The 63,911-nt window shown below is 50.9% G+C and overlaps 1 protein-coding gene and 1 long non-coding RNA gene across 3 annotated transcripts; both read right to left on the reverse strand.

Annotated features, from left to right (window-relative positions):
• Nucleotides 1-20,197: 20,197 nt before the first annotated feature.
• On the reverse strand, nt 20,198-30,034 carry LOC144254155 (uncharacterized). The gene is made up of 4 exons (XR_013343438.1): nt 30,006-30,034; nt 21,212-21,302; nt 21,053-21,129; nt 20,198-20,353 (listed from the first exon to the last, which is right to left on the reverse strand). It is a non-coding gene; the product is annotated as an uncharacterized LOC144254155 (long non-coding RNA).
• Nucleotides 30,035-51,695: 21,661 nt separating this feature from the next.
• Nucleotides 51,696-62,814, reverse strand: Lrrc32 (leucine rich repeat containing 32). 2 transcript variants are annotated; one of them, XM_026387346.2, is made up of 3 exons: nt 62,691-62,814; nt 58,316-58,406; nt 51,696-55,579 (listed from the first exon to the last, which is right to left on the reverse strand). In XM_026387346.2, the coding sequence occupies exons 2-3, from the start codon at nt 58,400-58,402 to the stop codon at nt 53,675-53,677; spliced, it is 1,992 nt and encodes a 663-aa protein (XP_026243131.2). In that variant the 5' UTR covers nt 58,403-58,406; nt 62,691-62,814; the 3' UTR covers nt 51,696-53,674. The 2 variants fall into 2 exon arrangements, with proteins under 2 accessions (XP_026243131.2, XP_026243132.2); XM_026387347.2 differs by lacking the exon at nt 62,691-62,814 and adding an exon at nt 61,873-62,087.
• Between the last annotated feature and the right edge of the window lie 1,097 nt (nt 62,815-63,911).

Raw genomic sequence — 63,911 nt, forward strand, 5'->3', positions numbered from 1 at the left:
AGAAACTGGAGATGGTTTCCAGCCTTTGAAAGAAAGTATCCATGACTGCCGTCCTAAACTGGGTCTCCCCAGACAGACCCTGAGCCAAGGACTGGGGGCAGATTGTTCGCTCAGGAGGTGACACCAGGAAACTCAGCAAAGAGTGGACAAGAGAGACAGGGAGGGAGAAGGCCCACGATCTGAACTTCCTTGAGCAGGTTCGGGCTTAGTCCTGGTGACTGCTGAGCTGTGGAGAGAACAGTGAGCCCCCAAACCCAGCAGTTGGCCGCTCCTCCAACAGCCACCCTTGGACTGTGCCTGGGGTGTTGAGCCTTTGGCATGTCCCTGCTTAGGGTGATGTGCTACTGGTGCCTGGTGCTAGAGGAAGCCTTTGGGGACAGACGGGGACTTGAGGCTGGAAGCTGTGCTGGTGTGGGCCGGTGTCCCCGGGATCAGCCTCAGCCCGGCTCTTGGAGTCCTCTTGAGAAACACATTCAACCCACCAAACATGTTCATTGCAGCTTTTACAAATACGTAGACCCATGTAGTATGTGTACAGTGTGTATCTGCCATCCAATCCATCTGTCCTTCTAGATGTCTCCAGCAAGAGGAGATTGGCTTAGTCAATTACGGTGCATCAACAAGACAGACTCTTCTTCAGCCAAGAACAAAGACTGTTGCAACAGGTGGAAGAATGTTCCAGAAGAGAGGTCAAGGAAAACATGGCGTGTGCACTCTAGCCCCACCGTGGAAGGTGTGGGCAGTCAGGCCTCCTCCAGGGAAGCAGACGGTCAAGCTTTAGTAAGAGATGTATTGTCAGGACCTGGCTGGCCCCGTGAGGGGGGCCCGTGAGACCAGCCCAAAAGCTGAAGCACCAGCCGTTGGGAAGGTGGACTGGGACCCCCCAGGCACCAGCTAAAGCTGCTGTCCACAAGCCGAGGGTCTTCCTCTTTGGGAAAACCTCAGCTCCGCTCTTAGATCCTTCTCTGCACTGAGGCTGTCCACTTGGGTCATCCAGAGTAACGCTACCCACTGATTTGGAGCCTATGCCTGAAAGCCTACCACAGCACCTGATTTGATAGCAGGACGGTGGCCAGGCCGAGCTGACACAGAACTGGGCACTATGAAAGGTATGTGAGGACACTGTTGGGTGCTGGTGACCAGAGTCACCTGTGGAGCAGGGTGCGGGCCTGCCCGAGGCCACAGAGCAGAGGTTAAGCGTCCGTCGGTGTCGCCGGTGTCGCCGGTCCACCCCAGTCTGAGGCCTGATCCTTCAGGCTCTGCCCCCCCAGCAGATGTGAGGTAGGAGGGCACTTTCTCCTGGGGTTTCGGCCCCAGTGTTTGTCACTGCTGCCCACGGTGCCAAGACGATGTGCTGGAGCCTCTCCTAGGCCCCCTGGGACTGGGTGGGAAGGACTATCCAGGGACAAGGCCCGACACATGGATCCTATCAGTGAGCTCATGCTGACTGGCCCTCACCAGACTTTCCCTGGCCTGGTGGGGAAACCTCCCCGTGGGTCTGAATCTACACAGCCTCCTGCCCCCCAGAAGGGCTGAGGTACAGCAGCGGGTGAGTCAGCCTGGTTGGCTGTGTGGCCTTGGTCAAGTCCCGGCCCCCTTTGGAGTTCTCTGACCCCCACTGACTCTGACATGGGAAGCGTTTGGTGGTGCCAATAGCCTCAGTCCACTCAGGCTGTTATAATAAAATGCCATCACCCGGGGGGTTTATAAACAACAGACATTTCTCTCTCAGAGTTCTGAGGGTCGGGAAGTCCAAGATAAAGGTGCCTGAGACCTGGTGTCTGGTGAGGCTGCGTTCTGACAGAGGGTGCCTTGTGGCTGTGGCCTCCGGTGGTGGAAGGGGTAGCTGGCTCTCTGCGGTGTCTTTTATCAGGGCACTAATCCCAGTCTAATCTCGTCATCCCCAAAGGTCACACTTCCTGATAGTATCCATCACCTTGGGAGTTAGGGTTTCAACACAAAAATTTGGGAGGCACAAATATTCAGACCACAGCCCCCCGTGTTAGCCCGTGTATCTTGCAGTAGGACCTGGAGTGGAACGTGAGGACACAGAGGGTGTGCAGACTGGGGTGGGGCTGGTGGGCACGGGGTGGGGCAGCTGCGTGGAAAGCATGTTCATGCATGAGCCTGACCTTTCCCTGCTAGCCCCAGGCCTTGTGCTGGGCCCATGGGCCCAGGTATCCTAGAGGACCCACCTTACAGAGGGAGAGGAAGGGAGGGAGGAAGGGAGGGAGGACAGAGGGAGACAGGAAGGCTGGAAGGGAGGGAGGGCTAGATGGGGAAAGGACAGGGCCTGAAGGGGCAGGTGGGGAGTGAGTGACAGACAGAGGGATGGGGGACCTAGGAGGGTGGCAGGGCTGTCTTGGGAGCAGTCCAGTTCTGCTACTGTCTCAGGACGTGCAGCTGGATGGTCCCCAGTGTTGTCCAAGCCCAGTCCTTCCACAGAGGAGAGGACTGAGGTCCGGGAGGCAAGCAGGAAACTCGAGGTTGCAGGAGGATAGAGGCAGGGGGCTGGGGGTGGGCTCCCAGGGTGGGCTCCCATCCCCTGTTCTTGGCCCAGGGCTCCTCCCACTTCCCAAGACCACGCTCAGAGAGCTGTCTCCTAGAACCAGGTCGGGGGTGACTGGAGACAGGCCCTGAGAGGAGACCAGGGACTCAGAGACCCCCAGGCTCAGGCAGGAGGCTGACAGAGGGGTCCTTGGGCCATGCTCTGAGATGAGGCTGCTGAGGCCTGGCCCAGGCCAGTGGGCAGGAGCTGACCTCTTCTTCTGATGGCGACTGGGGCTGCCCAAGACTGCTGGCTGCCGTGGGGACCACGTGGGCCCCGAGGGCTCCAGCTGCCCCAGCTCCGGCTGGCTCAGCATTTCCCTGTCCTCTCCCCATGACGCCATCCCTCCCTGGGCCCACTTTTCTCTCTTCTCCGTCCCTTCCCTCTGCCGTCTCTCCTCCTCTCTGCTGAGTTTCTTCTTGGCATCTGGCCTCTCTGGCAGTCTTTGCCCTTTTGCCGAGGGTCCTCTCTCAGTGCCTCTTTGTACCTGTCTGGTTTTCAGTGGATGTCACTGACCCCACCTCCTGTGGTCACTTCAGCCCGTCCCCTTCTTGCTTTTACTCATCTCCAGTCTTGACTCTTGTCCTGTCTCTGTCACCTTCTGTTATTCTTTCTGCCTCCACCTAGCCGTCCCTCTTTTCAAGGGCCCAGGGCCCCAGCAGGCAGCTCTGGACAGCCCCCGCCCTGCCCTCCTCCCCGCCCCCCTGTCCTGCCCTCCTCCCCGCCCCCCTGTCCTGCCCTCCTCCCCGCCCCCCCCTGTCCTGCCCTCCTCCCCGCCCACCCCGTCCTGCCCTCCTCTGGTAACAATTACTCTGGGCTAGGATGGAATCCTCCATTCAGACCCACAGGCTGCACATGGGGACCAGATGGAAACTGATTCCTCAAGAAACTAAACACTGTGGGCAAAGAAGTGGCAGCCCCTGGAGCGGGCCAACCAGTTCAAGAGCAGAGAGGCCCTGTGGCTGCCCTGGGGACAAACCTGCCAGGAGCATCTTGTGTGGCAATGGGGACTGCTCTGTTCCCTGGATTGAGAGACCCAACGGGGGCTGGCCTCCAGGACGCAGATCGGGGGCAGCCAAAGATGGTGGACAAGGGCCTCTGAAGATCAAGTCCTCCTGCTCTTATTTATAGGCCAGAAATCTCCATACCTCACCAGTGACCCTCTCAAGGTCATCAGTGACAGGGAAATAGGCCATAAGGCTGGAGTCTGAATGGTTTGGCTTCCGAGCCCAGCTCCACCATGTCCTGGCTGGGTGACCTTGGGCAAGTCACTGGACTTCTTAGTGTCTTTGCCTATAAATCAGAAACCACAGCGCATTGCCTCCAGGCTGATGGAGGGCCTGTCTTCCCAGCACTGGCCCAGGGCCCGGCCAGAGGGAGGGTCCCATCCATGATACACAGACGAACAGGGAAATGATTATCACTAATCTTTCTAAAGCCCAGCTCGGCTCAGAAACCCACCATGGCTCTCCATGGCCTGCTGAAGTGAAGTAAGCTCTCAGGGTCAATTTTCTGTCCTCATCTTATTCAAGTTGGTCCAGCCAGGACTTCCTCTTAAACCTGAGGCCCTGTGTCTCTGCCCACTCCACCTGCAGCCTCCCCTCACCCTCCCACCAGAGCCTCCTCTCCACCCTTTAGCGTGGCTGTGGCCCAGGGCAGGCTGAGGGTCTCCAGGTTGTGGAAAGACTCCTGCCTCTAGCTGGCCTCACCCTGGACCCCTCCTCACTTCTAGCCTGTTCTCTCGTGGACCTCGACCCTTAATGGAGTGTGTCACTGTCCCCCAACCTTCCCCTCGCTGGCTTTCCAGCCGCCCACCCCTCAGGCCAGGAGTCTGGCGCGCGTGGCTGAGCTGTGTCTTTCTCTCAGATGCCACGTGGGAAATGTCAGCAGAGTGTCTTGGCCCAGCCTTCAGAAATGCACCCCGAGCTCTCCACTCCACAGGCTGCTACAAAAGCCCTGCAGGTCCCCGCTGCTACTGTCCCACCCCAGCCTCCTGTGGGACCCTTTTCAACAGCAAAATGTGATGTGTATGTGATGTGTATGTGTATGCATTTGTCAAAGAACTGGACACTAGCAAGGTGTGTTTTACTACTTATAAACTGTACGTTCATTTAAAAAATGGAACAAAAAATAAAACAGACCAGGACACTCTTCCACACAGGCTGAAGGGCTCCTGTCCCACTCTGTGATGGTCTGTGGGCCCTTTGCAAATACTGGGCCACGACCATTTAGTAGGTCAGGAAATCAATTTAAGATCTTGACTAGCATTATATTTAAAAATTGAATAGGATAAAACACGTTAGAGTATGTACATAGAGTTATTTCAGTTTTATTTTATTTATGTGTATTTGTATTAGATTGCAATATAAAACTTAATTCATATATTAGGTTGAAATAAATAAAAGTTAAGTCACTGCTCAGTACTGGCTGCCCCAGTTCTTATCACCTCCTTACTTCATCTCTTACCCTCACTCTGCTTCAGACTTACTGACCTGCTGCCTCAGGGCCTTTGCACTGGCTCATTATTCTGCCTAGAATATTCCTCCCCCAGATCTTTGTATGTCTCTCTCTTTGACTTCCTTCACTTCTTTGGCTCCAACATCAACCTCCAGAGAGAGGCCTTACAGTCTGGCATGTTTGAAATGGCCCCCACTCCCAGTTTTCCTGTAGTTCACTTGTTTTACATCATTTTTCTTTGTGGCACTTATGGCTACTTGAGATGCCATGCACTTGATCTGGCCACTTCCCTCCACTAAATGTCAGCTCTGTGTGCTGGGGTAGTGCCAGTTTTCTTCACTGTTGTACTCAAGTGCCTAGAACAGTGCGTGGCCCACAGTGGACACTTAGCGAATCAGGACTGTCCTTGCCCTAAAGGAAAGTGGGATGTGGCTAAGATGGCCTCTGCCGTGGGCTGTTCCTGCAGCTGCCTCCACTCCCGGGAAGGAGAGAGGGCAGCCTTGAGGGTCGGTGGGGCTCCTGGCCGCTTGGATCTCCTCTGGCGTCTCTGCTGCTCACTGGAACCCCGTTGTGACCTGGCTTTTCTGTCCTCCAAAACCTTCCTGGAAGTTCCTGGTGTGCTGGACCCTCGAGGTCCCCACAGACTCCTGGGCCTGTGCCCTGCTGGAGTAGACAGCATGGGGCTGCTGCGGTGGGGACAGTCTGTTCCAGTCGGCAGGACTCATGGGCGGATCGCCCCAGCTGAGGCAGAAGAGGGAAGCCCAAGCCAGATGGTGGGTGGCATGGGTGAGAGGGAGGCGTCTCGGGCCAGAGGCTGCCCCTCTGTTTGGAAGCTGGCCTGGCCATAGCCTCCTATCCCACCGGTGACAGCCAGAGAACCTCTCGGGGGCCTATGCCAGCCTCAGCATGACTGACACTGTGGATGTGGGCAGGGCAAGAGGAGAGGACCAGCCCGATGGCTTGAGGGTCAGGGAAAGTCCCAGCTACCAAGATGTTCTGATTCCCCCATAGTGGGCCACTCAGACGGCTGGGAGAGCCCACGGGGATCGCGCACTGCGGCTCCATTCCTTGGGCGGAGACGCAGAGGATACACATGAGCACCAGGTCACACAGTGAGCTGAAGCTGTGACCCACCCCTCCAGCCCTCAGTCTGCGACGTTTGGAACCGAACAGCAGTCCCAGGATGGGCTGGCCAATCCCAGGTGGCCACTTGAGCCCGGGGCAGGAGGAGGGCCTTTGTGGCCAAGGTGGCACTCCGTGGACTCTTTGTTAACACCAACTGGTTGGATTTCAACAGATAAAGAAAGCCTTTGTGGGGTGGCGGGGGTGGGGTGGCTTAAACTATTTCAGAAGAGGGCAGTCCATGTGGGACATGACGTCATGCTATGGCTGATGTCCAGATCTGGTGGGTAAGGGTCCTGGACAAGAGCCAGGTGAGGCCCAAGGTCTTATTCCAGCAGTCCCAGCGTTACCTGGAAGTTTCTATCCAAGCCCCGCCCCCCCCATGACGGGAGCTGCTCCTCCCCCCCACTGCCTCAGGCTGTCCCTACTTACAGGTGGCTGCATCTCCTTGCCAAATGCTAATGCTATTTTGGGATGCAGAGCTACCAGTGGAGTGGCCCCCTCCTGCAGGGATGCTGGGGGCTGGGGGCTGGAGGCAGGCGCAGGGCCTGGGAAAACAGTCCATCAAAGCTGCCTGGGCAAGTCCCTCCAGCCACGGGGAGCAGAGGGCTGCAGGGTCATAGCAGATGGCTAAAAATAGGGACACTTGGAGGTGGAAGTGGTTCCTGCCAGCCGCAGGGGGCCGTCCAGTCCCTTCTCTCAGCGGGATGAAGCTCTCTGGGACAGCGTGTGTGACACTGAGTGAGCTCCCTGTGCCAGGCCCAGCCTGGGGCTGGATCAGGTGCTGAGAGGACCTCAGTCTGGACTTGGCGTTAGGTCTTGGTCTACGGCTGGGTCAAGGCTTATGTTATCTCCTGTGTTATTCTTGAATTCCAACCGTTATCCATCGTCCCCTCCTCTGGGAACTTGTGCTTGGAGCTGAGACTCAGAAGTCCCTGCTCTTAGGAGCAAATGTTTTCTCTGGGAGACAAGTTTGTCACTGGCTGACCCCTGGGTAACTGGAATGACTCACTCCAGAACATCGAGGTCTCCCTGATGGGAATGCAAGGTCCCAGAGGGAGGGGTCCTATCTGGCGCACTGATAGGAACCCGGCAGCCCTTAGATCAGCGCCTGCCTCCAGTGGGTCCTCAGTAAATATTTGTTGAATAGCTGAATGAGTAACTTTACCCAGAGCATAGAACAGGCTTTATGAAGGGGTGGCCTGGGGTGGGCTCTTGAAGAAAGGACTGAATACTGAGTCAGTCCATCGGAGACACACGTCTCAGGCACAAATAACTGAAAGACACAACAACGTGTGGTGCGTGCAGGACACTGGCTCTAGCTGATGTGAGAACCCAGATGGAAGAAAGACTGAAGAGATCCCGTGGGGCTGTGGACCTGGCCAAGGGCCCTGCTGTGTAGGCGGGAGGGGTCAAAATGGGACATCAAAGGTGATCCATTCTTACAGAGAGAAAATTCTGGAACTTTTAGTCATATTTATTTTTACTTTCTTAAAAAGAAAGTTTCAAGCTCTACTAATGTTCAACAAATAGATGGACATCGGTGCCTCACCTTGTCCACACCATAGGTCACATGTCCCCTTCTCACAGGCTTGTGAGAAAAGCAGTGTGGGTTTGGCTTGACCATGGCACCTCTGCCCTGTGAGTCTGCCATAAGATGTCATCGAGGTGTTTAATTTTGTAAAGACAAATGGTAGAATCTCTATGAAATTTATTATTGATAGAAGCAGTGGCCACCAAAATCCTCTGCATCACATAGAGATTTACTGGTTATCTCACGGCAAAACCTATCAAAGACTTACCCACCTTAGATGAGATATATATATATATATATATATATATATATATATATATATGTCTTTATAGATGTTGAAGGGCCTTTATTTTATTTATTGATATGCGGTGCTGAGAATTGAACCCAGCGCTTCACACATGCTAGGCCAGTGCTCTCCCACTGAGCCACGACCCCAGCCCAAGGTAGACCTTTTTGAAAAGGCAAATGATACAATTGCGCTGGCTCTTTCTGTGATGATAGCTGATCCCATCCAGCAGATCTTAAAACAAATAGATACATGGCACCCAGGGAAAGGCGTTGTTTCAAGACTGAAGAAGAAAGGTGCTGCTTTTGGAGAGAAGCCCGCATTACAGAGCGCAGTCTGCAGAGTGCGGCTCTGGGATAAGACTGTTGTAGTGGCCATGTGTATCATGTATCACCACGTGTCACATCAGCATGTTGAAAAATAGGGAGATCAAATTTTATAACACACTTAAAAGTCTTCCAAGTGAAGAGTTTCAGTGTGTTGTGAACAAGAGAGTCAAAAATATTCAAAAAGTAACACCTCTGAGTAGCTTCCAGGAACTGGATTGACATTAGTTGAATCAAATTTCAACAAAAAGCCTGTGCCCGGAATTGACCGTGGCCCATGTGATTTAGTAAGCACGGCAGGGAGTGTGTGGTCTTCCAGGTGGCCCTCTGGCCCCTGGGGAGTTGTCTTCCCCACTACATCGGGCACTTAACCAAGTGGAAAGATAATGGAATCTAGTCCCAGATTCTCAAATGACTGTACCACATCTTTAAGCCAAGATTTTATTTAAAAAAGAAAGCATGCTTAATCACTATTTTGAGTATATATTTAGACACAGCAAAAAGATTATTAATACCATTCAATAAAGTGAAAATGAAACTTTTAAAATGTTGAAATTTTAGGTCTTCAGTAGCAATTTTGGTATATACACTGTTTTTAAGAAATTTATCCAACATATCTGTTTGTATGGCAGCATATTATATAACTTCTATATAAATAAATGTATATATTGGGTTGATTATAAAAACTTCCTTCCTTCCTTCCTTCCTTCCTTCCTTCCTTCCTTCCTTCCTTCCTTCCTTCCTTCCTTCCTTGTAGGAGGATGGGATTCTTCCTTGGCTGAGAGTGATGAGAGAAGCTAGGGAGCAATTTGGGAAGAAGACAGTAATATTGGAGGCCACTTTGGAAACTGCAGGCAGGAGTCTGGGGGGAGGATGGGCAATGATCATGACCCTGCTCAGGAGGAGCTGAGCTGGGCTGGGCTGAGAGCAGGTGGGTTGGGGTGGGCTGCACGGGTTTTTCAGAGGAGGCAGAAATGCCCCTTATGGCAACTGAGGGGGTGAGGCATTGGGGAGAACTGAGAGGTGCCCTACTGCTGCCCAGGGACACTGTCCCGGGTCTCAGGGTGGTGGTAGTGTCTTTACTGAAGTGGGAGATGCAGTGGAAGGGGAGGAGCAGATTTGGGGGCAGTTCATTTATAAGTGGCCCTGTCCAAGTAGGGCCCCTGGGAGCAATCAGAGACCAGGGCCCAAGGTCAGCTAAAGCAGTCAGGGTTAAAATGTCCCCAAAGACCAGACATGGTCTCCTCCTAACTGTCCCCTCACAGCCCAGCTGAGCAGGGAGGGCTTGGTGCCAGCAGTCTGTGTGGGGCAGCCAAGGTCCCAGGTCCCAGGCCACCGGGTCTGCAGGTTGCCCTGGTAACAGGCTCTGTTATGATACTTCCCAGAGCCAGGGGTCTGTTAGTCAGAGCTAGGCAGGAAGGGGTCATCATGTCCCCTCTGGCCCTGGAAAGCCTGGCGCGCCAAATCTGGACCCGCCTGGGAGTGGTCCAGGGACAGATCATTGTCTGACTGTGTCGTGGCTGTCAGTGGGGCAGAGAGCAGCAGTCAATGGGAAGAGCCTGGTCCCTCAGAGGCTCCCCTGAGGGACCTGTGCCACCATCACTCTGTGGGGCCTTCACACACTGGGACGGGGCAGCAGGCAAGTCAGACCCTATGCTCTGTGTGTATGTGGGGGGTCCCTGCCTTTCAAGTCACATGACTTCAGGGTACAAGGAGAACTTGCAGACAGCCTCAGCCCTGAAACTGCCCCTGGGGAGGTTCCCACCCTTGCCTCAGGGAGGCCACTGTGGTTCCACCTCTTGAGAGGCCTTCTCAGGTCAACTCAGAGCCACCCAGGAAAGGCCACTCCCTTCAGATGGGTCTGGTATCCGGCACCTAGGATAGCCATCCCCTCTTTTCCTGGGCCTCAGTCTCCTCACTATCTGCCGTCAGGTGCCCAGGAGACCTGACCCCATCTGCCCCTGAGCCCACCCCACCCACAGAGCCTGGCTGCCCAGGCCTCCCACCGCCCCCACCGCCCCCAGGCCTGTCTGTGGCCTGTCTGTGGGGTCGCTGCTCCCACAGGCTGGCTGGCCTCCTCCTACTCCTCTGGATCTCCTGTTGCTCCTGTTGCTGCAGGACCTGTGACTAAAGGCAGTGAGAGGTCCCGGCCCAGGACCCATGAACAAACCTCCTTCACTCTGAGGTTAATGTCCCCACACAGTGGTCCCTGTGCCCACCCCACCCTTAGCCACTCTCAAATGCTGTCCCCAGGGAATCCCGGGCTGAAGGTGCTGGTCTCAAAGTGTGACCCGCCTGCACAGCTCGGGGAGCCACTTCCCCTCCCTGCGTCTTAGTTTCCTCATGGGTAGAGGGAGGGTGTCGAGTGACCTCACGGGCCCACGGCAGAGCTGGCTCCTGCGCTCCTGGTCACATTTTTAGAATGGTTATTTTTATTCCCCACGTGGGTGGCTGGAGCTGGGGGGGGGGGCGGCGCTGTGAGGCCACGCCCACTTCCCTCACCCCTCCTGTGGGCTGGGGAGACTGGGGGGCTTGGGGAGCCACGCCCTCCAGGAACCCGCGTCTTCACATGAATGTCAGGAAGCCCAGCGTCAACAGCAGGGCAGACCTGAATCAGCAGGCCCTCCCATCCCTCCGGAGCCCCGAGAATAGAACAGGAACCTTCCAAGAAGCAGCTGGGCGGGCAGAGGCAGCAGGCCCCCAGGAGAACCTGGCCTCAGTCATCCTGAGCAGGTCACCTGAGCTTCCTGAGCCACAGCATCATCCTTACTGCCTCTCCTGGCCTCCCACTGCGAATCTTACTGTCCCAAATCCCAACGTCTTGCCGGATGCTGTGGTTTCCCAGCGCCACATCCTGGTTCAGAGCTTTCCCTCTACCTGGACTGCCTTCTCTGTTCCTCTGGGCCCAGTCACTGCCTCTAGGAAGTGTCTCCAGGTCACTTACCTGGAAGGGACCTTCCTCAGCATCTTGCAGGCATCCCTTTAAAAGTCCCAAATAAGAATCCAGCTCAGGGTGTGCTGCTGGGACAGCAGCCGGCCCTTCACAGTTGTCCTCTCATTTCCCTCTATTTCATGGACCAGGAGGCTGGGGCTCAGGAAGGTTTAATAATTTGACACCGAACACCTAGGATTCTAAGCAAGGTGATGTGAAGACCCCTGCCCTTCTCGCATGCCCACACATTCCACTTCCATAGTGTCCCTGAGGTCAAATGAAGTTAATGTCTTCCAGGGTGAGTTTAAAAAATAAAAAATTAACCAGAAGTTACCAGGATCTCTCCAAAGTTCTTTTCTCCAAACTACCAGCACTAGAAACTTCTGATAGAAACGTTTTCCCAAACAAAACACTTTCAGGGCACCCAAAGGCCTGCGAGGAATGTGGAAGTCCTTGGTCTCCTCAGGTCCTCTTGGGACTGCCTGTTGGCCTAGATGACAAATTTACCAGCACGAGGACTGCAGTGACATCTGTGGTCACCGGGTAACTCCAATGCCAGGCAAAGCACTAAGGTCTTTGTCTCATTTCATCACAACTCAGCAATATGGGTACTATTATCCTCTGTCACTGGGCCAGGGACCAAAGGGGATAGCATAGAGAGGTTGTCTGTGACCTGGACAGATCCACCTAACTCCAAGGTTCATGTTCTTCACCGCCTCACCAGGGACTTCCCCACACTTCCTTTCAAAGGGCAGGGCCTCCGCCATGGCCAGGGGATGCTGTGTGGGGGAAGCATGGGTCTCTGGTCAGGGACCTGCCTGGAGCCTCCCTCAGGGCTTCCTGTCTTCCAGGGGCCTAGAGCTTGGCAGGCCCTTTGCACCTCCTGGTCTGGTCCCGCTCCCCTGCTCACACGGACTGTGGAGCTCCATGGATTGTTGGAAGTTTTTATTGAGGAAGGAGCTGGGGTTCAGGTCTTCACTTTGTTATTTGCTATTCAGTGATCTTAGTTACTCAGTTCTCTGGGCCTCCTGGAGACTGTCTCACAGAGGGTGTGGAGGTGACATGAGCAGGCACTTAGTGGCCTTACTGGAAGTGAGCCCTGTCAGAGGTGGGGTGGAGGGCTGGGTAGAAGGAAGCCTGACCCATAAGACCAGGTCCATCAGGTGAGTCAGAAGGCCAAGGAAGGAGGGCATGAGAGCAAGAGATGCCACCTCTGTGTGGGGACAGGAATCTTGAGTGAGCTTTGCTCCCTTCCTGTGGGCAGCAGGAAGAGAGAGCGCTCTCCTTTGGAATGTGCCCCTGCCTTCTCGGTACCGCAAGACACAGACCTCTAGCATTTGGGCTGAATTAAGAACTTCAGACGTCAGCTGCCTCTGAATCACAGGCTGCTCTGAGCCCAGGGAGCACTCCGGGATCATATCCTGGAGGGTGGTTTTTACACCGTGTTCAGCAGGCTCTGGGGAACTTTGGGGTGCCTGGAAGGAGAGGGCTCTGGGCCTCACCCTGGCTTCCCTCACAGCAGCTCCCTGTATCTGCATTATAAATTGGATTCCTTTTATTTCAAGAGAAGAGAGGAGTCTGCATCCAAATAGAGAAAGGGAGGAAAACCACTCCTGTATCCCATTTTCTCATTTTACAGAGTTCTGGAGAAGTCACAAGCCAGACAGTGGGCGGGTGGGATTGGAGCCCTGTCTGCTGGGCTTGTTAGTGCATACCTTCGTTCACTAATCAGTTCAACAAGCACACACCAAATGTCCCCACTGTGCCAGGCATGGTGGCAACCAGGAGGATTCAGTGGAAGCCAAAAGAGAAAGAACCCCTGTCCACAGAGCTTAAAGTCTAAGGAATGACATGATTAATGACAGTCCACATATTAGCACATATTTCCACGTGCCATATATTTTACATGTATCAATTCTTATGACAACCCCGTGCGGTAACAAGATTCTCCAATTTACAGGTGAGGAAACTGAGGTGCAAATAGATGAAACAATGTGCCTATGGCCCAGCAGTTGGTGAGTGGTAGAGCTGGGAATTGGATCTTGACTGTAAGGCTCCAGAGTTCAAGCTATTTTGTACTCCATTACATAGATAAATATAGTTTACAGTTCATGGTACTATCTATGAGTTTTACTTACACACAGGGAACCTGGGAATGATAGATCAGGGCTGTGAGGGTGTGGGCCAAGGCTACCCTGAGGAGTGCTTCAATTAAAGTGGAAGGACAATGTTTACAGGCAATTGATTTTAAACGGTGTTTCCAACATCATTCAGCAGCCTTCTCAACAAATGTTGCTGGGACAACCCGATAAACACATGTAAAAGAATGAAGTCAAACCTCTATCTCATACCGTATGCAAAAATGAACTCAAAATGTATTAAATATCTCAATGTAAGGGCTAAAACTATAATACTCATAGGAGAAAACACAGTTGTAAATCTTTGTGACCCTGAATTAGACAATGGTTCCTTGGATATCAAACCAAAAGTACAAGCAATAAAAGAAAAGTAGATACTTCATCAAAATTAAATACTTCTGTGTTGGGCATGGTGGCACATAACCTGCAATTCCAGCTTTCCAGGGGATGAATGCCAAAGGATGAAGCAGGAGAATTGCAAGTTCAAGGCCAGACTGGACAAATTACTGTGACCTTGTCTCAAAATGAAATAAAATTAAAAGGGCTGAAATAATTTTAAATGAAATAAAATTAAAGGGTTCAGTGGTACAGCACTTACTTAGCATGTGTGAAGCCCTGGGTTCAATCCCTAGTAACACACACACACAAATTAGATATAAAAGCCATCCGGAGAGTAAAGTCAGAATGCACAGAATGAGAAAAAAATCTTGAAAATCATGTATCTGATAAGAGACTTGTATCTAACATAGATATATAAAAAAACACAACTCAATAATAAAAAAGACAATCTCATTTTAAAAATGAGCAAAGGATCTGGAAAGACATTTCTCCAAAGAAGGTGGTACAAATGGTGGCCAATGAGCACATGCAAGATGCTCATCACTCATCATGGGGCAGGCACCACCCAAACCATGATGGGTACCACCTCACACCCACTAAGACATCAATGACTAAAAAGAAAGTAAAAAGTGTTGATGAGGATGTGTGAAAATTGGAACCCCAACACAAGTGTGGTGACGGTGTACAAAGTACAGTCTCTGTGGTAAGTAATGTGTCAGTTCCTCAAAAGCTTAAACACAGTAGTATCATATGATCCAGAATTACAGTCCTAGGAATTTTCCCAAGAGAAATGAAAACATATGCCCACACAAAAAATTATAGCAGCATTATTCATAGAAACTAAAATGTGGAAGCAACCTAAAAGTCCATCAACTGGTGAATGGATAAATAAAATATGATGTCATCAGGCAATAAAATACTACTAGGCAGAGTACAAGGTGGATCCTGAGAACATTATGCTAAGTGAAAGAACTCAGTCACAAAAGGCCACATGTTGTATGATTCCATTTATATGAAATGTCCAGAATAGACAAATCCATAGAGACTGAGATTAGATTAGTGGCTGCCCACTTGGGGTCAGGGGAATTACTGCTAGTGAGCATGGAGTTTGTGTGTGTGTGTGGGGGTGTGTGCAAATATTCTAAAATTGATTGTGGTGATGGTTTTCCAACTTTGCAAATACGGTAAAAATAATCGAATTGTATATTTGAAGTAGATGGTAATTATATAATAAAGTTGTTATTTTAAAAAGATGGATGGGATGCAGATTCCTTGGAAAACTGGGAATGGAACCACCATTTGACCCAGCTATCCTCTCCTCGGTCTATACCCAAAGGACTTAAAAACAGCATACTACAGGGACACAGCCACATCGATGTTTATAGCAGCACAATTCACGATAGCTAAACTGTAGATGCCCTTCAGTGGCTTCAGTAGATGAGTGGATAAAAAAATGTGGCATATATACACAATAGAATTTTACTCAGCAAAAAAAAAAAAAAAAAGAGAATAAAATCATGGTATTTGCAGGTAAATGGTTGGAGTTGGAGAATATCATGCTAAGTGAAGTTAGCCAATCCCTAAAAACCAAATGCTGAATGTTTTCTCTGATATAAGGAGGCTGACTCATAGTGGGGTAGGGAGGGGGAGCATGGGAGGAATAGACGAACTCTAGATAAGGCAGAGGGGTGGGAAGGGAAGGGAGGGAGCAAGGGGGTAGAAAAGATGGTGGAATGAGATGGACATCATTACCCTAAATACATGTTTGAAGACACGAATGGTGTGAATATATTTTGTATACAACCAGAGATATAAAAAATTGTGCTCTATATGTGTAATATGAATTGTAATGCATTCTGCTGTCATATATAACAAATTAGAATTTAAAAAAAGATGGATGAGCTGGGTGTGGCACAAGTTTGTAATCCCAGCTACTTAGGGTGCTGAGGTGAGGCTGGAGAATGGCAAGTTTGAGGCCAACCTGGGCAATTTAGCAAGACCAGGTCTCAAAATAAAAAAATAAAGAAGGGCTGGGATGGTAGCTCAGTGGGAGAGTACCCCTGAGTTCAATCCCCAGTACTGTAATAACTAACTAAATAAATAATAAACAGATGGATTGATGAAGACGTGTTAACTAAAGCTATGGAAGGGGTTGGGGTTTTGGAGTACTTTCTAAACTAAGGGAACTACATGTGCAAAGGCTCTGTGGCTGGGAGCCCAGTATGTTTAAAACAGAAAAGGAGACCATGCAGCAGCAGCTGATCAGGTAAAATAAGAAAATGTGAGAGGAGAGCTGGTGAGTCAGCAGCTGGTGTCCAGGGCCTTGGCCTGAAGGACCGCAGCAAGACTGCAGGTATATAGACGCAGGCAAGCACCCTGGGACTCTCACAGCAATGCTGGTGATGGCACAGAGCTTGCTACTGTCACTCAGGCTGTCTTGCACTTCCTTCTTTCTGGCTTCACCCATCTGCCTGGAGGACCCCAGGACAGGATGTGGGATCTGGAGGAACTAACTGCAGAAGGAATTGTCAGAAGTCTCTGTGGCGGTTCAGGTGCCAGCTCTGCCGCTCACTATGTGATTGGCAGGTGCTGTTCTTTCCTGCAGAGTGTATTCAGATGGCCCTTCCTGCTCTCCCTTCCTCAGAGGGCCATGGAGAGGAGGCGCCATGTGTCCAGTGCTTTGTGAAGAAAGGTTAAAAGGTCATGATCTCTCTGCCACAGGCTGCCTTCTTTCTGGGGTCCAGGGCCTGTGTGACCAGGGCTGCCACAGCCCCTCTCTGTGGCTGATGGGGTTTTCTGCAGATGGAGCTGGCTTGGATCCTGAGATTGGAGAGGAAGACTCCCAGACCTGGGCTGCTCCTCCCCAGCGCCTGGGCACTGTGGGGAGGTCAGGGAGGAGGCTCTGGGAGCTGAAGGCGGGCTCCATGGTCCTGGAGCTGACTCACCGCAGGGAGGCAGGGAGGCAGGGAGCGGAGGGGGGGTGTTCTGGGGTCTCCTCAGCTGGAGTTGTTCCTGTTGGTTGATCAGACACCCACTTCCTGCGCAGGCTCAGAGTCAGCCCAGGGAGTACTGGTGCTGGGCTGGGAGAGGGGGCCACAGCCTGGAGCGAGGAGCCCACCTAAGATCATGCAGTTGCTGGGGGACAGAGTAAACAGAAGCCAGCAGAAGTCAGTGGGGAGGAGGGGGGAGGTCTTCTGGTCCAACCTCCACACCATGCACACAGAACAGAAGGCATAAAAGCTCAGACCTCCCACAATTACAGGGACAGGCCAGCCTGCAGACGCTGGACAGACGGGTGACAGGCAGTGGCCATAAGGTTTCTATTGCCCAACCTCAGGGACTCTTATTCAGAGACCTTGGACATTTCCCCAACATCCCACTCCTTGTCCTAGTCACCCTCCCCAACACTCCCCTGTAAAAGTCCCTCTTACCCTCTCTCCAGGCCAGCCCTGCTTCCTGCATTCCCAGAGTCAGGGTCAAGCCCGGGCTTTTGCTGGCCCTCAGCCCAGGATCCAGCGACCATACAACCATGCCTGGTGTGTCCTAGACAGAGCCTGTCACCGGACCCCAGTTCTACTCACCACCCTGGGGTACCCATCAGTGAGGGACGGCGTCGCCTGCTCTGTGCTCCAGCCAGCTAGACACCTGTCCCCTGCCCCTTTCTCCTGACAACTTCTTGATCCCAAGGCATTCCTTCATCTCTGAAACAGATCTTCCCTGCTTCTTGCCCTTGGTCAGGTTCACCCCCATGGCTTCCCCGCATCCCACCCATCTTGATGGGAACCTCCTCGCAGCAGCCGGAGACCTCTTTTGGACGCACAGTTCTGATTGATGTCCTCAGGGGAAAGCCCAGACTCCTCCATCTGGGGTTGAAGGCCCTTCTTAATGTTGTGCTGGCTCCTGCCATGATCCCGCCAGTTCCATTGGGTGCCATTCTCCACACCAATCAACTTCTGGGTCCCTCCTCAGGCCTCTGTCCCCCAGATCCCTGCCCAAGGCTCTTTTTCCTCCTCTCTCTGCTCTCACTCCTCAAGGACCACATCCCTCCATGATGTCCCCTAGATAGTGGCACCGAGCCCTTCCTGTGCCCCCAGACCCCTCAATGGTACCCCGTGCAGACCTTGACTACGTGCCTGTGACACTGAACACACAGCCCCCTCCCAGCCTGCGAGCACCTCAGCCCAGAACCAGGTCTAACTGGGTTCAGGAAAAAAAGTAGAAGGAAGGAAGAGGGAAGAGGAGGAAGAAATTTATTTTAAGTGTGTGCTCAAGCACCTCCTCCCCCGTGGTTTCCCCCAGACAGACCCCGTCACTGCCACCTAGGCCCTTGGCTTGCATGTCTTTGTGGCACAGCTGTAGGTGGCTCATGTCAACCACTCATGTTCACACAGGCCCTGGAGCTGAATGTCGGAGCTGAAGGCCCTTGAGGCTGCACTTGGATTCACAGGTGGGAAAGCGGAGACTGGCGAGGAGCAGGCACTGCCGAGTGTCACACTGCAGACCAGAGCATACGAGATTCAGGACCGAAGCTCCCCAGGCCTCCTGCTGGGCCTCTTGATCCCAGAAGCACATCATGGGGGCAGCCTTTGGGGCAACCAGGCCAGAAGGAGCTCACTTACCAAGGGGACCCCCAAGCCACAGGCCCATGAGCAGCAGCAGGGCCTAAGTGTGATGGTCCCCATGCCAAGGGTGACAGGGGGTGAGAGCAGAAGGAGGTCATTTAGAGGTGATTTGAAGCTCTCATGGGGCTCTGAATAGGTTGGACCTCAGTCTTTGTGGCACACCCCTGAGCACCCAGCCCTTCGCCTGCTAGTGTGTGTGTGTGTGTGTGTGTGTGTGTGTGTGTGTGTGTGTAAAAATTGCTCCCTAGCACTTAAACCCAGGCCCTTGCATGTGATAGGCAAGTACTCTACCACTGAGCTACACCCTGAGCCTATTTCATTCTATTTTTGCCCAGGCTGCCTTTGAACTCACGATCCTCCTGCATAAGCCCTGGAGTCCCCGGGATCACAGGCCTGCACCACCGCACCCAGCTCCATCCTTGGATCTTTAAAGCTCGCTGTAGCTCAGCTGGGCAGAGGTGGCCCTGGGATTTGACAACCCCTGCTCTCAGCCTCCTCAGCTCTGCCACTCATCCACTTGGGAACTCGTGCAAGTGCTCTAACATCCTGGTACCTCAGTTTCCTTCTCTGCGAAACGGAAGTGACGTCCATGTTTGTTAGATGGTAGGGTTGCTGGGAGAATTAAATCGTGTAGAAGAGTGCCTGGCACGTGGGAAGTGCTTGCTGGTGTGAAGGGACTTTGCTTTTAGGTCACACAGGTATATCAGCTGGCACGGTGGGCTCCGTGCTGCGCTCTGACAGGGCTTCTCAGGCCATAGGACATTGACAGAAAGGGTCCTTGAAGCCCTTCCAAATCTTGTGACTTGAAGGGATGTGTTGAAGGGGGAAAGCACACATCCTGGGTGTTGAGGAAGAGGACCCCAAGTGGAGCGGAGCCCGTCCTCCCCTCTCAGTGCTGGCCCAGGGCTGCAGGGCCCTGAGGGGGTGGGGAAGGTCCATCCCCTGGTGTCTGCTTTGTGTCTTCCCAGGACAGTCCCTCCTCACATCAAGGGAGGCTCAGCAGGAGAGTTTACATTCCCAAGTACCCCAGACAGCTGCCATGATAAGAATGTCTCTGCTCTGGGAGCCTGGCAGTGCCTTTATCTCTCTAGATAGGGCCGGGCTGGACCAAGAGGGGGAGGGAAGGGAATCTTCTGGTTTCTAAGATGTCTCAGAGCCAGACACCCAGGTGCTGCAAGCCCACTAGCTCTGGTGTGGTTTCCCTACAGTCCTCCTGGGCCTGGCTCCTGCCTGCTGTCCTCTCCTCTCCCCTCCCACTCACCCTTGACCAGAGCCAGCCAGGAACCGCCTAGACTATTTCCTTCATATCTTGGTCAGTCTGTGAGCAGCCGGAGGGCAGGTCCTCCTCGGATCCCTCAGAGCTGAGCGCCTGATACTTCATACCTACTCAGAACTCCTCCGCTCTTCCCTCCCCCTCCCTCCCAGTCAGAGACAGGCAGTGTTTTCCTCCTCTTCCTTCCCCCCAAGCCTCACAGCCCTGCATTTATTCAATGAGCACTTACTATGTGAGAGGCAGTTGATTAAAACCCCAACTCTTGAGAGAGACTGGTATGATGCCCGTTTGACATAGAAGGATGTGTATAGAGGGCAGAGCTGGGCTCTGAGGGTCAATACCAAGGGCACAGAACGGATGTAAGGACTGACCCCAGGTTTTACCTATGGCCTGGGGTGGGGCATGAGGAGGAGCTCACCTGTACCTGGCTGAGGGGTGACAGTGAAAGGGCTGCAGAGGAAGAAGAGGATATTCCTGTTGCCTGGCAATGTGTAACAAGCCACCTGAAACTGAGTGGCTTGAAGCGATGACGTTTATTTTGTTCTCTAATCTGCATTTGGGCGGGACTCCTGGGGGCTAGGTTGCCTCTGCTCCAGTTGACCTTCCCGGACATGGTGGGACTATGGAGCTGGAATTGCCTGCAGAGCTGTTCATCAGCTGTTCAGAGCTGTTGGCTTAGTTGGGCTGCGGGTCAGGACATCTACAGGGCTTGTGCTTTAACTCATGTGGCTTGTGCTTCCTCACAACCGGGTGCCTGGATCCCAAGGGCCAGCATCCTGTGAGAGAGGAGAAAGATCAACAGATAGACAGTTGGAAGCTACATCAACTTTTAAGAGTCAGCCTTGGGGCTGGAGTGGTGGAGTGCTTGCCTTGCATGTGTGAGACACTGGGTTCGATTCTCAACACCACATATAAATGAATGAATAAAATAAAGGTCCATCAACATTTAAAAAATATATATTAAAAAAAAAAGAGCCAAGGGAAGCCAGGCAAGGTGATGCATGCCAGTAATCCCAGTGGCTCAGGAGGCTGAGGCAGGAGGATCAAGGGTTCAAAGCCAGCCTTATCAATGGTGAGGCGCTAAGCAACTCCGTGAGACCCTGTCTCTAAATAAAATACAAAATAGGGCTGGGGATGTGGCTCGTGGTCGAGTGCCCCCGAGTTCAATCCCTGGTAGCCCCCTGTTGCCCCCATCCCCCCAACAAAATAAGAGTTAGCCTAGGGAACTGTGCAGTGTCACACCTGCCACATCCTGTTCATTGAGGCAGTCACAGAGGTGTGCCCAGTTTCAAGGGGAAGGGGATGGGCTTATCTCTTGACAGTTTCCAGCGTAGAACTGGAAATATTCATGAGGCTATTTTTGGGAAATTACCATCTGCCCACGGGGACCTCCTCTCCTGGCTGTTAGTGGTCCTCGGTCACTGACCTGGCAAGATTCTTCTGGGGGCTTGACCAGTACTTCCTCTTTCACCCACCTTTGAAAGCATGGCTGTAGATGGTGACAGGGCAGGACTGGATGGCTGTCTACTGAGCGCTTAGTGCGTGCCAGGTCCTACATGGGGCACGACAGGTCTTAAGTCCTTGGATCCCCACCATGTGGGGAAACTGAGGCTGGGAGAGGTGAGGTGACTTACCAAAGTCACAGGAGTCATCAGGAACACTTGGGTTTCAAACCAGGTCTGCGTAGCTCCGAAGGCCCTTCTGTTGCCCACACACCCGCTTTTCCTGGGGGTAAGACAAGGAAGGCACGATGGGGTGAGGGCTTGAAGCTCCTTGACCCTGGGCAGATCTCTGCGTCTCTCTGAGCCTCAGTTTCCTCATCTGTTCAGCAAAATCATAAAAAAAAGGAGCCTAGGGAAGCTGGGCCAGGTGATGAACCTATATGTAACAGACTTTAAGAAACACAACAATAAAATAATGAAAATAATGAAATAAAACGCTCAGTTATGAGCTTGGTGATCTGGGTCCAGAGCACGGTGGACCTCCACCGTGGTGGAGGGTGATCTGGGTCAACCGTGCTCTGGACCCAGATCACCCAGGCCCTCAGGAGACAGGACCTCCTCAGGTATAGGGGGCAGAGCAAGCTGAAGCAGAATGGGCCTCTGCCACTACCACGGGGACTCCCTGGTTCCTGTTGGCTATTTTTAGGCTTGTGTGGGCAACCACAGAACCACACGTGGGGCTTCCCATGGCCTGGCCAAGCCTCAAAGAGCAAGTGAGCACTTCTGATGGCGAAACTTGGGCCTCTGAAATGACGATGGACCTCTCTCCCCTCCAGCGTCCCCAGGTTGACATTGGACAAAGCCCGAGAGCCTGAGTTTCCCGGTTTATAAGCTGGGGATGACAGTAAGACAGTAGCCCACACCTGTAGGCTGCTGGCTTCCTGCCCGATGCTGGTTGAACCCTCCTGGGCATCTTCTCGGGTGAGTCTGTGAGGCAGGCTGGAAGAGGCGGAAGTGACTCGGCTGGGAAAGTGGGCAGGAATGGAACCAGGGCTGGAGCTTTTGATCCCTGTGCCCTCTCCTCCCCAGACAGAAGGAGGGTCACAGGGTTAGTCAAGACTGTGGGTGTGGGTGTTTGTACACTGGAAACTAGAATGGAAACTGCCCAGGCCAGGGAGAAGTTAAGTCCATGGAGACCCCTCCGAGTCCACCCCAAGCCAGCTTTGGCCAGAGTGCTTCCCATTGTCACCTGCTTTCCACAAAGGGAGACTTGTAAGATTTTATTTTGACGACTTCTTTTTTTTTTTTTTAAAGGCTTTGAAAGCCACTGAGGGTCATACTGAAAATCAAGTCACTCACCCAGGGCACACTTTGGGGACAGAGGCCCTAAGTGTCTGAGCCCTTGACACCAGTCTGTTCCACAGCAATGGCCCTGGGGACCTCCACCCAGTCCTTAGAGGAGCCCAAGCCTCAGGCCTACCCTCTCCTTGGCTCACATGGGACCCTCTGCCATTCTTACTTTTTGGGCCCAGGAAACCATGTTCCTGGAAGAGCCACCAGCCATGGTTAGGACTCAGACGCTCTGTAATTCCCCAAGGGGAAAAGGAAGAAAAGCACAACCAGAATATGTTTGTGTCAGTGAGTGAGAGTGTGTCCGTGTGTGTGTACACAGCTATCTGCTCACACACGTGTGCTCACACACCACATGTACTGCGTTTGATGCAGCACACTTCCCACACACAAATATGCCTCTATATACACATTCACAGATCTCCAGCACACACGCCCCCCCCGCCCCCCCCACACACACACACCACTCCTGTCCATATACCAGTACACATATACCTTGCAAAACACTCACACGCCTCATGTATTTAAATGGATTAGCATAAATACAAAACCACGATTTCTACAAAAAGTACAAACATGCACAAATATATGCATATTTACATACACCCAACCCTTACCCACTTCCATGGAAAAGCAGGTACATAATATATTCACACCGTGGAAGCTTGTATACAGACGCTCACACAAGCATGGGTGTGCAGGTATAAACGTGAGTATCCCTATTTTCTTGATTTACATATGTTCATACCCAACAAGAATCAACACAGAAACATAAGTATCTGTGCATATATAATAGCAGCACACACCACAGTCATTTGCTCATGTGTGTGCAAATCCACACACACATGCCTGCATGCACAATCTCACCCTCACCTCCACCTGTACAAGCTCACCACCGCTGCACACCATGACACACACTACTTTTCTGGCTCTCTTGTTGCAGAGCCACCTTGCAAAGGTGCAGAGACACAAACACCTAGTTCCACTTCACCTGAAAACCCCCAGCCCCTGCGCGTGGGAGGGTGAACCAGCCGCCCTCCCTGCAGGGGGCACAGTGGAAAGTATGATCGGAGCTGACTTTTGCAAGAGTAAAGATGAGGGTTTTTCCCACCCTGTCACTTCACTGTGTCAGGGTGACCAGGGCTGCCTTTGCTAATGGCCCCTCTGACTCTAGGACAGTAAGGTCTAACACAAAATTACAGTTTACTCAGCAATGATTAAGCCAAGGCCTGGTCCCTGCTGCGTGTAGGCCCTGTGCTGAGGGCTAGGGTAGGGAGAAGAGCTGGCCCCTGGGCTGCACCACAGGGGTCACAATTGGGAGGAGGGTAGGGATGGGGTCCACAGGACTGCTAGGTCAAGTTCCTCGAGGTATATTCACTTGATGACCAACTTGTCAACTGATCGATTTTTCAAGTGACCAGTTTGCTGAGTATACCAAATTTATACTTAATTTTTTAAAAACTCAAATGCATATAGCAATTATGTTGGGTAGATTGCTATTCGTTTTCGTTCTAGTGCACTACAGTACTTTAAGGAATGTTCCTTTGGCCCCAAGCTAAGGGCCCAAGGGTGGTTGAGTTAACAAAGGCACTTGATGTTTAGAACTGGAGAGAGACTTTCTGGGAACATCCACCAGCAACAGGGCCATTTGGGAAGCCTATAGCATGACAGGCTTTCTGGGATCACCTGACTCAGGTGCCAGATGCCCTGTACCTGGATTCTCCTCCGACTTGCCCCGTGACCTTGGCCAAGTCCCTTCTCTCATGGCCTCTATCTCTGCATGAACGAAGAACTCATCTTTAGGCCTTGATGACATTTAATGAGACCCTGGAGCTTCCTGTGACTTCAGACCCCTGAGGGGATCTGGATCTGGGCCACAGGCACCAGAGAAGGTGCTGACTCTGTTGGGAGCAGCTCAGCCTTGCTCAGAACAAAAAGCAGTCACACAGCTGCCTGGGTCTGAACCAGGACGTTTCTAGGTCCTTTCCCTGGCCCCAGGCAGAGAGGCCTGGCGTGCTGTGGGTGGGGCACAGGGCTAGAGAGGGTGGGGCCCAGCTCACTTTCCTTTCCTGGTAATGTGCTCTCTAACCTCATTTCCTTTTTCTGAAGGGAAATGCCATTGACATCACACAACTGGATTTTCAGTGAGGCCGAATGAGACCTCGTGATCCCTACTCAGGCAAGAAGGACGCATACGCAGGCTAGACGCGCATTTGTCCCAGGATGAATTTGCAGAAACCCTAATCTGAGGTTTCTACCTCTGCTTTACACTTGGGATCAGAGAGGGGCAGAGTCATGGACTGGCTTCACAGCCAGACAGCAGAGCTAGGGCCCCTCTATCTAGTGCCTTCTACCCAGGCACTAGATAGAGGGGCCTAATCTGGCCCCCTATACCTTTGTTAATAACAGCACCAACATCCACTAAGTTAAGGAGGCTGACGCAGGAGGATCACAAGTTCAAAGCCAGCCTCAGCAACTCAGGAGACCCTGTCTTTAAATAAAATATTAAAAGGGCTAGGGATATGGCTCAGTGGTTAAGTGTCCCTGGTTTAAATTCTTGGTACCAACCAACCAACCGACCAACAAACAAGCAAAAGAAAAACAAAAATAAAAACAAACCCTTGGCACCCACCAAGTTGCCCAAGCCAGAAACTGGCCTCCATGCGGCCTCCTCCTTCTCTGGCCTCCTCCTTGTGGCAACATGCTTACGTGTCTCCTGCCTCTGTTCTGGGCCACTGCCCAGCTTAGGCTTCCTCATCCCTCTCCAGGAGATACCTAGCTGGGGCTCTGGTCTCCTCACTCACATACTCAGGTCTCTTTCTCTGTCCAACTTCTGCCCAGCTGCCTAGGTGACATTGCTAAGGCAGAGTCCACAATGTCCTTCCCTGGTTGCAACCTTTTCAGGCTCCTTGGCTGGGAGTTCGGAGCCCTTTGCATGCCCACCTTCCTCTCAGGTGCTCCCCCCGATTGTCCCTTTGCTCCCTCGTGCAGAGATGACTGTGTCCCCTGACCACACAGCCTTTGTGTATCTGCTCTTGCTCTTCCCTCTGCTGGGAGCCCCTCCCTCCCCTGCACATCCCCTCTTTCTCTCCCCCAGGGAAGGCTCAGCAATTCAGATCTCCCTTCCCAGCCTCCTGCCTTGGAGGGAAAGAATCTCTTTGGCCTGTATGTCTGTCTTCCCCTAGTGCCAGGAAAGCAGTGAGGACAGGTTATGGTGGAAAATTTTCAAACATACAACAAAAATAGAATAGTACAAGAATCCATGTGTCCCCAGCTCCGACTTGCACCCATTCAAAGTCTCCCCTGGTTGGATTATTTGGGGCAAATCCCCAAAATCAAGTCATTTCATCCATAAATATTGTAATCTGTATTTCTAAAAGATAAAGCTGTGATCAGATTACCAGTATCCTGCCAAAGTTTTGAATAATAAAATTTTATGATCAAATATCCAGTAGTATTTTACCAACTATCTCATAAAAAGGTCTCTTATTTATTTATTATTTTTTTCTTTTTTGATATATTTTATTAAATGGCTGGTGTCTGGCACAATGGTTCACAGACTTTTGAATTGAACAATCCATTAAAATTTCAAGAACTTTTTGAGACCAACGTAGGATTGCTAATTTTCACATTGCCAAGTCCAGATGTTTAAAATGAACCAAGATCACCATCATAAATGAGTAAGCTCCAAAGCAATGTAACCATAACGATCTCAGATTTTAAAACAACGCTTCAAGATAAAAAGGTATTTGTGGGGGGGGGGGCGGGTGGTACCAGGAAAATTGAACTGGGGGGGCATTAACCACTGAGCCACATCCCCACATCCCCTGTATTTTATTTAGAGACAGGGTCTTACTGAGTTGCTTAGCATCTCACTATTGCTGAGGCTGGCTTTGAACTCGTGATCCTCCTGCGTCAGCCTCCTGAGCTGCTGGGATTACAGGTGTGCGCCATCGCACCTGGCTAAAAAGGTCTTTTAAAGTTGGGTTTTTTTTTTTTTTAAACTTAAGATCCAAAGAGGGTCAGTACAGTGCATTTTGGTTGTTGCAATGATCTCTTTCAAGCTTTTTCTACTTTTCTTTGAAATTATTTGTTAAATAAACTAGGTTGTTTGTCTCATGCAGTTTTCTGGACTTTTCTGTCTGCGTCACCATTATTTGGCATGTCCTTCAGCCCCCTGTGTTTCCTATAAATCAATAGTGAGATCTAATGACTTGATTAGATTCAGGTTTGAAGTTTCAGCAAGAATATTCCACAGGAGGTGCATGTGTCTCCCTCAGAAATGGTATTCGGAATGTCTGGTTGTATATTGTGCTTTCCATCTTTGATGATCTCTGCCTATATTTATTATTTCATTAGGCATTTGTAAGCAATGGTATTTTTATTTTATATTACTTCTTCATTTATTAGCTGGAATATTTCTATAGAGGAAAAACTTCTCTCCTCCACTCTTTGGTTTCTCTGAGGTACAGTTGTTCAGGCAGGATAAACACTTCCTGCTCTCCCCTTGCTTATCATTTGCCCAAACAATGAGTTGATTCTCTAACATTCTCCAAGACGACCAGCTAAGATTTTTTTGTTGGTAGGTTTTGTTTGGGGTTTTGAACCATTATCTTGTATTTTAATACATTTGAAAGGTTTTGATCCTTTGTAGTTATTATATTTGTTATTACCCATGTTGTTCCATCTTTGACCCATGAGGATCTCTTTTTTAATTGGCTTCTGAGTCCTTTTGATCAGACCCTAGTAGTATTATAACTTCTTCACTTTCTGGTATGACAAAATGTTCAGAATTGTCTTGTGCATTCTCTGCCAGGATATGTAACCAGCTATTTTTCCAAGAAGCCAAGAAGCCCTGGTTCTTTTTAGTGAGAAATGGTATTTAGAGATCACGTATCTCTCTCTACATCTGGTGCTAAGGGTGCTCAAAACTATTTGGTTTGTCTTACTTCTAGACTTTTTTAGTCTAGTATAGGTACATATGCTACATGTACAACATAAAAAGTGACTACAGATAGGTAAATATATCTCTATGTATATATGTATGTGTTTATGTGTGTATGTATGTGTTTATGTGTATATGCATGTATAATCTCCTACAAATCAAGTTACAGTCAAATTACCAGATTTCTAAATCACTTGAAGTAAGTCAACTTTGCATGATGAAGCAACCAACTCAATATACACATTAACTTATTTCATTTTGCTTTTGATTTGGAAGGAATGCTTCTGGTTTTTATTCTGATTTGATTTTGTTTTATTGTTACACAAAACATTTACCTGGCTCTAAAATTGTTCTACAAAATGAGGTATTTTCAGAGAAATCTAACTTCAATCTCCATTCTCTTGACCCCATTTCTTCCTTCTTCTCATGGACAGTAATTTTAAAATTTTATTTATTTTATCTTATCGGATTTTTAATTAAAGAAAATATGCATGCCTTTACGTATCCCTTTCCATTTCTTTGATAAGTAATAATGCACTTTTTTATACATTTTATTCCACTTTCCTTTTTCATTTAACATTGAACTCTAGAGACGATGCTATTGTGACCGACAGAGATCTGCCACCTTCCCTTGACTGGCCACAGAGTGCCATTGTGTGGTCAACAATTCCCTACTAGTGGATACTTGAGCGGTCTCTAGATTTTTACTATCACAAATGGTGTTGCCACGAATAGCTTTGTGAATACGTCTTCTTTTTGCCAGTGAGTCTTTGGAATAGATTTCTAGAGACAAGATTATCAGGTCCAAGGGTACATATGTAAATTTGCTAGAACTCATCAAATTCCTCTCCATGTAGGGCTTGTGCCATTTCACATTCCCACCAGACAATATACGAGAGGGCCTGTTTTCCCACAGTTTTTCCAATGGGGTACATTCTTAAACTTCTGGATTTTTGTAAGATGGAAAAATAAGAATCTTGGCTTAGTTTTAATCAGCATTTCTCTGATTAGGAACAAGGTTAAACAACTTTTCATATGTTTAGATTTTGATTCACTTTTGGGTCCCCAGTGCCCAGCACAGGGCCTGACACAGAAGAAGCTCTCAGGAGAGATTTCTGGAATGAAGGAATGGAAGAACAGATAAACAAATGAGGAAATGAAGTCTTAAAGGCGATGGCTGACTTGCCCAAGGTCATGTGTCCAGTTATCATCAGAGCTGGAACTAAAATTGAACTGGCTTTTTCTTTTTTTTTTTTAATAATACTTTTTTTTTGAGAGAGAGAGAGAGAGAGAATTTTAATATATATATATATATATATATATATATATATATATATATATATATTTTTTTTTTTTAGTTTTCTGTGGACAACATCTTTGTATGTGGTGCTGAGGATCGAACCCGGGCCGCACACATGCCAGGCGAGCACGCTACCGCTTGAGCCACATCCCCAGCCCTGATCTGGCTTTTTCTCCTTGTCTAATTTTTCTGACTGTAAAATGAATAGATGTTTTATAGCAGAAAGTTTAGAAAGCACAAGAAAGTATAAACATGAGGAAATTTTTAATCTTTCTACCAAATATCAACCATTTTTAGCATTTTTGTATTTCTCACTGGTCTTCATGTACATCTTTCCGTTTTGATCACACCACGCATACGATTTTTGTATGGTGTTCTTTCTTAACACTCTTCCACTTGTGTTAGCTTTTTGTTGCTATAATAAAATAACTTAAGTAGGCTATTTATGAAGAAAAAGAGGTTACTAGCTCACAGCTTTGAAGGCTGAAAATCTACACAGCATGGGTCAGTGTCTTGTGAGGGTCCCGCAGTAGCTGGCGGAGGACAAAAGGAAGCCAGCGAGCTGGGTGGGACCAGGATCCGGCTTTCATCACAAACCTGTCATGAGACTACCAAGGGGTCCCAGGACAGCTATCGTCACCCCTTTTGAAGATACACCCCCAGCTGACCTAAGGACCTGGCTCTAGGCCCCATCTCTAAAAGGTTCCGCATCACCACCCCAGGAAATAAATGCCAATACATGAACCTTTGAGGGGACAAGCGGCATCCCCACCATAGCGCCACACTCATGACAACTCTTCGCAAACATAACTTTAATGGCTAGACACCACTTCACTGTTCTAATATATACTAGTGTGTTTTACTTCTGAGTTACTGCTAGACTCCTAGATTGTTTCCAGATTTGCTATTATAAATTAGTTCTACCATGTTCATCTTTGTTCCCATTCAGGATTTCCCCCCCTTAGGATTGATTCCTGGAAATGGAGCTCCTGGAATCCCAGCACTGCACTCCAAGTTCAGGGTTTTTCTTGGCCACACTCGGAGGGGAGTGTTCGTTAAGCTTTGGCCCCAGGACTGCGCAGAGCCCCTGCCCTAGCCTGGTTCTCGGCGTCTGTGATCTTCAGAGGAGACAGGCTCACGCCCGAGTGAGATCAGAGGGCGGGCTGAGCTGGGTGGCCAGAGCCCGCTCAGGACGCAGCATCCGAACCCCCTCTCATTCTCCCTCAGTTTGTCACTGCCCAGGCTGTGGACAGATCACCTGTAGCCAACAAGAGGGAACTGCGTCACAGGCAGGGGGAAACCTGGGGGAGGTAGGGCAGGCGGGGATGCTGAGGGATGTGATCTGGCTTTGGAAGCCCTTGTGAGGCAATGCCGGGGCCAGACCCCCTCACCTTGTGAAGGGCTCCATGAGAGGCCCGTAGTAGACGGTGAGACCTGGGAAGGCTTCCTGGAGGAGTCCACAGTTGAGTGCAGTGGTGGGCACACAGGTTTCACTTCACAGATGAGGCCCTCTCAGCTGGGTGAGGGACCCTAGATCTTGTCCTTAGACGGCTAAGTAGGGGAATGACAGGTCCACATTAAGGACAGTCCCTCTGGCTGCTGTGCGGAAGGCAGGGCTGCAGTTGAGAACTGGGCAAATTTAGAAAGGCCACCACCCAGTCCGGAGACCAGGACTCCTGAGTCAGCACAGTGGCAATAGAGACAAAAGGCAGATAAGAGATCAGAGACGTGGGGGATGCAAAACAGAAAAAGCCATGGCAACTTACAGCCTCTCTGTGGTGGGCAGGGACGGGTCCTGAACCAGAACTCAGAACACCTGGGTTCCAGTCCCTGCTCAGTGTGACCTGGGACATGTCTCGGTTTCTATTGTCGTACCCCATGGAGGTTGCGTGAGGTCATCTCCACCGCCCTTTGTGATCCTGAGGCTGTAAAGTGACCGAGGTCCTGGAGGGAAGAGGAGAGGGAGAAACAGAGGCTGAGCAGAGGGAGCCAGGGCGGGTCTCGGGGTCCTGGCTCTCCGTCTCCCCACTCCATCAATCTTGCAGCCTTAATGTCAGTGGGGTGGCCTGGGCCCCGGCCAGGGGCCAGCTGTTGGGAGGGAAGAGTTGTCTCTGGCTGGAGGAGCAGAAAGGAAAGAATGCAGAGCTTCCAAAAAGCCGTGAACGAGTCTTCTTCAGCCCTGGCAGGGTGCCCAGGGGTTTCGCAACTGCCCTCCAGTGAGAGGACGTGGGGGAGGGAGGGCAGACTCATCCCGCTCTGCGCATCAGAGACTGCGGGGTGATGGTGGCCACACAGATGACTTTGGCTGCAAGTAAAAGCAAACCCTGCCTCCAACGGGCTACATGAGGAAAGCGTCTCTGCCTGCCGCAGGTCCAGAGCAGCCCTGGGGTCCTCAACAACAAGGCCTGCTATTCTCTCCCACCTTCAGCTGATTCTCCTGTGGCCCCAAGATGGCTGTCAGTCTCTTTGGGCTTGAAAGATGGTGGCCAGTGGCAGTGGGGGGCTCTGTGCTTATTCAGCAGGACTGAGGCACAGAGGACATCTCTCCCAGCCCTTACTTATAAGTCCTTTTCTTTGGTCTAAATAGAACAAATGGGGTCATGTTTCCAGCCAATCAGGGCCCCTCCAGGCATGCCATGCGCCGATTGGCTTAGGTTAACTGGGATCTTGGGCTAAACCTGGGGGTGGGGAGACTATCCCAACAGAATCGGGGTTCTCTGAGGAAGGAGGAGTGGAATCCATTGCTGGGTAGTGAGCAGCACATCCACATGACGATGAACCTGAGGGCCTCAGCAGCTCCCCACACAGCCTGGGGTCAGTGGGACAGGGACCATCTCTAGATCACCAGGGAGGACTCCGGCACAGAGAAGGGGAGTGACTTGCTTGGACCACACAGGAGGTAAACAGCAGCGCCTGAATGGAGAAAACTAAGTGCTCAGCAAACAAACCAGGCCCAAGCTGCCCGTCACGCTCCTGGATGGCTCCTTCAGTCAGGGCTGCTGCCTCCTCTGGGCTCCCAGGCCCTGACCACCAGAACCGCCAGCCTCCAGCCGGAGCTACATGAACAAACTCATCGTTGAGGCTTCCCAAGGGCTGCCAGAGCCTGGCTGGGTCCAGGAACGACGGTGTGGTTTGGGATCCTAGGCTTGAGCTTCTGCGTCCTCTCTGTCAGATGGAACCCCGAGCCCCACTTTAGTACCTCTTGGCATACTTGTTGAGGGGAGGGTCAAGTGAGATGAGGACAGGTGCTTTGATACCTGTGAAGTGCTGTGGAAGGATCCAGCTTCCTGTCTGCTGGGAAAGGGCTCAATCTATGGGCCTCATCTGCACCAAGCCCTGGAAGACCACGGGAAACCAGCAGTCAGAGGGAGTCGGGGTCCTGGCTCTCCGAGATGGCCAGACCTGGAGCCATTTAACTACAAATGCACAGTTTGCAGGTGCTTACAGATAAAGAAATGAGTCCAGAGTGGGGTGGTAAGCTGCTCTAGGTCACACAGGACTAGAACCCAGTCCCCTGGTTCTCAGCCCCGTCTTCTGCACCAGGCCCTAAGCATTGAGTGAGGGTCCCCCTCCCCAGCCTGCGTGCGGGAGGGACAGCTGCAAAACGACTCGTGCCTGCTAGCACGTCCCCAAGTTTCTTGGGGGCCATTCTTCAGGGGTTCACTCAGGCGAGGCCACACTTCCCCTCGGGCGGCTTCCTGTTTTGGCCAAACAATGACTCTCACCGGGACCTGGTGCCAGCTGGCTGCAGCTGTGCCAAGGCCCTGACTCCTTGCGTGCAGGAGAGAAGAAGGACTGGTCCTTAGGGACTAGGCCGGGAACCCCACACCCAGACGTGTTCTTTGGGGCCCTCTGAATTCAGTCATTCCTTCATGTCCTGATCACACACACAAGCAGCAGGCTTTGTCTGGGTACCCAGAATGCAGAGAGAGCTGAGGAGAGTTTGCTAATTTCACAGACACTCATCCTGCACCCAGGAGTAGGGCATTGTCCTCGGTACAAGAAACGCAGATGTGCACAAGATGCACCCTCTAAATGTGCTCTATATCCTCCCATGTCCTTGTAAAAGCTCAGTCTGTCCCCAGTCATCTAGTGCAAGCAGCTCCACACTGCAGTCTCAGGGTCCATGGGGAAGAGATTCTAAGGGCATGAATAAAAATAATAAAGATGACATTTTTAATGTTGACTTTTTTGAGAGGTGAGGAAATCAAAGTTTGGATACGAAAGGTACAGGATGGAGCTGGGACCTAACCTGGATCTTTAGATTCCAAACCTTGCACTTCAGGATGCTTCAAAAAGCAGCCATCTAACTGGAGGCCGATTGGAGAAGGTAGGGAGGGTCCATGGAGTGCGAAGCTTGCTGATGAATAAAATATGGGTGGAGCCCGGATGGGGGCAGAGAGGTGCAGGGAGCCTGCTGTGTGTTAGGCCCAGTCATCTTGGTTCCTGCTCTGCAGGTGAGAAGGTGCGGCCCCCAGGAAGAGCTCTTGGAGCATTTGCTGAGTGGGGAGCTGGGAGGCTCTCTCAAGCCCCATCCTACTGCGGCCATTCTCCTTTTGCCCCCAGGCCTGTCCTGCTGGGGGGCTCTCTGTGCTGATTGCTGTGGTTGCTTCTCCTTTTTCTTTGGTTCTGCCCACAGGAGGCTGTAGCAAGGGGTCGTGAGCAGGAGACAGAGGTGGGAGCACTCGCCCTCTGCTCCTCCTTGCATGGCCACAGTCAGGCAGCAGCTGCATTCTGGTGCCACAGCTGCTGTTGGGTGGCCCCAAGAACCAGGTAGGTTGCCCAACACACATACCTACCCCTCGGCTCTGTAGACCTACTGTGGTAATGCCTTCCTGCTGCTGCAGCTCTCCAGGTGCCCCTTTACCCTGTCGTTCCTGTCACCCTGCCTTCCCTTGGCCTTGTCTGCAGATTCCCTCAAGGGATCCCCCCATGTCCTATGGGAGTCCTGCCTAATAAGGCACCATGGCCAGACCTCTGAATCAAAATTTTCCATCGTGGGCTGGGGATGTAGCTCAGTGGTAGAGTGTTTGCCTAGCACATGTGAGGCCCTGGGTTCCATCCCCAGAGCCACACACACACACAAAAAAAAAAAAAAAAAAAAAAATTCTGTCTTCCTCCCTGTCTCCAGCATCACCCATCCACACTCTCCTGAGATAGGACAGTGACCTGACAAAATCTGCTTCCCTGGAGCCTCTGGAATTTGTTGGTGCTGCTGTGGAGACAATGAGAGGGAGGTTCCCACGGGCAGGCATTTGGTTCTCCTATGTCCCTCTTCTCTGGAGAATCTGAGAAGACATTTGGGCCCTATTGGGCCCTGCCAGGAGGTCTTGGGGGAGCAGTGATCTGGTCCTAGGCTTGTCTGCTCCCCAGGCCCAAGTTGGGGGTAAGGAAGAGGCTAGAAACCAGGGAGAAGAGGCAGAGGCTCCTTCTGCGGGGCTTCAGGGCCATAGGAGTCCCCTGGGCAATGCTTTTTCCTGGGCAACACTTTCTGGTTTAGCAGTGGGAACAGGCCAGGAGGGAGGGACGCAGCTGAGGTCACCGGATGAATATTTCTCAAGTCTGCCTCAAGCCCCACCTCCCTCCTGAGCGCCACACACAGACCTCCATGTGCTCCAGAGACCTCTGTAACCATGAGAAGTTGACACCAACACATTCCCTTCCTCCCCTGCTCCTTGGCCCATTGACCCTCCATCAAGGGAAGGCACCAGAAGGCTGGCGCCAGGCCTGACTGGTTTTCCTCTCCATTCAGGGCTTGAGCCTATGCGGACTCTTGCCAAGTCCTACTCTGCTGTCTTCTCCCCAGGCCATGGCCATCTCCCCAAGCTAGGTCTCACCATCTATACTTAATGATGACAGCGGCCTGATCTTCCTGATCTCAGGCTGGACTCTTCCAATCCATCCTCCATTCAGCAGCCGGAGCGACTTTCCAGAAGTACAAATCTAAGCATGTCCCTTTGGCTCTTAAATGGAACTCAAAATGTGTGATACGCCCCAGGCCTCCCTTTTCAACTTTACCCCTAAAGAGAAACGCTATTGGATGTTCCATCAGCTTTGCTGGCCTCTTCACGTACACTGTGCTGTAGTCAACTACAGAATAGTCCCCTTGGAAAGAGGCACCTTCCCAACAGTTCATCACTGTCTTAGCCTAGATTCCTCCCAAGCAGAGCATGAGACAAAGATGTGGGGCAAGTAGTCACTGGGGAGGTGATTTCAAGAGTAAGAGAATGGGGAGAGGAGGACAGGGAAGGAAGCAAACCCCATACCAGTGTGTGTTTTATCAGTCTCCACTGTGGACAACAGGGCCACATTCCCCCAGGACCCTGTGGAACCCACAGAAGGACTCGGAATCATCCACCTGCAAAATGGAAGCTAGAAATTGATCTGCTAACTCCAGCCCCTACTGGTAAGGGCTTCTAGATATTTGGGCCATATGGCTGCCTAAGCAAGTTCCCATGGTACCAAAGAGCCTGCAGCAGCTTTGGAAACTTGTAGCTCAAGCTTGGCGTAAATGCTGGCTGTGGGAGGTGACCTTGGATTAGCAAGGAATTGTTCACCCTGGGAGTCGGGGGGCAGCTGAAATCCAGTGCAAGACAGTGTGGCTGCATATAAACACTCCTTCATTGGAAAAATCCATGTGGTTTGCTGGAGCCAGCTGTGTATGAGATGCCCAAGTTGCTGAAGAAGAGGCTGTGCTCAGAGTTCACCCAGGGCATCGTGGAATGAGCATGGGCTTTGCAGGCAGATGAGTTCAAACCCTGCTTCAGTTTACACCAGCTGTGGGACTCTGAGCAAATTACATCACCCAAGAGCCACAGTGTCCTTCTCAGCATAGGGATAATCATTTCTACCTCATAGAAATGCTTACGAGAATCAAGAGCAACCCAAGAAAGCAATAGATTTGGCTTTCTGATGTTGAGTCTGTTGTTGAATGACATCAGTATGTCAGTTTCTTTCTTATCACAGGAAGGTGGCTTTGCAGACTCTCACTTCACTGCATCAGCCAGAATCACCCCCATTTTCTCCATGCCAGGTGGCACCTGGGTCACCTACAATTATCCAGCAGCCCTGACAACCTGTGTGCAGTGTTTGGGACTGGTACATCAGCAATCCACTCCCCAATTTCACTGCAGGTGGCCAAAAGAGATTTTGTGAAATAGCAGGAAGGACTTACATTGCGTAGGACACAGCAGTCATTTATTGATCTGTTTATTTTTGAAATTCCCATTAGCTATTGCTATCTTTCCCTGAATCCCTTTTCCCACCCCACCATTTTTCTCACCTGAGCTCTGCACCTCCAGTTTAATTCCTCCATACTTTTTCCTTGCCCCTTGGGTTCTGGGCTCTATTCATGTATTATGGGTTGCAATTTGACCCCCCACCAGATTCATACGCTGAAGTCCTAACCCTCAGGTCCTGAGAATATGATTTCATATGGAAACAGGGTCATTGCAGAGGGTAATTAGTTGGGTATATACTGAAGTAGGGGGCCCCTCTCTGATATGACTGGTATTCTTACACAAAGAGGGAAACTTGGGCCCAGAGTCACTCACACAGGAAGACTGCCACGTGAAGACTGGATTTATGCTGCAACGAGCCACAATAGTACCAAGAAAGGCCCAGAACAAATCCTTCCCTAGTGTCTTCCAGGGAGTGGGTACATCTGACACCTTGACCTTGAACTTCCAACTTCCAGAACCACGAGACGATTGGTTCCTGTTGGTGAAGTCACCCAGTCTGTAGCATTCTGTTACAGCAGCTAGCAAACTAACACACCCCCTAAAAGGACAATTTATTTTTCTGTTGCAAATATAATTTTTGCCTCGTCCCCCTTGATTCCGGCCTTTGTTGCTCTGTTCACGGGTTTACATTTCCCGACTCCCTGAGACAGTCGACCCTGGGGGCGGAGCCTGGGTCATTCTCAGTGTGGTGTTTTCAGGGTCTGACACACCACCTGGCCCACAGATGTGTACAGGCAATGTTTGCTGAAGACTTCTTGCTACAGGTAGCTCTGGTGCTTGCCCTTCTGGGGTTGTTCATATTAGCATAGGCAGCACCATCAAGGGCAGGCGTGGACAAGGGCAGGCCAGGGACAGCATGAGCAGCCCATGGCCAGCTGGACTGTAGATGCTGCAGTAATGAGAAATAAGGTAGGGACGGAAGATGGGGAATGTAATGTCAGGGCACCAGAATTTGGAGAGTGCACCTAATTTGGGAGGGCGATGGGGCAGCGGGGAGCCACACGGGAAGGAGAGGTATCAATAGCAGGGCTCTGGGAAGATTATTCTATTTTACATGATAGGAGCCCAGGGAGGTGTGACTGAGGCCCCAGTCCAGGTGAGAGGTGATGAAGGCTGACACCCTCATGGGTGTGAGGATGGAGACAAGATGAGACACAAGAGGAAGAAATGCCAGCCCAACAGCTGACTTCGAGGTATTTTCCCCTTTGAGATGCAAGTCCCCAAGCTCCTCCTCCTTCTGAAGATGCCATGCTGAGAATTTCCATGATGCGGGCGATGACATATAAATCACACCATCCCGCCCCCTGTCTGACAGTGACTCTTTTGGTGAGAGAGCAAAGGAACCAGCTACCCCCACCTCGAGCTGGTAAGGTTTCTGGTCCACAACTCAAAATGTCAATGCATGAAAGCAGACATTTTCCACCTTTTTAAATATCAATTGTTTATAATCACTTATGAGTTCTACAAGTTAACTGAAACGCAATGGTGTTGAATCTTGTGGGTATAAAGTGGAAATTACATACAGTAAAATATGACCTTGTCCTTTAAGAAGAGGGACCTGGAGTCTTGAAAACTGATAAGGAAAAGATTGCATGATTTTAATGTTCTTGCCTGTTTGTTACCTTCTTTTCCCTGGAGCATCAAAGCCCAAGTGTAGTTTAAAGAAGAATGAGAAGGCTGAGTTTGGAGGTGATGGGTGACTACGTTAAATATTGTTGGGTGTGAATACACTGTAAGGATATGCAAAAGAAGAAAATAAAAATTGCCAGGCATAGTGGTGCACACCTGTAGTCCTGATGGCTTGGGAGGCTGAGACAGGAGGATTGTGATTTCAAGGTTCACCTCAGCAACCTAGGGAGGCCGTAAGCAACTTAGCAAGACCCTGTCTCAAAATAAAACATAAAAGCTGGGCCCAGTGGTGCATGCCTGTAATCCCAGAACCTTGGGAGGCTGAAACAGGAGGATCACAAGTTCAAAGCCAGCCCCAGCAATGGAGAGGCACTAAGCAACTCAGTAAGACTCTGTCTTTAAATAAAATTTAAAAATAGGGCTAGGGATGTGGCTCAGTGGTTGAATGCTCCTGGGTTTAATAATCCCTGGTACCAGGGCTGAGGTTGTGACTCAGTGGTAGAGAGTGGTTGTGACTCAGTTGTGACTCCATAAAACTCCTGTGTAATGAGACCTCCATAACCCTAGCGGTAAAGCGCTCACCTAGCACGGGCGAGGTCCTGGGTTCGATCCTCAGCACCACGTAAAAATAAGTAAATAAAATAAAGGTATTGTGTCCAACTATATAAAAAATTAAAAATTAAAAAATAATCCCTGGTACCAAAAAATATAAAAATAAAAAATAAAATAAATAAAAATCACCTGAAGACTTTCTCTCTTGCTCTTATTTTTTGGTGAATGTCTTCATTCTAGTCTTCCCCCAACATGACGCATATTAAAAGCTATATACTCAGTGGAGTAAATGGTGTAACAGTCTTATTTTTCTAACAAGAGTATCTTTCAAGCCTATTCACTGACCTCCCTTCCTCTGTTCTGAATGATGATATTTTGAATATATCTTATAGCTTTTCAGAGAAGTATGTCAGATTCCAATGAAGAGTCTCATGCTCAGTTATTTAAGAATTTTTAAAAAGTTGGCCAAATAAAGGGCTGGCATAAAGTGCTTCCTGATGTGGTTTCCCGAGAAAGACCCAGCATCACTTCCGTGGTGAGATCTGTGAGATACTGTGATATAATAAGACATACACATTTGGTCTCTGCCGCTAGTTCTTGGCGCCCAGCTTCTAAAACCCTCATCATCTCTGCTGTGCTAAGAGTATCTGAGTTTTGTGAATGAGTTGACTGTTGGCTGGGGACCTCTCAGGGGGTCCCCAGGATGGGGATTGCTCACTGGAAAAACAGAGGCATGACCTCTGGGCGGGGGTGGGGTGGGGGTGCTGAGCCAAGCTGATGCTGAGTTGATGGGCAAAGCTGATGGTGTAGTCAACCTCGCCTGTGTAATGAGGCCTCCATAAAACCCCGAAAACAGGGCTCGGAGAGCTTCCTGACGGCTGGACACATGGAAGCTTCTGGAAGGTGGTGTTCTCAGAGTGGGCATGGAAGCTCTTTACCCCTTCCCATGTGCCTTGCCTCCCGCCCCACATCTCTCCATCTGTAACCTTCATAATATCCTTCATGACAAACTGGTAAACTTAAGTGGTTCCCTGAGCAGTTCTAATAAATCAATCAAACCTGAGGAGGGGATTGTGGGAACCTCAACTTATAGTGGATGAGTCAGAAACCCAGGTCACACCCTGGGACTTGTGAGCAGCATCTGAATTGGGGATAGTCTTGGGGACTGAGCCCTCAACATGTGAGATCCGATGCTATCTCCAGATAAATGGTGTCAGAAGCCAGCTGACACAGGGGACCCCCAGCTGGTGTCTGCTGGAGAAGAACTGGTCGTCTGGTGATTAGAGGTAAATTATTATGCGCTAAGTTTGAAAGTGGGAAAAACTGCATCCCCGCTTTTTTTTCTTCTTATCTCTTAGAAAGTGGTATAACCACCAAAAAGGCAGATCTGACAGAGGAAATATCAGACAAGCCCAAATTGAAAATCTCTCTAGAGCCTAGCATGGTGGTGCACAGCCTGAGGCTGAGGCAAGAGGATCACAAGTTCCAGGGCGCCTCGGCAACTTAATGAGGCCCTGCCTCAAAATAAAAAGGGGGGGGGGGCGCTGGGGATGGAGTTCAGTGGTAGAGCACTCCTGGATTTAATCTTCAGGAGCAAAATAAAGTAAAATAAAAAGAAAGAAAAGAGAAATCCTAGTTATAAAAGAATTGGTCCAGACTCATCAAAAGTGTCAGTGTCACAGGAGACAGTGAAAGACTGAGAACTGTCTTGGATTAAAGGAGACTGAAGACATAAAGAACCAATAGAGTGCAGGATCCCAGACAAGGCCCTTGATCAGAGGGGAAATTGCTGTAAAGGATGCTATTGGGAAATTGAATGAAATTTGGAAGTTGCCTGGGGATTATATATTAAATTTCCTGAATTTGATAACTACAGTGATTATGTAAAAGAATGTCATTTTTCTTAGGAAATACATGTTGAAATATTTGGGATAATGATGTATGCAACTTCCTTTCAAATGGTTCAGGAAAAAATGTGTATGTGTAAAGACAGCAAATGACAAAGCAAAATGTTAACAGCTGGTGAATGTGGTTGAAGGTCTCTTGGGAGTTATTTGTACTGTTCTTGCAATTCTTCTGCAAGCTTGAAATTGTTTCAAAACTAAAAGTTTGAAAAAAATGTTAAAGAAAATAATTCCAGGCCAAGTAAAATATCTTTATTTGAGTCTTTAGGACAAAATGTTTGTGAAAGACAAAGCTAATAAAGGACTATTAAAATATAAAAAGAACTCTTAAAACTCAAAAATAAGAAAACAACCTGTCAGGCATGTACCATGTCCATAATCCCAACTACTCCAGAGACTGAGGCAGGAGAATCACAAGTTCAAGGCCAACCCTGGGCAACTTAGTAAGACCCTGTCTCAAAAAAAGAAAAAAAAAATTAAAAGGACTGGGAATATAGCTCAGTGATAGAGTACTTGCTTAGTGTGTGCAAGGTACCAGGTTCAATCCCCAGTACTGACAAATAAAGATATATATATATATATATCAAATGATCAAAAGACTTGAAGAGACATCTCACCAAAGGAGACATACAGATGACAAATGAGCATATGAAAATATGTTCAACATCACATATCATTAGGCAGTTGCAAATTAAAACAACCAAGGGCTGGGAATGTGGCTCAGTGGTCCAGTGCTTGCCTAACATGCATGAGGCCCTAGATTCAATCCCCAAAACTATGGAAAAAAATAATTAAATTAAAACAATGAGATACCACTATGCACCAAGTAGAACAAAATCCAAAACAATGATAATATCAAATACTGGCAAGGATACAGCGCAACAGGAACTCTTGATCACTGCTGGTAGGAATGCAAAATAGTTCAGCCACTTGGAAGACTGGCAGGTCTTACAAAGCTGAACTCACTCTTACCATTCGCTCCAGCAATCACACTTCTTGGTATTTACCCAAGAAGATTGAAAACTTATGTCTACACAAAAACCTATACACAGATGTTTCTAGAAGCTTTATGCATAACTGTCAAAACTTGGAAACAACCAAGATACCCTTCAGTAAGTGACTGGGTGAATAAATTGTGCTCCATCCAAACAATGAATATTATTCAGCACTCCAAAGAAATGGGTTGTCAAGCCACATAAACACACACAGAGGAAGCTTAAGTGCGTGTTACTTAGTGAAAGAGACTCATCTGAAAGGGCTGTATGATTCCAACTATAAGACATTCTGGGAAAGGCAAAACTCTGGAGATAGCAAGATGGGTCATTACAAAAGGTTAAGGAGGAATAAATAGGTAGAACTCAGAGGAGTTTTTAGGATAGTGAAACTGTTCTATATGAAGCTATGATGGTGGATACATGATACATGTCATTAGACATTTGTCCAAAATCTGACTGTAGACACTGAGAGTGAGCCCTGAGCTGGACGACGGGCCCAGGGTGATAATGGCATGTCCGGGTAGGTTAACTGATTGTAACAGATGTACCACCCTGCGGGGGGGACACTGACAGCAGAGGACGCTGGGCTGGTGGGGAGCAGAGGGCATACAGAGCTCCATACATTCTGTTCAATTTTGCTGTGAACCTAAAACTTCTCTAAAAAGTAAAAGTAGATTGAAAACTTATGTCTACATAAAAACCTATACACAGATGTTTCTAGAAGCTTTATGCGTAACTGTCAAAACTTGGAAACAACCAAAAATATTTTTTATTAAAAAAAAAAAAACAGAACAACACTTAATCTCCCACTACACTCCATGAAACAGGTTAAAGAAATGATAGTGTTAATTGTGGAATCCTGCCCTCTTTTGGGAGGGTTACTGGGGATTGAACTCAGGGGCGCTTGATCACTGAGCCACATCAGCCCTATTTTATATTTTATTGAGAGACAGGGTCTCACTGAATTGCTTAGGGCCTCACTTTTGCTGAGGCTGGTTTGAACTTGTGATCCTCCTGCCTCAGCCTTCCAAGCCACTGGGATTATAGGTGTGCGCCAACACTCCCGGCTTGATAGTGCTCATTGTTAGCCAGGATGCAAAGCAACTGCAGCTCTTATGCATTCTTGGTTGGAACTAAACACTGAGCAGTCACTTTTGAACAGTTTGGCAAAGTCCTTGAAAGATAAACATGCACCTGCCATCTGACCCAAATTCCTATTCTAGGTGTTTACCCAAGAGAAACAAAAGCTTATGTTCAGACAAAAATCTGCATGTGAATATTTATGGTGGCTTAATTTATAATTGCCAAAGCCTGGAAGCAATCCAAATGCTTTTTAGTAGGTGAATGGATGGACAAACCGTGGCCACCCACACAATGGAGTACTTGCTCAGTAAAAAGAAGGAAGCTCTGATGCTTGGGAAACATGATGAATCTCAAATGCAGTGTACTAAGAGAAAGAGATGGGACTCAAAAGGTCGCATATTTTGTGACTGCATTTATCTGACATTCTGGAAAAGGCAAAACTACAGGAGAAAACCAATCAGTGATTGCCAGGGTCTGGGGATGGAGAAAGGAGGTCACCATAAAGGGGCACCCAAAAACTTTTTAAGGTGATGGTGGTATTTTCTGTCTTGACTGTGATACTGATCATTAGGAGTGGTGAATTTTACCCTTGAAATCATACCTCGCTAAACAAACTAATTGAAATTTCTTACTTATCTTAGAGCTTCTCTCCTCCACTCTCAGCCAGACCCAGTCCAGACCCCTGTGGTGAGGAAAGGGCCTTACTTGACTTCTATTCTGTTTCTTCGAATAGGGATCAGGATGAGGGGGGTGAGGGGAGGTGGGGGCTCATGCAAATTTGACTCTGAATGGAATCATTGTAAACTGGAGTTAGACCTCTCTGGATGGTAGATACCCAAACTCTGGCTCTGCTCTCAAGGGTCAAATACTTTGGGGTTGTGTGGAGCTTCCTTTGTAGGGTCAGTTAGTTCCTGGGCTTGGGCATCCCACCTACTAGCTGACCACCTGTGCCCTGCCTCTCCACTAGGCTGAGGGTCTTTCTATAGGAGTCCCTTGTCCCACAGAGCAGACTTCTTGGGCAGGGATCTTTCAGGCTGGTTTATGCTCCCTGCCTGGCCCTGCGTCCAGCCGGTCTAGGAAGCCCTCCATTCCTTTGTTGTCAAGCTCTGGAAGCACAGGCCACTCCCTTTGCAGCCACCAGGGCCAGCTGCCCCCAGCCTCTCCTGTGTCGACTTTTCCAGAGCAGAGGTGGGTCAGGCTCTGTGTCCTCCATGCTCCAGGGGAGCCCCTGTGCTCAGCTTCAGCGATGTGGGGTGAAGCATGGCTCAGAGACACTCTCCCCAAGGAAAGCCCCAGCTCTCCTGGGCCAGGGCTTGCTTTGGGTGGGGGGGGTGTCACACTCTGCCATGCCTTGCTGGATTGTGTCTGGTGCTGCTTTTGAGGCTCTTGGAAATAGTCACAATTTTGAGGCATGAAAGTCCCATTTAATATACTATTACGCATTGACTAATGTTACTTTAACAAAAACTTGGGTCTTACTGCATATATCATATTATAATCTGCTTTTTTCATTTATACTATATTCTGAGCATCTTGCCATGGCAGCAAACAGATTCTATGTTCATATAATTTTATTATTAATTAATTAATTAATTTATTTATTTATCTTGGTACCAGGGATTGAACTCAGGGGCACTCAACCACTGAACCACATCCCCAGTCCTATTTTGTATTTTATTGAGAGATAGGGTCTCACTGAGCTGCTAGTACCTCCCAGTTCCTGAGTGTTCATATCATTTTAAACAACTGATTTGTTTTTCCTCGTACAGATAACTCTATAACTTACTATAGCGATCCCCAAGTGTTAGCTGTTTGGGTTGTTTCTAACCTTAGATGATTATTAAGAATGCCATGTTTGGAATGCATTTCTGCGAAGTCGGTGAGAGGCCCTTCGTTTGCACAAGACCTTTTCAAATGCTTGGGAAGAATCTAGCAATTCTATATTTACAATTTTGTATCCTCTGTGTTAAAGGGGGCCCTAAATTGTGTAAACTTCAGGCTCCATAAAAGCTGGATGTGTTCTTTGGCTATGATAAAAATTCTCACACTCAATTTTTTTTTTTATTGGCCACATTTTTATTTCCTTAGGATAACTTCCTAGAAACAGATTGTTGGATTAAGGCAGATGCGCATATTTAAGATTCTTAGAACATATTGCCAAAGACACCTCCAGAAAAGGTGATCTAATTTACACCCCAACCTTGCCCTAAATGACAACACCCAGGACTGGGCAGTTTGTACCAAATTGTGTTTCTTTGTGACTCAGTTCTCACTGCCATTAGCGCCTTCTCCTGAAGGAGAAGTTTAATCTGAGATCCACAGGACCCCAGTGGTAGAATTCCTGTGGGTCTGTGAATTTGGTTGAGAAAAAATTTCATCTTTATCTTCACCATAAGCCTCTTATTGAAACGTAATCACTCTCTCCATCTTGAATATAGGTCACAGGTCCCTGGAGTATTAGTAGTACCTGTGACTTTAGCAGTCCTGTCACCAGCAGAAATCACAGATGATTTCATGCCTTGTTTCGACTGGGGCCGATCTCTCAAAATATCATTCATTTTCATCAGAACTGCACAATTACAGTAGTTGTTAGAACTGCCACTAGATCTTGTTTTGGGAATATGCTAATGAAAAACATGTATGTCTAGATTCTAACTTATGTTTTAATATTTTGATGAATGCATTCAATAGAATTGGTCTCCTTTGTAATCTTGGGTGATTTTCTTATCCTGAGAAGAGGTCCACTGTCTTCACCAGACTGCCGAGGGGTCGGTGGCACAAGAAAATTCAGAATGCTTATGGTGTGGGCTAACTCACATTTCTTCAAAACTTCTTCATGATACCGAAGGAAAGAAATTAAACTTTCCTGATCCCTATGTGAGCCAGGATGTGTGTCGGGTGCTGGGGGTGGAGAGGGGACAGGCTGACCCCCTCCCTTTCACTGTCCAGGTGGAAGAGGCAGTTTCACAGTTCCTGCTGAGGACCCAGATTCTCAGTTTTTCCAGAGTTTGAATAAAAATCAGGACTCCAGATTTTTATGTGTTCCCATATAAAACAACGATTCCAATTTTTAAATGTTGGAAAGTAATCAAAAACAATTTTTATAAACTACTGTGTGGGCCAAATAAAGCATGTCTGAAGGCTAAATATGGCTCATAGGCCACCAGTCTTCAACCTTTGGTCAAAGAGGAAAACAGAATTCCAACGAGGGGGAACAAACTCATTCAACAGAATCAAGTAGCAAGGATGCGGAGCCCTCTACCCTGCCTCTGCAAACCAGGGAGCCACCCTTGGAAGGAAGGTCGTGGGAGAAGGAGCTCTGTGGTGGACAGTAGGAGTCCTGAAACCTGGCTGCAGGCTGGGTAAGGAGAAAAATGGCAAAAGGCAGGTGACACTGTGGTGAGAAGGTCAGGGGAATTGTCAATAAAGCAATTCAATGACTATAGGCCCAGAAGACCCAGGGCCTCTAGCAAAACAAAAGAAAAAACTATGTATTAAGAAAAATCAATAGGGTTCTTGGATACAAGATAAATACACAAAAATCAATTACCTTTTTCAGTTTATACAACAGAGAAATGGAAGGAAATAATGATATTGGCAAGAATTTTAACACAGGAATAAATTTAACAAGAAAGACAAAGTCCATATGAAGAAAGATATACAATCTTGTGAAAGGATGCAACACAAGATCTGAACAAATGGAAAAACAGAACCATGCTCTTAGATGGGAAGATATACTGTCATAAAAATGTCAAACCTCCCCAAATTAATTCCAAATAAAGGGCAATGATTTCAATGTTTATATGGAAGAATTGATGCCTTAAAACACACACACACACACACACACAAAGTGGGCTGGGGATATAGCTCAGTTGGTAGAGTGCTTGCCTTATATGCACAATGTTCAATGTATGTTCAATCCCCAGCAACACACACACACACACACACACACACACACACACTATGTAAAAATAATAAATAACAGTGCAAGAGGATTTGCCTTGCCTTGCAGGTATCAGAACAAACTCTAAAACCAATCATTGGGATATTGGTATAGGAATAGAAAAATAAACCAGTAAAACAGCAGAATAGGAAATTCAGAAGTAGATAAACAAACATCTGTATCAGAATTTAATATTTGATAGGCTGGCCTTGCGACCATTTAATAAATGGCACTGACACACAGCTGCTGTTCATTTGCAAGTGAAATTTGGTAACTACCCAACTTCATAACCAAAAGTACATTTCAGATTATTTAAAGACTTGAATGTAAAAATGAAAACAAGAAAAAGATCTTATGAGAAAATTTAGACAACTGTAGGAGCAATCTTCATAAAACTTAATCACTTTAAAAGAAAAGTGAGGCTCTAGAGAACACCGTAGAACAGAAGAGACCTAAGCAGAGTCAGCAGACAAATGATAGAGGTGGAGACCAGCGCTATGAAACATTAGTCCAACTTTAATATCTGCACAGTACAGTGACATTTTTATGAATGGACAAGGAAAAGGGAACTCAATACAAAACTAGGCAAAGGACAGATTGAGCAGTTCATGGAAGAGTTAATACAGATGGCGAAGAGACAAAAATCTCAGATACAGAGTAGGGAAGTCCAACGAGAAAGAACAATGAGAGAACTCTACACTCAAAGCTAAAACCTGCATTTCTGGCAGATAAGCAGAGCAGAAGAAACTAGCACATATTGTGGAAATGTGAAACATTACTTTAAAAAAAGATGTTTTATTAGAATTATATATGTGTGTGTGTGTGTGAGATAAATTTAACCTACATATTTAACATATAATTCTAGATCGATGAATATATGTATATATGAACATATGTATGTGTGTGTGTGTGTGTGTCCTTCTAGGTATTTATCTCACCAGAACACAACCCCAGAGAGAACAGGCATTTGTAAAAGAATTTTATTACAGCATGTTTATAGTTGTAAGAAAAAGATAACAAAGGAAGTATCTTTCAAGAGTGAATAAATAAAGGAATGTTAACACTATGGAATATTAATATGTGCAGTCCAAGATGAATCAGAGCTCTATCAGTTTCTTGGGCAGAATGTCTTTGAAGTACTGTGGATTTTTAAAAGAAAGCAAAATGCCAGAGAGTGTATAGAAAACAATTTCACTTTTACAAAACAAAGATCCCAAATGCTTAATACCAAATCCTTATTCCTGTGTTAAAATTCTTGCCAATATCACTGTGTGTTTGTACACAGTGTATTGCATCTGTCCACAATTACTTGATCGTGGAGAAAACAGGAAGGGTTATGTGTGAGAATCTTTTTTTTTTTTTGAGAGAGAGAGAGAGAGGAGAGAATTTTTTAATATTTATTTTTCAGTCTTCGGTGGACACAACATCTTTATTTTATTTGCATGTGGTGCTGAGGATTGAACCCAGTGCCGTGTGCATGCCAGGCAAGCGCATTACCGCTTGAGCCACATCCCCAGCCCCATGTGAGAATCTTAATATGGGTTCCCCGGAGTGAAAGGGGCCAACCCTGCAGGCTGACAGAGTGGTGGGGAAAGGGACAAGGGAGGCCAGACCATCATCAACCAAAATAACAATAACAATAATCATTTAAAAGCCGGGGCCTTTGGAGCTGCACTCTCTCCCCTTGCAACCCAGCTAGCCCTCTGCCCCACAATGCGTGACTCCTGGGGCCCTTGACCATCATCCCCTCTGTCCCGCATGTGGCCTTCCATGGTTTTTGCTATGACTCCAGAATGGGACTCGAGGTACCGAGGTGCCGGGCTGGGGACTGCCTTCCGTGCAGAGCAGCAAACCTCAGAGTTCAGTCCCTGCTCTTCCCAAGCACTTTGACAAACTCATGGGAATGAGGGGAAGAGGCTATGGGAACACTGGTTCCCTTGCTCTCTCAATTCACATCCTCCCAAGTCTCAGCCTTCAGAGCACATCCGCAGAGGACTCTTCTGAGTCCCTCCCCATCCAAATTGTCTCCCTGTTACTTCCTTTCATAGTACATGTCACAATTTGTCATTGTTTTTTGTTTGTTTGTGTGTGTGTGTGTGTGTTTAATGTCTATTTCTTTAATAAGCTGTAAGTGCCTCAAAGAGAGGGACCTTGTGTGTCTAGCACCCAGCACCCAGTGTGGACTGTGGCAGGGCTCAAGAAAGATTGGTTGTTTTCATTAACTTACTCATTCTCTTTTTCCTTGACTCACTCTTTCATTCACTCCTTTCTTCATTTATTCCCTTATGCATACCAGAAACATGTGCTATTGGCCAATGGCTTTTCCCACTCTGAGTCTTCTACTTTATAGGTGGCTTTTCTTGGGGCGGGGGTAGGAGTGGGGACATGACGGCAGAATTCTGGGAATGCATCCACAACTTGGGAGAGCAGAGCTGGGTGAGCTGGAAGCTCTCCACGCAAGGAGGGAAAATTCCAGAAGGCTGGAAGATCTGAGAGGAAGATGCTAGAGGATCAGACGGCACACGCTGTCAGTGATGGGGTGGAGGCTGGAGAGAGGTAGGCTCCCTTCTGTGCCCAGGATCTCCCACTGCCCAGCTTGTCTGCCTGGTCCTCTCCCCGTGTGTATGTGTGAAATCCCGCCCTTCCTGTGGGCAATCAGATAGCCTCCAAGTCTCCCTCACTCCTCCAGCTGCAAGGGCTGTTCCCATCTGCACATTCTCTAAGCGCAAACTCTGGACCTGCCTCAAGGGTGACCACTTCCTAGCTTGGGCTGTGGTTTTACCTGTTCCCATGTGTCCCGCAGGCCCAGGATCTAGCACTGTGTGGTCACTCTTGCCATGTTGGCCTGACAAGTGAGCACCTCTGTGAGTTAGGGCAACGGTGATGGTTACGAGCCCATTTTACAGATGGGGAAATGGGGGCACAGACGAGTGGCATGGCCTTTGCTCCCAGGGCAAAGGAGTAGCAGAGCCTAGACTCTGCCGAGTTTCCAGTCCCAGAGGCAGGGCTTGTTCCAGGCCAGCCTGGAAGGAGGTGGGGGCAGGGTGGGGTGGATTGGAAGCTGGATCCTGAGAACCAGCAGGCCAGAGAGATTTGGAGTTCAGATGGCCAAGTTCAGGGAAAGCACAGCTGGGGAGGAGCCAAGGTATTTATTATGCTTGGTCTCCAGCTCCAAACAGAGCTGATGGATGGAGCCGCTCCAGTTCCTATAAACAGCTGGGGCCTCCCTCCCCGCCACCCGCCACCCCTCCCCGTTCTTAGCCACAACTGTTTCCAGTGAGATATCGGGTGTGTGTGTGTGTGTATGGGGGGGGTGACCAAGGGAGGAAGGAAAAAAGGAATGAGATAGGACCAAAGAAGGGAGGGTGGCCAGCACGCATTCTTACTTTGCTTCCCCACTGCCTGCTGCTGCCCCTGGACGGCCCACGCCCTGCGTCCTGCTCTGGGTTCTCTCCAGGTCCCTGGGACTGTCTGAGGGCTGGTCTTAATCCCATGAGTTTATAAGTCCTGGAGGGCAGGAGCCATTCATTCAAGAAATCTTTTCTGAGCTCTCTGCCTGTGTTTATTCACAGGCCCTGGGGACACAGAGAGAGAACTCCTGAATAGGGCCTCCTCCCAGAGCTGCACCAGTGTGCTATGGCTAAGGTGGCCGAGGCTGAGGGCCAGGAGGTAAATCTAGGCAGTCCTCCTGGAGGGAGTGGTAGGGCAGGGGTAGGAAAAGGAGTTTGCAGGCAGATCAGTGGGTGAGACGTTCCAGGGAGGGAGGGGGAGAATCTGGTGTTGGAGAGGTCAGGGTGCAGGGCCACTTAATGGTTAGGATTGCTGGCTCCCTACGGGACAAACCTGGGTTCAAGCCTCAGTTCTGGAGTGTCGGCTTCTGTAAAAAGAGAATGATAACAATGGAAGTCTCTCCAAAGTTAGAATGGAACACAACAGTGAATATCAAGTGCTCAGCACCAGGTCTGCCCAGCCGTGCTCAATAATTGTCAGCTCTGAGCACACTGTAGGAGGCAGAGATGGGGGCCACACTGTGGGAGGCAGTGGTGGGAGCTGGGGGCAGCAGGCACCTGGCCTCCTAGGCCCTTATGAGCTGCCAGAAAGACAGGGGCACAGGAAGCAGACAACAGAGCCCAGGCCTGGGGGACTTAGCACCTGGGGATGAGAAGATAGGTAGCTGGCGTGTGCCCGGCCTTGCTGGGGGGCGCCATGACAGCTCACTGAATTGAATGAACCAGTGACACTGGGCACCCTAGGGCCTCCCTGGAACTTGCTGAAAGCTTGGGAAGCCGGATGCTCTGATGACCTAGTTGGCAGCTGTGACCATGTTTGGCTGAAAACAGGAATTTCTGCCTCACTAGGGGGTCTTGGCCAGGTGAGCAAACTGCCCTGTTTGCCAGGAAAAGGGGTCAGGGGCCCAGTGCCCCCTGGCTGCATGCGAGGCCCACAGACCTGGGGCTGAGCTTGGCCTGCCCTGCTGCCCGTCCCCAGGCCTTCACTGAGAGCCCACAGGTTGCACCACACCCTTCACCCCGCAGCACCACCCCATGAAATAGGCATTTATAATTGTTCTTTGGAGAGTAGGGGAAGCAGGAACTGGGAGGTGAGAGGTCACAGGCCAGAGAAGCTGGTTGGAAAAATCAGGAGGAAGAGCGGCCAGAAGCAGGGCCCAAGTGGCAGCAGGGGCCAGGGGGAGACCAGGGTGCTTGGGTGGGGACAGAGGAGCATCACTGAGGTGGGCTTGGTGGGGTGGGGACAGGTAGGGGAAGAAGCGTGGCTACTGCAGAGGAGGGGTGCCTGGGTGTCAGGCTGCTGAGTGGCAGGTGGTCCCAGAGGACAGCTCCAAGGGCTGTGGAATGGGAGATTTAAGGGCCAGGGGAGGGGGTTCATTCCCTGCCCCACAGACTTGGCCTCCCCAGTGGCTCCTGCCCCTCCTCAGCTCCAACTCCTGGTCAGGACCCAGGGATGCTCTTCCAAGTTCAAGCTGGATCTGCAGCCCAGATGCTCACTAACTGAATTCTCCAGACCCTGGGAGACCTCTGGCTGGAGACAAAGGGTCCAATGTCCAGGACAGGTGAGGCTGGAGGCAGAGACGTGGGCATTGAAGCAAGGGGGTGGCTACAGCTGGGATGGTGTCCTGGTGTCATCACTTAGAGATGGCTCATGGAAGATGAACACACAGAGGGGATGAAAGCAGTGGCCTAAGAGGGAGGGGACAACTTTTGAGTGTTGGGTCTCAGATGTCAAGGGTGGGGTCAGGATGGGGAAGGGGTCCAGAAGATAGATAGGGTCTGAAAGGTACACCATGTTGGCAAAGGAGACCCCAGGGGCCTGAGCAAGGGCAAGGGGGTGGGCTGGGGATGGGAGTGGCGGTGGCCAAGGTGGGGATGTGATGGTCTTTGTCTGATGAGCAAGACTTGAGACCTCCTGAGATGGGGTAGGGAAGGGACACATGGCTGCAGAAGGAAGAGAACAAATCTGTCACCGGTTTCTCAGTGTTAGGGTAGAGAGCAGGGTTGTGTTAGGTGTGAGAGGACAGAGGTGTAACGGGATCATAAAGGGAGCTGAGGCCCCAAGGTCCAGGGTGGTGATGGCCCTGAGCCTCCATGTACCCCAAGAGACATGCCATGAGGACTGAAAGACTGGAAGGGAAGTCGGGAGGTTAGGGTTCAAGTGCACACAATGATGTGAATTGCCCACGGCAGAAAGGAGGCTGCAGGCCACACGTTTCCCCAAAGTCATATTTTAATACATTCATGTGGTTATACAAAGAGCTGGTCCCAGAGCCTGGGCCGTGGCCTGGCTTCTGGGAGGTGACAGCAGCATGGTGTAGTGTTTTCAAAGATCAGGCCCAGGGGCCAATGCCATGGCCTCTAGGCCTGAGAAGAGTGTCATGTGCAATAGCACCTGTGGTCATGGTCCGAGCCAGGACTTTGTGCACCTGGCTGCCCCTCATACCACCAGGGCTTCAAGCAAGGGTCCAGCCCTGGATCTGCCCATTGGCCTTGGTTTCCTCATCTGTAAAAGAGTGCAGAGAACAGCATTCTGATCTTCTCATACATTCATAAGTGTCCATCATGGGTCAGACCATGGACCAAGCACAGGGAAGATGACTCTGGCTGGTCCCAGCGCTCTCCTTCTTCCCAGACAGCTCATGACTCCATAGTATGAGCAACAGGTACTTATCTAAGTTGAGCCTTTCTACCTATTTTCCTGGCAAGGGGTGGGAATCCTTGCATGATGAGGAACAGAAAGTAAGTTTGGAACTGGCATTATCTTGTGACATGACAGCTGAGAGAGAAGGACACCACACAGGTCCAACCCCGAATTTTGGCAGTGTTCGAGGTTGAACTCAAAGCCTTGTGCACGCTAGGCAAGCCTTCTACCACTGAGCCACATTTTCTTCTTTTTGCAGGCTGTGTCATTGACTTGTGCAGCTATGAGGAGGTTAGACTCCATGATCTCAAAATCCAGGCTGTGCTCAACAGAGGGAGAGGGAATAAGGAAACATAAGAGCAAAAACAGGAAAAGGAGAAGCCACATCAGTCTGCAAAGGAGAGAATGAGGGAAACTGAGGCAGAGGAGAAGCATAGGGCCTGTAGCTGCCTGCCTTTCTCCTGCCTGGTGGGAGGGAGGAGGAAAGGGCCCACACAGCACAGGATACTCAGGCTCTGTTCAGGCAACACGGAGCCACTCAGGCCTGGACACAGAGGATGTGGGTTTGAATTTCAACTACGGCATTTCTTAGTTGCGGGACCTGGGAGGGAGACTTTGGGAGAGTTGTCTCCCCTTTTGTAAAATGAGGATAAAATACCAGACTCTGGGAGTTGTCACACAGAGGGGACGGTGAGGCTGGGGTCTGCATCTGCAGGTGGCAAGCTGTGTGCAAAACAGAATCAGACAGCTAAGGCTTGAACTCGTCTCAGCAGCCAGGATGGGGCTGGGATGGAGAAGGGGCCTGGGCAGGGGGTGGGGGAATTCAGGCAAGATTGGGGTCAATGTGTGCAGCAGGAGAATGCCAGGGTGGGAAGGGCCTCTGGGACATCCTGGCCTCAGCCCCGAAAACCACCTCTTAACAAGACTGGGGCTGCTGCAGCTTCCCTAACTTGGTCCCAGACACCCTCATGAGGCTCCAGCTCTCTCTTCTGGTCACAAGTTCCTCACTTTCCAGAGAGGCTGGAAGTCATTATCAGAACATGTGACAAAACAGTCCACTTGGAAACATTTCAGACCAATCCTCCTGAGCTTGTGGCCCCCTTGCCCTGGTACGGCAGGGGCAGGACTCTCCACCTGGGACTGGCTGGGGTTGCAGAGCCTCGAAGCCCTGGGCTTCCCCATCTTGAACCCCATCCCCTGCCCAGCTCTGTGACCACCTCTCCTCCTCAGAGTGCCGCATGTGTTTCATTCAACTTACTGCATCCCCAGTCCCCAAGAGCAGGGTGTGGCCCAAAACAGATGCTCGGGGAGGACTTGCTGATCCTGGGTCAACATTATTCTCTGCTGTCCCTGAAACTGCCCAGCTGCAGTTTCCACAGCTGGACCACTTGAGCAGCCTGGGAAGTGGGTCACCTTCCCATGCAGAAGGACGCATACAAAGAAGCCCTAGGCTGGGAGCTCAAGACCAGGGTTCTGGGACACTGGCTCACAGTGTGTCAGTCCCCACTGTGCTCTGTGCCTCCAGCTCCTGCACTGACCTGGAAGGGTCCCCTGGCTCCCTTAGGCTTTGTACTGTTGGTTGAATTTCTGCCGGCGGACACAACAGCAGGTGGCCAGCGTGGTGAGGATGATGGCAGAGACCAGTGCGAAGGTGAGGATGATGATGAGGTTGACATTCTTGAGCCCCCCCTTCTCACAGTCCTCAGGACGCACGTGGCTCAGGGACACCTCTGCCTGGGAGCCAAAGCGGCAGATCAGGTCCTGCGTGGCGTCCACATCCACTCGGCCCTGGTGCAGCTGGGCCGCCAGCCAGCCATTGCCACAGCAGCTGAGTGGATTCCCCTGCAGGTAGAGGCGCCGGAGGCTGGTCTCCAGGCCCCCCATGGCGCTCCCTGGCAGGAGGCTGAAGCTGTTGTTCCGTAGGTCCAGCACCTCCAAGGACACAGCCTGTGTCCAGGCAGGCAGGTGGCTGAGGCGGTTCTCAGCAAGATTGAGCCTCTTGAGGCAGCTGAAGCAGGGCAGGTCCACCTGCAGGACAGTCAGCCCGTTGCCCTGCAGCTCTAGGACCTCCAAGGAGGCCTCCAGGCCAGCCAAGGCTCCTGTGGCCACATCCAGCCCAGGGTTGGCAGAAAGGTCCAGCTCAGTAAGCGGGGTGTGGAGGAAGGCCCCTGCCCTGAGTATCTCCATCTCGTTATCTACCATGTTCAGAACTCGGAGGGTGGGGATGCCAGAAAAGGCCACGCAGCCTGGGGGATTGGGCTCAGCTGCGCCCCCGCAGGGACTCACCCGGTTCCCCTGCAGGTTGAGCCTCTGCAGGCTGGCCAAGCTGGCAAAGGTGTGGGGCGGCAGGTCCCGCAGGGCATTGTCCTGGAGGAGCAGCGTCCGTAGGGACCCCAGAGCTCTGGCACCCAGCTCCAGCTTCTGGAGTGCATTGTGGCTTAAGTCCAGGAGCACCAGGCAGGGCAGGGAGCCCGCATGCGGGGCCTTAAAGGCCTCCAGGCAGTTCCGGCTGAGGTTCAGAAAACGCAGAGAGGTCAGGCGCCCCAGGAAGCTGTCCGGGATGAGCTCAATCTCATTGTAGCTCAAGTCCAGGTTCAAGAGTTGGGAAAGCGGGGCAGTGCTGGTGTTCCAGCTAGGGTTGGAGAGGGGCAGGGCTGACCAGCCCTCTGAAGGCGCTTGGAGGCCCTCGCTGCCCTGGGGCAGCCCCGAGGGGAGCTGGATAAGGTTGTTGGACACGTTCAGGTAGATGAGATGCGGGAGCGCGGCCAGGTCGGGGAAGTGCAGCAGCTTGTTCTCCCTCAGGTCCAGCCAGGCCAGCTGGTACTCAGCCGGGGGCTCGGGGGCTGTCTGGAAGGCCTCGATGCTGTTGCAGCTCAGGTCAAGCACCCGCAGCTGCCGGAGGCTAAAGTCAGAGATGCAGGTGAGGGAATTCCTGGAGAGATTGAGGTGGGCCAGGCGGGGCAGGGCCTCAAAAGCCCCGTCCTCGATGTCCATCAGCACGTTACTGTGCAGGTCAAGGCGCTCCAGCGCAGGCATGCCCCAGAAGGTGCGGCGGCCCAGGCGCGTCAGGCTGTTCTCGGCCAGGGAGAGCGAGCGCAGGCTGGGCGCCTCCCCCAGGAGCTGTTCCACCAGGCCACTGTACAGGCTGTTTCCAGACAGGTCCAGGGAGGTCACGTGCAGCAGGGTGCCCAGACCACTGGCGTTCAGCGCGGTGCCCACCGCCAGGCGGTTGTGGGCCAGATTGAGGTGCTCCAGGTGGGGCAAGGCCTGGAAGACTCCCGGAGGGAGGAAGCTGATCTCGTTGACACTCAGGTCCAGATGACGGAGTGCTGTGTAGAAGCCCAGGGGCAAGGCCACGATGTCCTGCAGCTGGTTTCCAGAGAGGTCAAGGGCCTCGATGTCCAACGGGAGCAATGAGGGGACCTGGAGCAGGCCAAGGCCATGGCACAAGGCCTCCTTCTCCACCTGAGGAGGGTGATGGCGAGGAGAGCAGCTCGCATTAACGGATGCAGTAGCGGGTGGAAGCAGACAAGCTACAAGACACACATGCCCCCCCACCCAGGCTTGGGTCAGCTCTCCCAGGGACTCTCAGGATGCTAGACTGTCCTCACCCAGCCTAATGTCCGATGACCCCCCTGTGCTCCCTGCCCTGTCTCTGACACCTGTACAGTGTTGAGCAGAAGGGAGGGACTAGAGAAGTCGGATGGGCACATGGATGGAGAGATGACAGATGTGAGGACAAGTGAGCTAAGGGCAGCAAGGTACCGAATATTATTACTCCATTTCACAGGAAGCTAAGCCAGGTCATCACTCAGTGCGACCTAGAGCCAGTGAGCAGCAGGGCCAATGGGGGACCAGGCTTCCTGGTTCCATATCCTGGGTCCCCTCTACGGCCCAGAGGGTTAAATTCCCAGTGCTAGACCGGAAGCTATGTTGGAAAAGAGCCTTCCAACCTGCAGTGTGTCCTCTTCTCCTCGGTTTTAATTTTGCTTTCCACCCTCAGATCTCATTCAGGCTCAGGTTCCATGGAGCTCCCAGATGTGACCTCCTTTCTGCAGCTGTCACCTGCCCCCACCCCATTAAGTGCCTTGCTTCCCATGGCCTGGTGCAGCATCAGGCGCTGAGGTAAGGTAGGGAGAGGGAACGGGGCAAATGGTGGCCCGGGTACCAAACAACATTCTTTGGTGATAGGACTGCAATGTTGCTCTGTGACCTCCATCACGTCACAGTGCCACTCTGGTTTCTTATCCCAAGTTCCCCATCCCTCCCCAGCCACCTCTCAACATTTGACATTGCACTTTTGGGCCTGTGGTCTCATAGATCCTCAGAATAGCACGGGGTGATCTGTTACCATCACCCTTACTGACAGAAATCCAGGCCCAGAGAGGGCCAAGGAGACATCAGGATCCCCCAGGTGAGGAGGGAGCTGCCATTTAACCCAGGCCGTTTTACAACCAAAAGCCCCACTCCTGTACCTTCTGGGGCCAGAATTCTGTGCAAACACGGGTCTTTTCCTTTTTGGTGTCTTGCAGACCCCCAGGAAACCCAGCCTTTGCCAGCAAACAGTCTGCCTTCCACCACCACCCGGCTCAGGCCTGCTTCTGCCCCAGCGTCTCTGTCTCCACTGACCCCTGGGGACCCACTGCCTGCCAAAACACTGCTCCAAGACTCCACTCAGAAACTCTTGTCCTCCAGGGGGAGTCCAGGATCCTCAGCAAGGCATTCAAGGCTGTCTGTGGCCACTACTAACCTGTCCCCTCACCTCTTCCCTCAGCCCAGTCCAGCCCACATGCCTGGTCACTCCCTCCATGCCCACTTCTGGGCCTCCCCCGAGCTGGTCGTGCCATCCTTGACCAGATCCATGGTGAATTCTTCACGCTGGGCTCCAGCCTCTCCTCCGCTAGGGAGCCTTCCATGACTGCACCATATAGTGGCTTTGCCCCCAACTGAACGGCAACCTTTGGTGTGAGGATTTGCTATCAGTGAACTCAGAGCAAAGAGGGCCTGGTGTAATTGACATGGATGCCTGAACCTTACCCACAGAAAGAACTTAGGATATTTCTGTAATGAACAAGAGTCACAGACAACGGTGACCGACACCAAGTCGGTCACCTCTCAGCTGGGAAAGAAGAGGGATGATCTGTATTCTCAGGTTAGAGGTGGAGACCAGCAGAGCAGAAAGAGGACAGCCCACCCTCCTAAGCAACTTTGCAAAACCCTGTCTCTAAATTAAAAAAAAAAAATTTTTTAAAGAGCTAAGGATGTGGCTCAGTGATTAAATGCCCTGATGCCCCTGAGTTCAAAAAAAAAAAAAAAATCTCAGAATGACCCAGGGGCAAGAAGAATGGTGGCTTTGCAGAAGACTGGCAGGTGCTGCCACCAGCCCTTCTTGTCCCTGAAGCAGTGGCCCATTCTGTGTTCAGGTGGAGCTGCTGGAGGGCTGTCCCTTCTCCAACCCAGGCTCTGCCACTGACTTCAGTGACTGCTCTGCCGTACAGGTGGACCTAGGTAGTCTCTTTTCCTTGCACCCTGCAGGGTCACAGGGCTAGTCTCCCTGGCTTAGAGCAGGAGAAAGGAATCAAACCTGGTCCCTGCCCTAGAGAATTTATTAGTCTGGCAGATAAGAAAGGCTCTGACCCTCCCTGGACAGCCCCACATGCTCAGGATGCTCAATACTGAGATGGAGGAAAGCTTGGGGCTGGCAGGAGGCCAAAAGAGAGAGCAACCAAGCTAGGTTAGCCGGGGAGACTTCCTGGAGGAGGCAGCAGTTCTGAGCTCTGAGTGGCATTTCAACAGTCAGTCAAGGAGGCCAGATAGGGGGAGGGATTGGTCCCAGAAGGGACCAGTACTGAGAAGCCCCTTCCAGCTGGCCCATCCCACCTTCCCTGCACATATCCATAATCTGGATTCCCCAGCTGGGCTACTGGCCTGCAGGGACAGTAAGGACTAGAGTCTGACAAGTCACCTAACTTCTCCAAGCTGGGTTTCCACCTCTGTTAGATGGAAATAAGGGGGCTTACCTGGCAGGATCGCTGAGTAAGCCAGCATTAAAACATTCTAGCGAGTGCTCATTGAATGCAAGGTAAGCCCCTTTCCTCTCCTGACTTCCCTTATATCCGGCTGCTGGGGCTGAGGCAGCAGGACACCCCAGGGCAAGGGTGAGGTGTGGTGGCCCTCACCCTGCCTGGCACAGCATCTTACCATCTTACAGGGCAGCTTGTCTCGGTGCTGGGAAGTAGCCAGGCCTTGGGTCAGCACAGCCAGGAGCAGCAGGATCTGGTGGCTCATGGCTCTGTGGAGGGCGGAAGGAAAGGCCACACAGTGAGACCACGGGCTCTTCCCCTGCAAGCCCTACCTCCCACCTGTCCTTGCCTACAAAAAGGTGCCGGACACAGTTGCGCAAAGGCCTGGGGGGGGGGGGGAACAGGCCAGGTGGGCCACGACCCGAGGAGGCAAGAATTTTAAAGCAGGGGGTGACCAGGTCTGATTTGGATTTTCAAAAGTCCCTACCTGGTAGGAGACAACCTGGAGGGGATGCACAGGACACAGAGGGACCTCAGGGGCTGCCCTGGGCTAGGGCTGGGGGTAGAGGCCTCTGACTCGTTTCTACCCAGACCATAAGCAGGCGCCCCCATTCCAGCCTCAGGCCCCCAACAGAATTCCTCCCCTCCCCCGCCCCTACCCTACTCCCCGCCACCCCCCTGCTTTATTTTGCTCTTGCTCTTTGATTCTCTGGTGCTGGAGCCCCTGCCATTGTTCCTGGACTGGGCTCAGGCCTCAACAGGAAGCCCTGCCGGGGGCCTGCCCTGCCTGGCACTGTCCCTGCACACTTCCCCAGGAGCAGGCCGCCAGGCCCCACTTTCACTGAGGCCACCACCGGCTGTGCAGGGCGACAGGCCTGCTGGGCCTGCCCTCCCCTCCATCAGCCTGGGACGGGACTGAGGGCACCCAAAGGCCCCCAGCAGGGTGGAATCCCACAGCTCCCTCCTGAGGACCTGAGCCAAGTGTTGGGGAGACACAAATCGACCAGCTCACTTGACGAGTTTGTTCATTGAGTCACACCTTTACTGACTGCTTCCTCATAGCTGGCTCTGTGCTGGGACAAAACAGAGCATACAAGGGAACGTAATGGGAACGGAAAGTGTTAACACAGAAGGACGTCTAGAGCCCTCCTAGAACCCTGGGCTCAGAGGCACCCACTGCTCTCTCATGCCTCTACTAACCTGCTGTGTGACTTTCCATAAGTCACTTTACCTCTCTTGAGTTTGTTTTCTTTTCTGAGGCTAATGACAGCCCTGCCAAGTTTTGTTGAGGATCAAATGAGATATATTCCATGAAAGTGCCACTTAGCCTTTATGCCACTTATGCACTCTTCTCAATACTTTACAATTGGTAATTCATTTAGTCCCCCCAAAACTCAATGATTTGGTTCCATTATTACCATTCTCATTTTATGTAAGGATAAACTAAAGCTCAGACAGGTTAACTCACAAAACCAGGGTCACAAAACCTGCTAAATGGCAGGTTCAGGCAAAATCTGGCTCCTGGGTCTATGCCCTAAACCTCTGCGCCCAAAGTCTCCCACTGGGGGTGCTTGATCAATGAGTGCTGCACTGCGACTCTGAGGAGGCTTTGCAGGGAAAGGGCCTTCGAGGGCTTGTCTCTGTCAGAACCCACTGGTGATGAGCTTTAAACAAAGATGGCTCGCTGAGGTTCTTTCCTGCTGGAACACTAGGGGCCAGGGTGACATCTTTCAACCTCTTCCTTGGTTTCCTCAGGCCACAGGCCCCACCCACATGGGTGCTCTCACCTGCACTGCAGGTTGCCCTGGAAATTTTGTTCTGTTGTTAAAAAGTGTCCACCACCGAGTCTGCCACACAGCAGGCTCAGAAAGCCCCTGGGAGGCCTTCGGGGCTCTGAGGACCGTCACTCCGCCAGCTCTCCTCTCCCACTCTGGGTCCTGGATGCCCCATTTCCTTCCTTCCCTGAGCACTTTCCCAGGACTCCAGACCTTCACCCCCACCCCCCAATGCTGCTCTTCAGTTCTCGTTCTTCCTCCTCCTCCTCCCTCCTCCTCCTCCTCCTCCCATGGCCTCCTAGAGAAGCCTTCTTTGGGTCCCCAAGTCTGGGCTAAGGTCCTCCTCTCTCCTGTGCTCCAGGCCTGGAGCTGCAGGGAGCCAGCAGCGAGCACCCCAGGGTCTGCTCCCCACCCCTCTAGGAAGTGCCCCAGGGCAGAGGGGTGTCTGGGCAACAGGGGGATGCTGGTGACCTCAGTTCCCCTTGGCTCTCCTTCACCTCCCTGCCGCACTCCCTCCCCCACCACTGCACTCTGCTGTCCTCCCTGAAAACAGAGCCCACATGGGCCACCTCCTTCCTCCATCACTGCCAGGTGCCAGACACAGACAGGTGCCACTGTGACCTTGGGCCTTGACCACGGCAACAGCCAACCCGGGTATTTGTTTCCATGCTTCTACCCGCACCTCTTGGGATCGGTCCTGCTTGAGCAGCCAGAGTGCAGAGGTAAACCCTAGATCAAGTTGTGATTGTCTGCTTTGAAAATTTCCATTGCACCCAGGCTCCGCGAGTCTCCTGATCTCCAGCTATTCTTCCCTCCCCTCTCAGTGCCAGCTTTCTCCCAGTGCCTCCAGGGGCCTTTGCCCTTGCTGCTCCCTCTGCCTGGAATGCTCTTCCCCCAGCTCCTCTTGTGTTTTACTATTTTCCTTACATCTCTTATTTTGTGAGAATTTCTTATTCTGTGGGAACTGAAACCTACTAAGTAGGTGCTCACTAAATATCCCATGAACAAAATGGAAGAGTGGGGAAATCACAAGGGGGTGGGGAGTGGGGAGTGCCAGGTGAGGTTTAGTTCTGAGCTTGAAGGTAGAGATGCCAAAAGGGGCCCTTATTTCCCCCTCCTCTACTAAATCCCACCCCACCCACCCCAATGTGGGCATCTGCACATTCAGAAGGCAAGGTCACTGCAGCACATGGGGACTCTGATGGGAAGAGGGCGCTCAGCCCTGGGCCCCCCTCAGCAGTGGCCAAGACACAATGCGTAGTAGCATTCAAGGCCTCCTCTCTCTCACACAAGGGAGGATGGATGTCACTTAGACCCAGTCTCACATCCAAACTCCACTGCTCACCAGCCTCACTCCCAACAGTAGGTCCCTTAACCTCTCCAGGCTTCAGGGTCCCATCTACAGGGCAAGTAGCCTGGTTTCCATTCTGCCGCTATAGAGCTGCCTGGGACACTTAAGTGTCCTTCCCAGGAGGTGTAAAGGCCAAGCATCCCAGATCAAGGGTATTGAGGAAAAAGGCCCCAGGCCTGCAAACAAGTGGCCAGGCAGGAGAAGGCAGCAGACACGGCAGGACTCTGACTCAGAGAAGTGCTGAGAGAGAGAGAGAGAGAGAGAGAGAGAGAAGAGAAGAGAAGAGAAGAGAAGATAAGAGAAGAGAACAGAAGAGAGGAGAGAAGAGAGAGAGAAATGGGGGTGAGGAACAATGCCTACAATCAAAAGTCCACCCCCACCACACAAAGATGTTACACACTCTTCTAAGCACTTGACCTAATATCACTTATTTAATTCTCAAAACCACCCAAAGAGGCAATTATTGTAATTCCCATTTTACAGACCAGAAAACTGAGGCCCAGAAAGGCCTGAGTGCTTTCTTCTCCAACGGTGCTGGGCCCACTGCCGTCTAGAGAACCGTCCATATTTTTGCCCACAAGGAAAATGAGGCTCAGAGAGGTCACTTACTCAAAGTCACACAGGCAGCAAATAGCAGAATCAGGATCAGAATCCCCAAACAACTGTTTCCATTACATCAAGCAAGATCTCCCTCCATAACCCAGCCAAGGAACCCAGGCTCAGGCACGGAAGCAGCCGGCTCACACGGTCCAGGCGCCTCAGGTGCTCTCTCAACAGCTCCCGGCCTCCCTCTGACAGGCAGAGAGGGTCCTGGGAGAGCTGCTGCGGAGTTTCAGCGAGCAGTGAATCACCGAGGGCAAGCCCCGTTCTGGAGACATGTGCATCCCACGGGGGAATTAGACCTTAACCCAAAGGAATGCGGCTGTGATGGCGGAATCTCAGGCAGCCAGGGGTGGGGGTGGGGGGTCTTCACATCTCACCCCCATAAAGAAGGCTGGCTCAAGCCCCTGGGAGAACGGTGGTCGCCCCTTCCAGAGAGATGAGCAGGCTCTCCAGCGCGGTGGGATGGAAAGCCCACACCGGGCCTGGAGCGGAGGGCGGGAGACCTGAATTCAAATCCTGATCGTCCCTCCACTAGCTGGGTTTCCTGGACAAGTTCCGGGCTGTCCGCCACAGTTTTCCCAGCTGTCAAATGGGAATGCCGGCCTCACCCCTCTGCAGGTAAGATCCGCTGAGACAGGCAGGCGCCTTGGAGATTTCTCCGGGACCGAGGGAGGATCAACCCCAGCCCCACGCGCGCAGTGCGGGCGGCGGGAGGGGCGTGGGGCACCCCATGGGCCGGCCGCAGCCGGGTCGGCGCCTGTGCCCTCGAGGGGCGTGGGGCCACGGCTCCCCGGGACCCGGCCTCGCCCGCGGGGCGCTCCTACCTGGCTCAGCGCGGCCGCCGCTCCTCTCCCGGGCAGCCTCGGCACATTTTGCGTAACTCTGCCCCAGGTCCCACCCGCGCCAGACCCCGGGGTCTCGGCCCGAGGAGGCACGGCCGCTCCTGCGCCCCACGGGAGCCGGCCGCGAGGGGGCGGCGCTGGCCATTTAAATACCTCTCCCGCCCGCCACGCCCCCTCGGCCCCTCGGCCGCGCGGGGTCCTAGCGCTCAAAGAGGCGGCCCCTGGGACGCGGGTTACGGGGAACCGGCGGTGCGGGGGTGGGGTGAAGCATCTTCTTTACGCAGGAATCCCAGCTGGGAAGGGGCGGGAAGAGAAGGGTCCGGCTGAGTCCGGAGAGAGGAGGGTCTCGAAGGAAGCGCGGTGGGAGCGGCGCGCAGGGGCAGCCGCACGTGCCGATAGCCGCCCGAGGCGCGCGGGGTTCGGACCGGCGGGAGCGCCAGGAGCCGCGGGTCCACCGAGGAAATCCGGCGCCGCCGCACTTAAGCTGGGGCGGACGGGAGAGGTGACTGACGGCAGCTGAACGCGGAAGGAAATGACCCTTCATTGGCCCTGGGGCGGCGGCAGAGGGGGTTCCCCCACACCACGGCCATCCTGCATCATCTCCCGGACTGCCAGTCCCTGGTTTTCAGATGAGAAACTGAGATTGGCATCGGGGCAATTAATATAAGTAAAAATCAGCCCCCCAAATTGTCTGAGGCTAGTTAGGTCCCCATTTATGGTTGGGTAACTTGAGGCTCAGGAAGGTTATATGGCATATCCCAAGTCACACTGTTTATAAGAGGCAGGGGTGTGAGCCCAATCTGCCCACAAAGCTATGTCCAGGATAGTTTGCATGTTGTCAGGGTTTCTGTAAGTGCTGTCCCAAAGCGAGGTGACAGTATTCTTTTACATCTGTGGTTGGAGCAAATCTTCCCCAAATCTCTCCCTCTTCTAGGTGCTCCAGCCCTACCAGATCACTGGTACCTAGGTGGGTGGTCCTTGGGGGAGATCCTGCCCTCCTGGATCTTGTTCCACTGGTAGATTCCTCTTTATCAGTGGTTCTATTTCCTGGTGCTCACCAGAGCTGAAAGTGGGGCCAGATGCCCCGTTTTACAGGCCTGAAAGTGACCCACCACCCAAGGGCTTGTGGCAGAAATTGGACTCAGAAGCTGGGTTCTCTGAAGCATGCAGAGCTTCTGCCTTCTCCTTCGCCCATCCACTCCA

The sequence above is a fragment of the Urocitellus parryii genome, chromosome 4 (genome assembly GCF_045843805.1).
Source record: "Urocitellus parryii isolate mUroPar1 chromosome 4, mUroPar1.hap1, whole genome shotgun sequence".
NCBI lineage: Eukaryota > Metazoa > Chordata > Mammalia > Rodentia > Sciuridae > Urocitellus > Urocitellus parryii.

Coding starts and splice junctions, on each gene's coding strand:
- Lrrc32 (XM_026387346.2), bottom strand. CDS start 58,402: ATGAGCCACCAGATCCTGCTGCTCCTGGCTGTGCTGACCCAAGGCCTG. Junction 55,580..58,315: donor ACAAGCTGCCCTGTAAGATG/GTAAGATGCTGT, acceptor CACCCTCCTCAG/GTGGAGAAGGAGGCCTTGTG.